The sequence below is a fragment of the Lampetra planeri genome, chromosome 48 (genome assembly GCF_965212315.1).
Source record: "Lampetra planeri chromosome 48, kcLamPlan1.2.h2, whole genome shotgun sequence".
Classification (NCBI taxonomy): Eukaryota; Metazoa; Chordata; class Hyperoartia; order Petromyzontiformes; family Petromyzontidae; genus Lampetra; species Lampetra planeri.
In genome coordinates this window covers 1,185,083-1,254,200 of record NC_136154.1, presented here as the reverse complement: position 1 = coordinate 1,254,200, position 69,118 = coordinate 1,185,083, and the positions used below count along the sequence as shown (strand labels likewise).

At 56.6% G+C, this 69,118-nt stretch overlaps 10 protein-coding genes across 10 annotated transcripts; all 10 read left to right on the top strand.

Moving 5' to 3' along the window:
• The first annotated feature begins 30,497 nt into the window (after positions 1–30,497).
• Positions 30,498–31,223, top strand: LOC144733817 (histone H1.2-like). The gene has a single exon (XM_078615827.1). The coding sequence runs from the start codon at positions 30,559–30,561 to the stop codon at positions 31,219–31,221; it is 663 nt and encodes a 220-aa protein (XP_078471953.1). The 5' UTR covers positions 30,498–30,558; the 3' UTR covers positions 31,222–31,223.
• A 2,850-nt stretch (positions 31,224–34,073) lies between these two features.
• LOC144733685 (histone H4) lies at positions 34,074–34,385 on the top strand. Its single transcript, XM_078615712.1, has one exon. It carries the CDS (start codon positions 34,074–34,076, stop codon positions 34,383–34,385), a length of 312 nt encoding a protein of 103 aa, XP_078471838.1.
• A 98-nt stretch (positions 34,386–34,483) lies between these two features.
• Positions 34,484–35,642, top strand: LOC144733684 (histone H2B type 3-B-like). The gene is made up of 2 exons (XM_078615711.1): positions 34,484–34,494; positions 35,177–35,642. Exons 1-2 carry the CDS (start codon positions 34,484–34,486, stop codon positions 35,595–35,597), a joined length of 432 nt encoding a protein of 143 aa, XP_078471837.1. The 3' UTR covers positions 35,598–35,642.
• Positions 35,643–36,433: 791 nt separating this feature from the next.
• Positions 36,434–36,844, top strand: LOC144733683 (histone H3). Its single transcript, XM_078615710.1, has one exon. It carries the CDS (start codon positions 36,434–36,436, stop codon positions 36,842–36,844), a length of 411 nt encoding a protein of 136 aa, XP_078471836.1.
• An 843-nt stretch (positions 36,845–37,687) lies between these two features.
• LOC144733896 (histone H2A-like) lies at positions 37,688–38,162 on the top strand. Its single transcript, XM_078615904.1, has one exon. The coding sequence runs from the start codon at positions 37,739–37,741 to the stop codon at positions 38,117–38,119; it is 381 nt and encodes a 126-aa protein (XP_078472030.1). The 5' UTR covers positions 37,688–37,738; the 3' UTR covers positions 38,120–38,162.
• Positions 38,163–40,293: 2,131 nt separating this feature from the next.
• Positions 40,294–41,007, top strand: LOC144733814 (histone H1-like). Its single transcript, XM_078615825.1, has one exon. The coding sequence runs from the start codon at positions 40,357–40,359 to the stop codon at positions 41,005–41,007; it is 651 nt and encodes a 216-aa protein (XP_078471951.1). The 5' UTR covers positions 40,294–40,356.
• A 1,089-nt stretch (positions 41,008–42,096) lies between these two features.
• Positions 42,097–42,408, top strand: LOC144733682 (histone H4). Its single transcript, XM_078615709.1, has one exon. It carries the CDS (start codon positions 42,097–42,099, stop codon positions 42,406–42,408), a length of 312 nt encoding a protein of 103 aa, XP_078471835.1.
• An 836-nt stretch (positions 42,409–43,244) lies between these two features.
• LOC144733862 (histone H2B type 3-B) lies at positions 43,245–43,726 on the top strand. Its single transcript, XM_078615866.1, has one exon. It carries the CDS (start codon positions 43,282–43,284, stop codon positions 43,681–43,683), a length of 402 nt encoding a protein of 133 aa, XP_078471992.1. The 5' UTR covers positions 43,245–43,281; the 3' UTR covers positions 43,684–43,726.
• Positions 43,727–44,526: 800 nt separating this feature from the next.
• Positions 44,527–44,937, top strand: LOC144733681 (histone H3). Its single transcript, XM_078615708.1, has one exon. It carries the CDS (start codon positions 44,527–44,529, stop codon positions 44,935–44,937), a length of 411 nt encoding a protein of 136 aa, XP_078471834.1.
• Positions 44,938–60,126: 15,189 nt separating this feature from the next.
• Positions 60,127–60,601, top strand: LOC144733909 (histone H2A-like). The gene has a single exon (XM_078615914.1). It carries the CDS (start codon positions 60,178–60,180, stop codon positions 60,556–60,558), a length of 381 nt encoding a protein of 126 aa, XP_078472040.1. The 5' UTR covers positions 60,127–60,177; the 3' UTR covers positions 60,559–60,601.
• Positions 60,602–69,118: the final 8,517 nt, after the last annotated feature.

Here is a 69,118-nt window from a genome sequence, read left to right as displayed (position 1 = left end):
GCAAGGCCCCCGAGAGGAAGCTCTTCTTCGGCGCTCTGCGGGACGCACTCGCGACAGACGACGTGGACGACGTGCTCACCGTCGTGGGGGGAGACTTTAACTGCACCCTCGACCCGGCTCTCGACCGCAACACTGCCGAACCTCACCCTGAATCCGCACGGCCGCTAGCCGACCTCGTGCGGAGACTGGATCTGCGTGACGTGTGGCGACTACAGCATCCAGCCCAGCGGCAGTACTCCTGGTGCCGCTGCGGCTCGCAAGGCAGGATAAGCCTTGCCAGGCTCGACCGACTGTACGTCAACGCCAGCAGCGTTAACCTGCTCGGGGACAGCAAAATCGTACCCTCCGGTTTTTCAGATCACCACCTGGTCTCTGTGCTGCTGCGAATTCCCAGAGCGGAGCAGCACAGCGCCTACTGGAGACTCAACGTACAGCTGCTTGATGACACCGACTTCAGATAAACCTTCAAAGCCTTTTGGGCTCAGTGGCTGCCTGCCAAAGGAAGTTTCAGCTCCCACCAGTTATGGTGGGACAACACAAAGGCACAGGTCAGGGTTCTCTGTCAGCAGTTCATGAGCCAGCATGCCGCCGCCAAGAATGAGGTGGCGCGCCAACTGCAAAACGAGCTGCTGGCACTCGAGGCAGAGCTGAGCTCATCCCACGACACGCAGCTGGGTGAGACGCTACTGGAGAAGCAGTGGCTTTTCCGGTCCATCACAGACGAGCAGGCACATCGTGCTTTTGTGCACAAAAAGATGCAGCACCTGTCGCAGATGGACTCTCCCTCTAAATTTTTCTTCCGCTTAAACAAAACACCGGCCAACACCACAAAAATTTCCAGTTTGCGAACCCCAGATGGACAAACAGCAACATCTGAGAGCGAGATCGCCAAGACCGCCAGGGATTTCTACTCACAACTTTTTGCCGCCGAAACCATACACGACGAGGCTGTCCGGGAGTTACTGGACGGGGGCCCTACCTTAGGAGTCCCCGAGCGGGATCGTCTGGACAGCCCCGTCACCCTGCAGGAGCTCCACACCGCTGTGAAAGGGCTCGCAGCTGGTAAAGCCCCGGGGATTGACGGCCTGCCGGCTGAATTTTATGCGGCCTTCTGGGATGAGCTTGGCCCTCCACTACTACAACTGTTGACTGAGAGCCTGCAGAAGGGTGAACTCCCACAGAGCTGCAGGAGAGCGGTGGTCTCCCTGCTACCTAAGAAGGGGGACCTGCGGCTCGTTGAGAATTGGCGACCCATCTCCCTCTTGTGCGCCGACTACAAAATCTTCTCCAAGGTACTGGCAAACCGTCTCAAGACAGTGCTAGGTCAGCTGATCCTGCCGGAACAGTCGTATTGCATCCCCGGCCGGTGCATATACGACAACATCGGTACGGTCAGAGACATAATCTCCCTTGCAGAAGCGCACAACATGGACTTAGGCCTCCTCTTCTTGGCTTTGGTCAGGCCTTCATCTCGCATGTCAGGCTCCTGTACACAGGCACGTCCAGCCTGTTGAAGATAAACCAGCGGCTCGGCGCCCCTTTCCCTGTGACGAGGGGGGTCAGACAGGGATGCCCCCTCTCGGGGCTGCTGTACACCCTGTCCATTGAGTCACTGCTACGCCACCTGAGACGAAATCTGTCTGGCTTCAAAGTCCCGGGACCTGAGAACACAGTCGTCAAACTCTCGGCTTACGCAGACGACATATGCGTCGTCCTCAACGGCGCACATGACGTATCCACGCTCTGCCAGGCGGTTGCAGTGTACGAGAGGGCCTCCTCCGCCAGGGTCAACTGGCCCAAGTGCGAGGCCCTGTGTTTAGGGCCGCAAGGCGGCATTCGCTCTGTGCTACTCCCAGGAGGAGTCATTTGGCGGGACGATGGAGTCAAGTACCTGGGGATTTACCTGGGGAAACCACATGTTGCTCTGAACAACTGGACCGAGCTAGCCGACACAATCGAAGCTAAATTACTGACATGGGCACGCCTCGCGCCGCAGATGTCATTCAGGGGACGAGTGCTTGTCGCTAACACCCTGGCTGCATCCGTGCTGTGGCACAAGGCCAAGGCCCTCCAGCCTCCTGCTTGGCTACTCGCCAGAGTCAACCGCTCACTCGCTCACTTCGTCTGGCACGGGAAGCACTGGCTCAGGCCGGGCGTTCTCTGCCTGCCGGTGAGCGAGGGCGGCCAGGGTCTGGTGGACGTCACCGCCAGGATCATGAGTTTCAGGCTCATGGCTGTCAGACGGCTGCTGTACGACCGAGAGGATCTACCCTGGAAGTCGCCGGCCCTCGCCCTGCTGAGAAATGCAGGGGGGTGCCTGGGGTACGGAAAGGAGCCTTTCCTGATGGACCTGAGCCTGGTCGACTACACGAGGCTGCCAAGTTATCACCAGAGCCTCTTGGACGCGTGGCGGAGCCTCGAGTGGAGCAGAACACGCGCGCCCTACGACCTCGCGCAGTTCCTGAACGAGCCCTTGTTCTGCTCGCTGGGGAGAAGCTGCTGCGTGACGTACTCCACGCCATGAAGGAGCTGCGCCTTAAGCTGGAAGCACCCGGGGATGGTGGCGGCCCCCCCCCCCACCCTCCTCTTTCCCAGAGTTATGTTTTTCCTGCGCCAAGCCCCATGGTCACAGCGACTCCGGCAAGCTCCTGAAGCTCCGAAGCTGCAGCAACGTGCCCCTCAAGAGTGCCCCAAACACAGCGCTCTACACGTGCTGCGTAAAGGCGATGCATTCCCGGGACCTGGCCGACCTACCGGACACAAAATGGAGAGACCATTTCTCTCCCCTCATTGCAGCCGCCCCTCAGTGGAAACTAATGTACAAGTCTCCCGTAGCCAAACGCTGCGGTGACCTCCAGTGGAGGTTGGCACACTGCACGTTGCCATCGGCCGTGTGGCTCAGCCGAATCTCGCCAGGGGTAACAGACTTGTGCATTTCCTGTGGTGCCAGGGAGGATCTGCCCCACCAATACTTACACTGCCAGCGGCTCAAGCCAATGTTCCGCCTTTTGGGGGACATCTTCAGGAAACTGAGGGTGCCCTTCTACAACAGCAGCTTCGTATATGGAGTGCCTTACCTGGCAAACAAGCGCCATGACCTCGCCAACTTCGCCTGCGCGCAAGCGAAGATGGCGGTGTACAGAACGAGGAAAAAGATGCTGGAGGGTGATACTGACGGCTGCTCTGTGCTTCCAGTGTTCAGAGGCCTGCTTAAGGCGCGGCTCCCGGCTGGAGCACGCGTACCACACACACGTTGGTGATGTGCACGTATTCTTTGAACGCTGGGGAGCCGGAAAGGCCCTCTGCACCAGCGTGGACGGCACCCTCGTGTTCACCTTCTAAAGCGCTCGCTCGTCACCGTGGCGTGCGCGATGACACCACAACCACGTGACTTTTTTCTTTTGTGTTGTGTGCAGTGCTTTCAGCACTACAGCACGTGGATTTGTAACGATATGTAACGTTTGTTTTCTTTCGTTTGCTGGTGACTGTATTTCATATTGAAATCGCCTCCGGTGCTTTTGCTGCTGGCGGCAATAAAAGTTGTTTAAAAGTCAAAAAAGTCTGACACTGTCACTTTCTCACACTCTCTTAGGGGCCGTCCATTAATGGTGTCACACGATTTTGGACCCCCCCCCCCCATCGTCACACGGCATCACAAAAAGTCAGACCCCCCCTTAAATGTGATGTCACAAAGCTCTGCACCCCACCCAAAAGAACATTTAATTTGCTTCAAATCGCTTGAAACTATTGTCATCATAGTGCGTATTTAATGGGGCGCTGCACTCTGATGTTGTAGGAGGAAACATTTATTAAAAAGTCTATTTAATTAAGTAGAACGTGTTGTTTATATTTATTTAAAGTTGCGCATTTTGATGTGACGTCACATTTCTCAACCTCCCCCCCCCCCTCGTCACACATCGTCACAAATGTCTGACCCCCCCCCCCTCCCAGGTGCGTGACGTCATTTATGGACGGCCCCTTACTCTAACTTTCTCACACTCTCTCTCACACAGTCACTTTCTCACACTCTCTCTTTCTCAATATGTGACACTCTCCCTTTCTCACACTCTCACCTATCTCTCTCTATTGCTCCCACGCTCTCACTCGATATATTCCACTTGCTCCCTCTCACTCTCTCCCCCTTTCTCTCCCTCTCACTTGCTCCCTTTCTCGTACTCTCACTTACCTCTCTCTCTTTTGCTCCCTCACTCAGGGATGCAGGGAGGGAGCAGGGAGGGTGACAGGGATTACATCTCCGATGAGCGAGCTAAAGAAGTTCCCCATGCAGAGAGGGAAGGGAGGGAGGCATCTGTCTGGAGCGCTCCTCACCCTCTCACTCTCTCACACTGCCACTGCTGCTGCTGTTGCTACTGCGTTTCACCCTCCTCCCGCTGCTGCTGTGGCTCTCAGTCTGCGAGCTGTGCAGGGATTTCTACCTGGGGGAGTGCTCCGTGCACGGCCCGCCAGAGTTCATCGCGGACGCGGCCGTGGCCCCGGGAGTGGCCAACAGGGCCCGGCTCAGCCTGCCCCAGGGCCTCACCGTCGGCGCCTCCTCCATCGCCGGCGCCGGCCTCGGGGTGTGGAGCAACAGGAAGAAGCTGCCCAAGGAGGTGATGTTTGGGCCCTACCAGGGAGAGGTGTCTGATGAGAACCCCATGAGCGAGTACTGCTGGCTGGTGAGCTGCTGCTGCTGCTGCCACTGCCACTGCTGCAGCCTCCTCCTATTCCTACATCATCATCGTGTGTGTGGAGAGGAAGCTCGTGAAGGAGATACAGAGAAACTCATAGCTTCACACAGTCACCCACAGACTCAGGCAGAGACCCAGAGACTCGCACAGAGAGACCCATATACTCACACAGAGGCTCAGGGAATCGCACAGAGAGATCCACAGTCTCACACAGAGACCCATAGATTCGCACAGATACCTTAGAGACTCGCACAGAGACCCAGAGCCCCACACAGAGACCCATAGATTCGTACAGAGACCTAGAGACTCACCCAAAGAATTTCAGAGAGACCCCCAGAATCACAGAGAGACCCAAAAATTAACGTAATTATAATTTCAACTTGTAACACACAGCAAAAACGGTGGTCACCGCATGGCGCGGCGCTTTCAGATGCACTTTTGCAGCCGTCTGGAAGGCTCTTCCAATGCTAGGAAGCATCTGGGAGCTATGCACTTTTAAATCTTGTAGATTGAAAATGCATTTCTTTAGAACTGCTTTTAGTGTTTAGTTTGTTGTCCTTCCCCCGCACCTCCGATCAGCACGGTTGGCTACGTACGGTACGAAAGAAGTTCAACTTACATTCCAACTCACATTAATTATCCGTGGATCTGCTCGTGTGCTTATGTGTGTTTCAGATTTACAAAAACCAAAAGGATCGTGAATATGTTGATGCTCAGGATGAATCTAAATCAAACTGGATGAGGTGATTTTTGTCTTAAGGACCACTACACAGAGATCAGAACCACTACACAGAGACCAGAACCACTACACACAGAGACCAGAACCACCACACACAGAGACCAGAACCACTACACACAGAGACCAGAACCACCACACACAGAGACCAGAACCACTACACACAGAGACCAGAACCACTACACACAGAGACCAGAACCACTACACACAGAGACCAGAACCACCACACACAGAGACCAGAACCACTACACACAGAGACCAGAACCACTACACACAGAGACCAGAACTACCACACACAGAGACCAGAACCACCACACACAGAGACCAGAACCACTACACACAGAGACCAGAACCACCACACACAGAGACCAGAACCACCACACACAGAGACCAGAACCACTACACACAGAGACCAGAACCACCACACACAGAGACCAGAACCACCACACACAGAGACCAGAACCACTACACACAGAGACCAGAACCACCACACACAGAGACCAGAACCACTACACAGAGACAAGAACCACCACACACAGAGACCAGAACCACCACACACAGAGACCAGAACCACCACACACAGAGACCAGAACCACCACACACAGAGACCAGAACCACTACACACAGAGACCAGAACCACCACACACAGAGACCAGAACCACCACACACAGAGACCAGAACCACTACACACAGAGACCAGAACCACCACACACAGAGACCAGAACCACTACACACAGAGACCAGAACCACTACACACAGAGACAAGAACCACTACACACAGAGACCAGAACCACTACACACAGAGACCCGAACCACTACACACAGAGACAAGAACCACTACACACAGAGACCAGAACCACTACACACAGAGACCAGAACCACTACACACAGAGACCAGAACCACTACACACAGAGACCAGAACCACCACACAGAGAGACCAGAACCACTACACACAGAGACCAGAACCACTACACACAGAGACCAGAACCACTACACACAGAGACCCGAACCACTACACACAGAGACAAGAACCACTACACACAGAGACCAGAACCACTACACACAGAGACCAGAACCACTACACACAGAGACCAGAACCACTACACACAGAGACCAGAACCACCACACAGAGAGACCAGAACCACTACACACAGAGACCAGAACCACTACACACAGAGACCAGACCCACTACACACAGAGACCAGAACCGCCACACACAGAGACAAGAACCACAACACACAGAGACCAAAACCACCACACACAGAGACCAGAACCACTACACACAGAGACCAGAACCACCACACACAGAGACCAGAACCACTACACACAGAGACCAGAACCACTACACACAGAGACCTGAACAACTACACACAGAGACCAGAACCACTACACACAGAGACCAGATCCACCACACACAGAGACCAGAACCACCACACACAGAGACCAGAACCACCACACACAGAGACCAGAACCACCACACACAGAGACCAACCCTGGGCCTCCCCTTGGTCGACTCTGCATCAAATGAGCACCCGGTACGGAGCGTGGTTCCAGCCACACCACCCCCACGTAGCGCCCAGTGCCGGCCCTTAATAGGCGCTCGCTAACGGCGCCCACCCCGCCCCCGCGTCTGCCCGCGCAGGTTCGTCAACTGCGCGAGGAATGAGCAGGAGCAGAACCTGGTGGCCTTCCAGCACCGGGGGCAGATTTACTACCGCACGTTCCGTGCCGTGGGGCCCGGCTCTGAGCTGCTGGTCTGGTACGGCGAGGAGTTCGCCCAGGAGCTGGGCATCGCCTGCGAGGCCGGGCCCTCGCGACGCCGCAGCAGCAGCAGCAACGAGATGGCTCCCAGGGCCACCGCCAGAGACCTGCAGCCCGTGCAGCCTCCACCAAGCGAGGAACACTGTGAGCACCGCTCACCAGAGACTCGCCACTGCTCACCAGACTATAGCCACCACTCACCAGAGATGATAGCCACTACTCACCAGAGATGATAGCCACCACTCACCAAAGATAGAAGCCACTGCTCACCAGAGATGATAGCCACCACTCACCAAAGATGGGAGCCACCACTCACCAGAGACAATAGCCAACACTCACCAGAGATGATAGCCTCCACTCACCAGAGATGATAGCCACCACTCACCAGAGATGATAGCCACCACTCACCAGAGATGATAGCCACCACTCACCAGAGATGACAGCCACCGTTCACCAGAGATGATAACCTCCACTCACCAGATATGACAGCCACCACTCACCAGAGATGATAGCCACCGCTCACCAGAGATGACAGCCACCGTTCACCAGAGATGATAGCCTCCACTCACCAGAGATGATAGCCACCACTCACCAGAGATGATAGCCACCACTCACCAGAGATGATAGCCACCACTCACCAGAGATGACAGCCACCGTTCACCAGAGATGATAGCCTCCACTCACCAGATATGACAGCCACCACTCACCAGAGATGATAGCCACCGCTCACCAGAGATGACAGCCACCGTTCACCAGAGATGATAGCCTCCACTCACCAGAGATGATAGCCACCACTCACCAGAGATGATAGCCACCACTCACAACAGATGATAGCCACCACTCACCAGAAATGATAGCCACCACTCACCAGAGATGATAGGCACCACCCACACTGTTAAGGTGCAAATGAGTAACTGGTGTGGTGTGTAGTAGTAAACATCGCCACTGGGGAGACAAATGCGGCCATGTGTGGTGCTGGCCACCCTCCCACTCATGTGCCATGCTGGCTTTCATACAGTGAGGGAAAAAAGGATTTGATCCCTTGCTGATTTTGTACGTTTGCCCACTGACAAAGAAATTATCAGTCTATAATTTTAATGGTAGGTTTATTTTAACAGTGAGAGACAGAATAACAACAACAAAAAATCCAGAAAAACGCATGTCAAAAATGTTATAAATTGATTTGCATTTTTTAAAATCAGCAGGGGATCAAATACTTTTTTCCCTCACTGTAGGTGCCCGATAACAGCACTTGTCCCAAAAGTATATACAGGCTATACGGGGTTTCTTCGTCTTTGTGTGTATATATAATGGAGCCCACTGCACTACGAATCCGGCCACCTGAGTTCGATTCCCACTCACGGCCAACGTCAGTGGTGAATATTTAGGCCTCCCCTAGGCTGACTCAGCCTCAAATGAGTACCTAGCTTAAACGTGGAAACATCGCCACTGGAGAGACAAAGGCGGCCGGGCCTGCTGTTGGCCACCTACTCCCTCGTGTGCCATGCCGGCCTTCATAGGTACTCGCAAACAGCACTTGCCCAACAGTCTGATATGGCTGTTGGGGACCTTTACCTTTGTATGTACACACACACGTGTGCAAGAGAGTTAATGTCTCGGTGTTGGTGTGTGCGCGTTTGTCTTGTTCCTCTGGTATGATGCAGGTGGAGTGGGTGTGGAGGTCACAAGGCTGCCGTGTCCTGCCTGCAACCGTCAGTTCATCTGCCGCTCTAGTCTACAGCATCACGTGCAGAGGAGACACCCCACTAAGCCCAGTAACAAAAGTCATCAGTGTGACCAATGTCCATACAGCACAGACTACAAGGGTAACTTGAAGAAACACCAGAGAACACACACGGGAGAGAAGCCGTTCAAGTGCACCGTGTGTGAGAAGGCGTTTACACTGCTCTCAAATCTTTACAGGCACCAGAGAACACACGGGAGAGAAGCCGTTCAAGTGCACCGTGTGTGAGAAGGCGTTTGCACATTTACAACATTTTCACAGCCACCAGAGAACACACACGGGAGAGAAGCCGTTCAAGTGCACCGTGTGTGAGAAGGCGTTTGTACAGCTATCAACTCTTCACAGTCACCAGAGAACACACACGGGAGAGAAGCCGTTCAAGTGCACCGTGTGTGAGAAGGCGTTTGCAGACCCATCAACTCTTCGCGGACACCAGAGAACACACACCGGCCAGAATGCATTTTCTCATTCCCGTGGAAACAGAAAAGTCAGCCATCCTGAGCAAAAAGCGCACAGCGCCGAGCTGTGAATTAGTTTTAAACAACAGGCCACGTGATTAGCCGAGGCTGTGCCACTCTTGAAACTGATTTTGAATGTGAACACGGAAACCTACGAACCCTCCTACACCTGCCTCACACTCTGTGGGGGGTGGGAGATTAAACCGACCCGGCCACCCCTCGATTGCAAGTGCGGAGTTCTAGGTTCCAACCACTGCACGTATCCCCCCCACCCCCATCACCTGTGGGTCCCTGTGTGTGTGGAGGCAGTCGCCCTCCGACAACAACGGAGGGCGGAGGAGCGACGCTCACAACAACGAGCGGAGCGCCGGGTGGCTAAAGCACAGCAAGTTGGCACAGTAGGGGGCACAGGTGGTGCATCAGCCAGTCATCTCGGTCATCTCGGTCAGTCGACCCGTGGCACCTGGGTCTGCCCCGTGACCTCCTGCCAGCGGGCGTTCGACACTTCACGTGGCCTCAGGGTGCACATGGCCTGGCACAAGCGTCGTGGTGACGTCACCGCCACTTAGTGGCGAATGGCGGTTGTTGTTGTTGAGTGTGCAGAGTCCCCCGTGCAGAGCTGTACTGTTGTTACCCTAGAGGGGGGCACCGCAGGGTGATCCACCTACAGACACCCCAGTCTGCACGTCTCCCGCCGGTCTCCATGCACACCGCGTGCCGTCTCGTAGCCCTGCCCCGTGAGACGTATGTGGGGGTCGCTAGCCCCCGAAATCCCTCCCTCGATAATGCTAACGGCCGGGCTAACATCATCAATCGCCCCCCCCGCTGCTAAGCGAACCGCTGCTAGGCTCCTCACCCATGGTGTGGGAGCCGTCGCCGGAGGATTCCCCTCCACCGCGAGTCCGCGTAGCAGGCATGGTTAATTACGTACGCGCACACCCACACACAGCTCCACACGCGATACCCACTCTTGCGCCGCTCTGCGCCGCGCTGGCCGCTCACGTTACGATCGCGCACCTGGGGTACGCCGATTACGCACGCCGAGAGCTTACGCAAGTAACGAGCACACGTAAGCGGGGCACACGCCGACACAACGACTCAAGTTGCCGCCGCCGTGCGCGCGAGACAAACCGTACAACAATGCGCAGCCGATTACGCGCTCGAGCCGCGGGGTTGGGGGTCAGGGGCCCACCACCGCGCCGCACTTTACGCAAGTAATGAGCACACGCAAGCGGGGCACACGCCGACACAACGACTCAAGCCGCCGCCGCCGCCGTGCGCGCGAGACAAACCGTACAACAATGCGCAGCCGATTACGCGCTCGAGCTGCGGGGTTGGGGGTCAGGGGCCCACCACCGCGCCGCACTTTACGCAAGTAACGAGCACACGCAAGCTCGCACAAAGCTAACAGCTTCACTGCGCACCGCGGTTTCGCACACGCGAGCGGGGCGCACGCCGACACGACGACTCGTCCCCTCCCGCACTCGCGCGTGCACGTCAACACAAGTATCGTACAAGGACGATTCTCCTCTCACACGGCTGCGTAGGCACGCCAACACACAAAAGTGCTCTCCCCGGGCGTTAACACACACACCTCCGTACCCGCACAATCGTACAGAGACCACGGCCTTTACGCATACAACGACCACACACCCGCGAATGCAGTGCACGCTAATACCACGTTCAAAAACACCCAACAACACGGTTTTGTTACTACGCTCGAGATTTTATTAGCCCTTGTTAACCCACCGAGCCACCCGTGTGTGTGTGCGGGCCAGCAAGGCGCTTCTAACCCACTCTCTGGTGGCGTGCAGCCCTATTCTATGCCGCGCTCTCTGTTAAACCGCTTTCCTACTCGTCCTTACCCCGAACTAACCCTCTCCTACTGATCCTACTCTCCACTCTGAGGTGTTGTAAGGCGCGTAATACGATACCGTCTGTAGTTCTTGGTGACCTTGCGGCGCTCAGATCGTCCTGCAGACAATCTAGCGGCTCGCCCGATGACTCCCTCGTCGCTGACTCCGTGTCAAAACTCCAGAAGAAGAGAGTTCCCTACTGCCCCTGCGTTTTCTTTTAAACTATTCACATCAAAGGCTAGGCGCCCCCGTCCCGACCGCCTTGGTCTCTCGACCAATCCTGAGCCTAGGATTTCCCGCTCTTTTGCGATCCCGCCGGCCTTTGACCTTTCGACCAATCAGTCGCCCCGGGTCCTGATCCCAGCTATCTGCCCTGCTGACCCGTGTTTGTGTTTGTATGCGTTTCTAACTGCGGGGCTCTCTGAGCTCGCCGTGGTCGTGCGATCTCAAATCCGCCCACGGCGCCGCAGTGTTACTTTGCCTGGGAAGGGTCCTGTCCAATTCCCTGGCCCTGAGAAACCGTGGGGTAACCCCCCGAGGGGGTCCTCGGGTGAAAACTCAGGGTAGGTGACCCGACCACGAGGCCCTACGTGGGTGCGGGTGCGTGCTTATGTGGGGGGGGGTGATGGGGGGCAGTGCGGTGGTGGAAGCCGGGCGGCTCCCTGGCTCGGCAGAGCGGCCCCGTCGCTGTGGCACCACACGTACGTATAGTACGTACAGTACGTACCCATCCAGCGGTAGACTGAACCGTGGCCGATGACGAAGGTGGCATCCGCTCACAAATCTCCGAACACTCAGTCCAGAGGTCGCAATCAGGTACCCGATACCGGGTACGGGTACCTGTTTACGACGCTGGTGCGGCCGGGTACGGGTAAGGAATCAAAACCCGTTTGCGACCTCTGACTCAGTACCGTAGCCCCGAGCCATCGCTTGCGCGATATTCACTTTGCTGCTGAGAGGAAAGGTACGGGGAGGAGGTGGGGGGGGCTAGGAGAGGACATCTGTGGAACGGCTAGAGATCTGCGAAGAAGAGCTTCATAGCTCATCGGATTCCTGCGGTCTGAAAAAATATTCCGAGGGGGCGTTGGGAGGGGGGTGTAGGTATGAGTGGGGCATCTGCACTTGGATCACCCTGCGTGTTGTTGCTGCCTCCTCCGTTGAAAATGTTCCCAGCGTGAACTTAACCCTTTGCAGTTGCGACGACGCCGCGTGCCGTGCGTGAACGTCGTCGTCGGAACAACAAAACGCAGTAAAAACTAAAGTAACTTTATCGGTACCGAGGCTCCCACAGGGCCACGCGGGGCAGGGAGTGTGGCACAGTTTTGGCGCCGGCTAGCGCAGAGTGGCGGCGGTCGTGTCGCTACGCTTCTCTGCGGTGAGCAACGACGTCTTTATAACAACAACAACAGCAGTGCTGCTGCTGCTGCCACTGCTGCGCCTCTCTAAATAGAATTAACGAGGGCGAGCCGCGCGCTCGATTCGCGGGATTCTGCGGTGAACGGTGACACCCACCCCGTGAACGGTGACACCCACCCCGTGAACGGTGACACCCACCACGTGAACGGTGACACCCACCGACCCTGGAACTCTGCAGACGTCTCGGACGTGGGAAAGGGTTGAGAGATTCTCTGCGTCCCGGTTGCTCGCGTGATGTCGCACGGTGGTGGCGCGCGTTGACTCTTACACGTTTAAGAAAGTTGAGCGTTAGTTTGTGATTCTGTTTACAATTATATATGTACATACTTAAACTAACAAAAATTTTCTTGGGATTTTACCAAATAAGGTCCAACTGGATACGTAGTAGCTCTTTTATCAGACGTGACCACCTGGCCATCACGAATGAAAGCTCAACGAAGTGGCTTATCATTGTGTGGACATTTATAGCGGCCAAATACTTTGACTGCGTGATCTCGATTCTAAATGTCGAGGGAAAACCGGAGGACCTGGAGAAAAATCCACACGACCACGGGGAGAGAGAGAGACGCGCAAACTCAAAATATACAGCAGGCGTCAGGGTCGGAATCGAACCAACGATCTCCTGTATACCAGGAGAGGTAGTTAACATCTCAACATGCGTTCAGAGTATTTGGCTGCAGTGAATGTCACGTGATGAGCCACTTCGGTGCGCTGCTGTCATTTGTGATAGCCAGGTCTCTACTACACAGCTCAGTGGGGGCCTTACCTGGAAAAGTAAAGTGAAGTAAAACTAAAATCTACTATATTCTTGGTTCTTTCGGTAAAGTCACGTAGAAGGGAAATAATAAAATAATAAAAATAAAACATAATAAATTATATTCTAATATTATTTTATGTTATTTGATTATATTATTATTTTATATTACTTTATTATAGTAATCTATTCTATTATTTTATTATTATAATATTAAATATATTATATTATATTTTTTTATTACGTTTTATTTTCATTATTTTATTATTTACCTTCTACGTGACTTTACCGAAAGAACCAAGAAGATGAATCCCTGCAGTCACGAAAGCTTTAAATCGAAATTTTACATAGACTTTGATTGCTTCAACCAGAAAAACTTTAATAATAACCCTAACCCTAAAAATGCTTAAATTGATCAAATTGAGATTCTTACTTCCATTTATACGCTTTTTAGATGTCGATTGAAGTTCGTTGTCGGCTGTTCTCTGTATGGATAATTGCCTTTGAACTTTCACATGGGGCATATTCTGCCCTGGAGAGGGGTATGGTCTGGACCAGTCTAGTTTAAACCCCCGGGGGTATAGTTTAGCCTAGGACACTTTATCCCCCCGGGTATACTCTGGCCTGAGCCAAACTATACCCGGGTTTAATCGGGGCAGGGTTTTTTTTTTAAATCCTTTATATTAAGTTCACTTGCTTGCTTGCTTGCGCGCTTACGACCGTGCAAATCTTTCAGTCGTTTTTTAACCCACTTCCCGTGATCCAATCGAGCTGACATTTTGCACACAGACTCGTTGTGCGTGACAATTTATTTTCGTGGAAATTTTTTTCCAAAATTTTACACTTTTTTGGAAAAAAAATTATATTTAATTACCAATTGCTTAATGGTGGCAGGCAATCATCTGACCCATAGGTGGCAGCCATGTCAAGCCAGAGGACGAGAGGACTCTAGCCGCCACGCATATAAAGGATTTATAGTGAAAAACTTTGTTTTTACGGGTTAATTTTTTTTAGCCTGTTACACCGGTATCTCCAGGAGGTCGGAGCGACTTGCTCTGTGGTGACACTTTTCCGTGACAGAGGTTTGGTTTTTGTTGTTGTTGTTGTTGGGTTAGAGATCTCGTGAACATCAACATTGTGTCGTTAACCCACCACCACCCACCACCATCGCCTGACACGGCCATTCAGTCAGGGTTTGTCACGTAAACGAAACGTGCCAATTGGTTACCAACTTCAGCACACACAGCGCTTGTGTGTCGGGGAGAGTGAACCCACAACAGCATTTACAATTGGAGTACCGGTGACGTTTCGCCGGTGATTACAAACAACGGCGACCGGTTTCATCGGGCGATGTGCCAGGATTGTGATCCAACGCCATCTGTGGTGCCACAGCGACGGGGCCGCTCTGCCGAGCCAGGGAGCCGCCCGGCTTCCACCACCGCACTGCCCCCCATCACCCCCCCCCACATAAGCACGCACCCGCACCCACGTAGGGCCTCGTGGTCGGGTCACCTACCCTGAGTTTTCACCCGAGGGCCCCCTCGGGGGGTTACCCCACGGTTTCTCAGGGCCAGGGAATTGGGACAGGACCCTTCCCAGGCCAAGTAACACTGCGGCGCCGTGGGCGGATTTGAGATCGCACGACCACGGCGAGCTCAGAGAGCCCCGCAGTTAGAAACGCATACAAACACAAACACGGGTCAGCAGGGCAGATAGCTGGGATCAGGACCCGGGGCGACTGATTGGTCGAAAGGTCAAAGGCCGGCGGGATCGCAAAAGAGCGGGAAATCCTAGGCTCAGGATTGGTCGAGAGACCAAGGCGGTCGGCACGGGGGCGCCTAGCCTTTGATGTGAATAGTTTAAAAGAAAACGCAGGGGCAGTAGGGAACTCTCTTCTTCTGGAGTTTTGACACGGAGTCAGCGACGAGGGAGTCATCGGGCGAGCCGCTAGATTGTCTGCAGGACGATCTGAGCGCCGCAAGGTCACCAAGAACTACAGACGGTATCGTATTACGCACCTTACAACACCTCAGAGTGGAGAGTAGGATCAGTAGGAGAGGGTTAGTTCGGGGTAAGGACGAGTAGGAAAGCGGTTTAACAGAGAGCGCGGCATAGAATAGGGCTGCACGCCACCAGAGAGTGGGTTAGAAGCGCCTTGCTGGCCCGCACACACACACGGGTGGCTCGGTGGGTTAACAAGGGCTAATAAAATCTCGAGCGTAGTAACAAAACCGTGTTGTTGGGTGTTTTTGAACGTGGTATTAGCGTGCACTGCATTCGCGGGTGTGTGGTCGTTGTATGCGTAAAGGCCGTGGTCTCTGTACGATTGTGCGGGTACGGAGGTGTGTGTGTTAACGCCCGGGGAGAGCACTTTTGTGTGTTGGCGTGCCTACGCAGCCGTGTGAGAGGAGAATCGTCCTTGTACGATACTTGTGTTGACGTGCACGCGCGAGTGCGGGAGGGGACGAGTCGTCGTGTCGGCGTGCGCCCCGCTCGCGTGTGCGAAACCGCGGTGCGCAGTGAAGCTGTTAGCTTTGTGTGAGCTTGCGTGTGCTCGTTACTTGCGTAAAGTGCGGCGCGGTGGTGGGCCCCTGACCCCCAACCCCGCGGCTCGAGCGCGTAATCGGCTGCGCATTGTTGTACGGTTTGGCTCGCACGCATGGCGGCGGCGGCTTGAGTCGTTGTGTCGGCGTGTGCCCCGCTTGCGTGTGCTCGTTACTTGCGTAAAGTGCGGCGCTGTGGTGGGCCCCTGACCCCCAACCCCGCGGCTCGAGCGCGTAATCGGCTGCGCATTGTTGTACGGTTTGTCTCGCGCGCACGGCGGCGGCAACTTGAGTCGTTGTGTCGGCGTGTGCCCCGCTTACGTGTGCTCGTTACTTGCGTAAGCTCTCGGCGTGCGTAATCGGCGTACCCCAGGTGCGCGATCGTAACGTGAGCGGCCAGCGCGGCGCAGAGCGGCGCAAGAGTGGGTATCGCGTGTGGAGCTGTGTGTGGGTGTGCGCGTACGTAATTAACCATGCCTGCTACGCGGACCCGCGGTGGAGGGGAATCCTCGGGCGACGGCTCCCACACCATGGGTGAGGAACCTAGCAGCGGTTCGCTTAGCAGCGGGGGGGCGATTGATGATGTTAGCCCGGCCGCTAGCATTATCGAGGGAGGGATCTCGGGGGCTAGCAACCCCCACAGATTGGTGTCAGAAGCGGTACGGACCCCCGCGTTACCTCACGCTAAAATAAGACTAATATTTACCGGCCGGGGGGCCCCTTCGTGGAAGGCATTCGCCCGCAATCTCTTAGGGGCCAAGGAAATTAATGGATGGACGGATGCGCTGGCAGTACGTCAACTTAATATGAATCTTGATGGGCGGGCAGCCGATTTTGTAGAAGCGTTACCCGCGAGCGCACAGACACAGCTAGAGGAGCTGATGCGCCGACTCGATCAGCGTTTTGGCACGCGTGACGAGGAGGAAGCAAAATCGGCCTTAGAGGCGCGCCGTCGTCAACCTGGCGAGGATCTACATGATTACGCCGAGGATGTGCGCGAGTTAACAAAGATCGCACGCCCGGGGTACGCAACTGATGTTATTGTAATGCAGGCGTAAAGGGCTTGGCAGATGTGACGTCATGTGGGGGAGGAGTCAGGGTCACGTGAGAGGAAGATGGTATAGCGGTGAGACAGGAAGAGATCGGGGCAGTCGGGCGAGGGAAGAGTGGAGACCGCGTTGGGTGGTCGCCGTGCCCTCAGCCTGGTGGCTGAGGGGCTCGGTGACAGCGCCAGCCAGCGGGATGGAAGAGAGTTGGTTGGAGACTGGACGAGGGTGAGGCCACGGAGGGCGAAAGCTGGGAGCAGCGACAGCAGCCGGAGAGGCTGCGTGTGGGAGACAGCAGCGAGGCTGCTAGGGGCTACAGCAGCCGGGGGCTGCAGAGCAAGAGGGCTACGGGAGCGACAGCAGCCGGAGGGGCTGCGTGTGGGGGAACAGCAGCAAGGCTGCTAAGGAGCTACGGGAGCGACGGAGACCAACAGCGGGGCTGTTGGCGGTGACGGGAGCGACAGCGAAGTCGGCACCGTGTGGAAGGAGCCAGATAAAGGACAGCCGTGTGGGAAACAGAAACGAACCCGAATAAAGGACACCAGACCAGATACTGTGGTCGAGTCCATTTATTACATTGGAGTCAGAAGTGCAACGGCATGGCTAAACAACTGAGAAGAAAAAGAATATTCCGTCTCCGGCATCGGCTTCATCTTCCTCCGACGATGGATGCAGCTGGAGTCGTGTGGAAAAGAGCCCTGCTGAAGTGAGCACGGGAACTGGAGTTGAAGATGTCGCCGGGGTGGCGGGCCCGTCAGCATCAACGGATTCCCCATGTCAACAGATGGCGGACCAACTTGGAACTCTTAAGAACATGCTTGCACAGTGGTGTGAGCTCGGCACGCCAAGGGTGGCGTCGGAAGGGGAGGGTGGTGGTCCGCAGGAGTCCGTGTTGTCTTCGCTGTCGCCGCCATCGGCCACGTGGCACGAAGACGCCATCTTGGGCGCGGCTGGCGAAGAAAGGCGGGAAGCCGCCATCTTGTCTTCACCGCGGCGGGGAGACGCCGCCATTTTTAACATCGCGGCGGTGATGCAGCTTCGTGCTGCCATCGGGAGGTGCCTCGGGGAGAGCAGCCTGCTGTGAGCTGCTGCGCGAGGACAAGCTGCGAGGAGAGGACGACGATGCTGCAGCTGCTGGGGCGGGAGCTTCCCGTCCTGGCTCGGGTGCGTGACAACGGAGCAGTCAAGTCGCCGAACGAGTTCTGCGAGACGACTCAAGTTGCCGCCCTGCCGTCCTCTTCTTGCTGCAGCCCCGGGCGAGTTGTAACAATACGCACCCGGCCTTTACACACACCTCACCCATCTTTCGAGGGCCGGGGGGGGGCGATTTTGTTTTTTTCTCTCATGACTTGATTGTGCGGAGCGCGGTTCGGACTGTGTGTATGTGTGTGTAATAACGATGAACGCGCTATCTGCTTGTTGCTCGGTGTCAATTAAAGTGTGTGCGTGTGTTGGGAATGGACGGAGAGTCTGCTGTACTTGCTGAGTGTCAAGTTGTGTGTGTGCGCTGCGGCGGGGAGTTGTTATCTTGATGGTGAAGTTAATTATTAACTCGGGAGCGTCGGGTATCTTGCGCTGTATTATCTCGTGGGTTACCTTGTGCGATGGGCTTAATTGAAAAATATATATATTTTTTGGTGTATTGTGCTGCGAGGTGCTATGTGCGATGTGGTTGTTGCAAGAGAGAGAATATTTGTGTTGTTGCTGCAATGTTACGACTGGATTAATGGTGTGTTGGTTGCCTGCAGATCGGCTTGCTATTGTGTTTAAATGTGCGCGTGTGATCGCGATATGCTGACTGTATGTGCTGTTTACACCGTTCTGTACGGTTATGGGGTGCGATGCATTGATTGACTATTGGGGTTGGGATGTTATTAATTGTGCGTACCTGTTTGGAAATTGGTAACAAATTCGAGGGGGACCCTATTATTTGGTCGTATGGATGTGTAATAAAAGACTTGACCACGATATCTGGCTCAGTGTCCTTTATTCGGTCCGTACTGCGTCCCCACACGGCTGTCTCTCTTATTCTCTCTGTGCTGGTTCCGATGTCACTCCAGTCCACATCAGCAGCCCCGCTGCTGTTCTTGTCGCTCTTGCAGCCCCACAGCAGCTCCGCTGCTGTACTCTCACACAGCTCCCTTGGCTGTTCCTGCTGCAGCTCTCACGGCCTCGTGCTGTCTCGCCTTCTCGTCGCTCCTGCGACTCCTGGCAGCCACCCCGCTGCTCCTCACACACAACCTTACTGCCTATCTCTATCTGCAGCTTTACACCTCCCAGTAGCTCCCTACTGTTCCCAGGGTTGGCTCCCGCTTCTGACGGTGCCCCCTCGGCTCGTACGCCCGCGTGGCCCCACACCTTTCCATTCACACCCCGACTGCCTTCTCCTTCCGGTTTCCCCGCTTAAGGACCCCCTACCTTTCACCCACGTCACCTGGCTCCGCCTCCTCGTGACATCACATCCGGAAGGTCGCTTTCGCCCGCATTACAGATGTTATGTATACGCGATTTTGTGTATATTATGGGAAATTGCGCTTTGTGGGAGAGAGAGCGCGCTTTGAGGGTGCGTGATGACGCCGTTGTGGGTGTCTCTAAGGTTTATGCTAATGGGACCGTAAATTGGCGCCAAGTGGCGTCGCGTATTCGGTTGATCGCATGCAGCCACGAGTTGCTTTGCGAGTTGGGTTGTGTAACCAATGTGGTTGGTAAAATATTGGTTAAAAATTCCCCGATATGACTGCTGCGCGCAGCGAGCTGGGGCTGTGCGTCTATCGTTGTTGGGATTGTTACAATAAGACGGGGGATGCATTTTGTGACCCCCAGCAAAGGGAAGCTGGGGTGCACGAATGGAGAAAACTGGCCACGTGTTCGCACGTTGGGCCGCCATTTTGCGCGCACGCGGGGTATGGCGACGATGCGCTTTGCGGAAAGGGCCGCCATTTTGAGTGCGCGCGAGATATTGCGCGAACGCGCTGGGCGAAGGGGGCCGCCATTTTGAACGCGCGGGAAAAACCTCGGTGGGCCAAATATTCCATCCGTTATGCCTGCCATTGTTGATTGGGTGATGCACGTGTTGTGGTCACATCAGCCTATAGCTAATGGCTGACCTAACAGCCCGGAGGCGAAACCTCCGTGGTATGTCTTAAACTAATGGGCCGTGTGCTCATATGGCTCGGGGAGTCATGGTTCAGTTGTGCGGTGGCAGACTGAACCTGGTGTGCCGGGGGCTCACGGGATTTGGGTTAGGGCGTTATTGTCTCTATAAGAGAACATTACCCCGTGGGGGGGGGTCGTTGATATCTGGCCTTGCCAAGGGATTGATCTTCCCTTGGCTATAAAGCGTCAGACTATAAGAGGCTGGTGTGTGTCCATCGCTGATGGGATAGTAAGGGAGGAGCATGGCCGAGTGCTGCTCATCCCCGAAATGGCACTAGCCGAGAGTATGGTAAATGGATGTTGCTGTGGGTTGACGACCACGGTGAGGGTTACGGCGAGTTAAACGTTACCGCTGGGGAGCGTGGCTCTCTCCACGCGAGGGTGTGCGATTAGGGGTTTTGTTGGTTTGTTGAGAGTGACTGTGGGTACATGCTGTGTACGTCTGAGGTCTGTGCTGGTCCTCAAGGGAGGACTGCTGGTGGGTAAGAGCAGAATTTTTTTTTTTGTGTTGTTGTGTAAATAATATTGTTGTTAAAATGTAAATACTGGGGCATCGATCGCGGTTAGTTTGGGTAATTATTGGGGTTTTTTTTTTTTAAGCGGGCCGGATTTACATCATCTCCACTACCCTGAGGCCGGGTGGCTGTCGTGTACGACATGCGGATGTGCGTTGTTGTGCTGTGCCTCAGGGGATTGGATTCTCCTTCTCGTCACAGATTCTTCAGCTCCCGTCGCACTGGGTGTTACCTGGTGTGCTAGCTGGATGAGGACTTGAAGGAGCAATTGAGCGCCGTTCGTCATTCTGCTCTACCACTTGCTCTTTGATGTTGGACTTGAGCCGAGCGGATGGAACAACAACATGGACACGCTTTGAGACACCACATTTCTGGGTTGTGCGCGTGTGCCATTTTTGCGTGTTGGTGGCCGTTGTGTTGTGCTTTGTGCTATTATTATTCTTGTTGTTCTATTCCGGTTCCTGATCCTTCCCCTTTTGTTACTTGTTGTTGTTGTTATAAGGTCTATTGTGTCTGGGGGACTCCTGGTTGTGATGCCTTCGCCCGCATTATTTGGTTCTGTTTCAGCCGAGGACGGCTGGAATTTTCTCTACAGGGGAGGGTGGTGTAATGCGGGCGTAAAGGGCTTGGCGGATGTGACGTCATGTGGGGGAGGAGTCAGGGTCACGTGAGAGGGAGATGGTATAGCGGTGAGACAGGAAGAGATCGGGGCAGTCGGGCGAGGGAAGAGTGGAGACCGCGTTGGGTGGTCGCCGTGCCCTCAGCCTGGTGGCTGAGGGGCTCGGTGACAGCGCCAGCCAGCGGGATGGAAGAGAGTTGGTTGGAGACTGGACGAGGGTGAGGCCACGGAGGGCGAAAGCTGGGAGCAGCGACAGCAGCCGGAGAGGCTGCGTGTGGGAGACAGCAGCGAGGCTGCTAGGGGCTACAGCAGCCGGGGGCTGCAGAGCAAGAGGGCTACGGGAGCGACAGCAGCCAGAGGGGCTGCGTGTGGGGGAACAGCAGCAAGGCTGCTAAGGAGCTACGGGAGCGACGGAGACCAACAGCGGGGCTGTTGGCGGTGACGGGAGCGACAGCGAAGTCGGCACCGTGTGGAAGGAGCCAGATAAAGGACAGCCGTGTGGGAAACAGAAACGAACCCGAATAAAGGACACCAGACCAGATACTGTGGTCGAGTCCATTTATTACATTATTGAGGAATTGGCCGCCGAGAAAATCCAGCGGTACCTGTCTCGCACGGCGTGGTGGCAGCCAGACATGAGCTGCCCACGTCTTCCCTTTAACGCCCTTGTCGAGCGCGCACGTAAGTGTGAAAGAATTCACAGCGAACGCGCGCAGCTCCGGGGGCTGGGACGAGAGCGCGCCATTGCGAGCCTGCTCTCGGAAGACGAGGAGGAGGAACAGGAGCTCGCGAGGACGGTAAGGGGCCGGGAAAGAGAGCCTCCAGTGTCCCGCGAGACAACCCCGGGATGGGTTTCCGGTATACAAACGGGTATAAAGGATGTCTCCGGCCAGGTAACCCAGATAGACCACAAGGTAAACCAAGTAGGTGAGAGGGTAACCCAGGTATGCGAGGAAACGAATAAAAATATGACCCAACTGCAATCCTCCGTTGAGACCATCCGATCCGAAATGGGGGACATACGCGCCACGGTGGGAGGGTTATCTGGGAGGGTAGCCCGACTAGAGGCGGAGGGTGGACAGCGGCGTAATGGGGGGGGAGGGAGTTGGCAGGGGGCCCACTACTGAGCCGCCCCCCCTCCCCGGGCATGTTATATGTGCGATCGCCGAGGGCATCTAGTGAGAGACTGTCCTGAAATTACCCGAACTAGGCAGGGGCAGGGGGTTAAACTCCAACGCCTCCTAGTGAGCGGACCAACTAGGGGTGCAATCGACGCGGTCCCGATACAAATAGACGATAATGAGAATAATGGCGAGCGAGTGATCCATAAACAGGTTACAACGACAACACCCAAGGGCGCGGGGACCTCGGGCGATTGGCTGCGGGAGCTGGTGGCAGGGATAACGGGAGCCACGTCGCTGGTGGAAGGCCAGGTGAACGGGCAGCGCACCCGGATCCTACTGGACACGGGCGCCTTGGCCTCTCTCATGAGCGCCGCGCACTGCAGCATGCTCGGGGTGGACGTGGGCTGTCTGCAGGCCCCGGATCGCGCGCTGCACACGGCAAGCGGAGCCGGGATGGGGTTGCTGGGGAAGGTCTCCCTCGAGGTCCGTCTAGGAAACCAGGTGTGCACACATGAATTCTACGTGTCGAGTGTGTTGTGCCACGAGTGCATTGCAGGAACGGACCTCCTGGAAAAAGTTGGGACTTAACGTACAGCCCCGGCAACGATGCGCTACGGTGGAGGGCAGCGGGGAGCGGATTCCGTTCCTAGGACAGGAGCCGAATCGCCCACGCTTCACACCCGTGGCCGCTATGCTGGTGTCGGCCGTCACCATCGGACCTCTCGCCGAGATGCTGGTGCCAGTGGCAACCCTCTCCACCGACCCAACCCACCGACCATCGGGCGAGGTAATGCTGACTCCTCACCCGGAGTTGGCATCGCGATAGGGTCAGCCACACTGGTAAACGCAGATGGGGGCCGGCTGTTTATACGTGTGTTTAACCCACACAGTACCCCGGCAATGATACGACGACGCACCCCGGTAGCCACCGTACACCCCCTGCACGCTCGCCACTCGAACGACTCGGTGTTCGCACTCTGGGCGGAGGACCCTGGCCGCCCCGAGGACAGCCAGGATCTGGCCTGGCGGGTCGGCCCGACCCCCCGAGCCGAGATTGTTCCACTGCAGGATGCGTTACATGTGCCTTGGGCAGCCTTACCTAAGGGGGAGGCCGATCAGCTGCGCGGGTTATTGCGGGAGTACGCCGACGTGTTCAGTGAGCACGATTCGGACGTGGGCCGGACCGACCTGGTCAAGCACCAAATTGACACAGGTGCAGCCCGACCCATCAAACTCCCCGCATACCGAGTGGGCGCGCCTGAACGGACCCAGATCAAAGAGGCAGTCACGGATATGCTACGCGATAACATAATTCAGCCCTCGGCGAGCCCCTGGTCAGCCCCAGTGGTACTAGTAACGAAAAAGGATGGGTCAACCGGGTTCTGCGTCGATTACCGTAAACTAAATGCAGCCACGCTCGGCGATGCCTTCCCCATACCCCGCATCGACGACACCTTCGACAGTCTCGCAGGAGCGCGGTATTTTTCCACCCTCGATCTGGCGTCCGGTTACTGGCAGGTGGAGATGACGGAGGAGGATCGGCCAAAAACAGCATTCACCACCCCGATGGGCCTGTTTGAGTTTCGAGTGTTGCCGTTCGGACTCACTAACGCGCCCGCGACGTTCCAGCGGTTGATGGAGTTGGTGATGCGGGGCTTGCAGTGGGAACAGTGCCTGATTTACCTGGACGACGTAATAGTGTTCAGTAGGTCGCTGTCCGAACACTAGTCCAGGCTGCAGGAAGTATTCCAGCGACTGCGAGCAGCCCATCTCAAGCTCAAGCCGCGTAAGTGTTACATTGCGCAGCGCGAGGTGGGGAACCTCGGACACCGAGTCAGCGAGGCAGGGGTGAGGACCGATCCCGAGAAGGTGCGTGCCGTAGTGGATTGGCCGCGGCCGAGGAACCTGACGGAGATCAGGTCATTCTTGGGACTCGCCACTTATTACCGTCGATTTGTAAAGGGATTCAGTGAGATTGCACGCCCCCTCACCCAACTCACCTCCCCCAAGAACCCCTATCAGTGGTCGGAGGCCTGCCAGACGGCTTTCACCACACTCAAAGACCACCTCACCCACACCCCCACCTTGGCTTTCCCAGATTTCACCACCGATTTTATTTTGGACACTGACGCCTGCAGCAGTGGGCTGGGCGCGGTGCTGTCACAAGTGCAGGGTGGGACGGAGCGGGTCATCGCGTACGCCAGTCGGACCCTGAGCGGGGCCGAGCTGAACTATTGCGTAACCCGTCAGGAACTGTATGCCGTGATTTTCGCGTGTAAACAGTTCCGACCGTACTTGTACGGCAGGAGATGTCGTGTGCGCACCGATCATTATGCACTGCAGTTCCTCCTTACATTCAAGGAACCGCGGGGGCAGATGGCACGATGGCTGGCGCAGCTGCAGGAGTACAACCTGCAGATCAAGTACCGAGCGGGGCGGACACACGCGAACGCGGACGCCTTGTCAAGACGGCCCGCGGTGCGCGCTGAGACGAGGGAGGGAGACGCCTGCCCGTGCTTCACGGGGGGACGCTGCCGCCAGGCAGCAGAACCCAAGGAGCGCGCGGAAACTAAACTACCCCCCCCGAGAGAGAGTGCGGTGTGCGCCGCAGGAACCCCTGCAGAAGGATCCCGGGGACAGACGAATCATCCCACCCCAACCGGGCGGATCCAAGAGGATGTCGGCTGCGCCTTCCCGGGCTTGGACGACGAGCAGCTGCGACAAACCCAGCAGCGGGATCCGGATCTGGCGGCGGTGGAGGCGGCACTGCGAGAGAAGAAGGATGCACTACCAGGGCCCTGGAGTGGTTTGTATGCCCGGTTGTGTGTAGAAAACGGGGTGGTGAGGGAACTGGCCGACGCTGGGCAGCCGGGGTGCATCTGCGTTCCCGCCCATGTGCGACCCCAACTACTACGACTGGTACACGACCACCCGCTCGGGGGCCATGATGGGGAACGGCGCACCCGGGAGACTCTGCGTCGCCAGTATCTCTGGCCTAAATTGGCGCAAGATGTGGCCGCCTGGGTGCAGGGCTGCCGGGCCTGTCAGCAGTGTGGGCAAAAGCCGGCGAGGTACCAGGTATCCCTGAGGCCGTTCCGAGTCAGTCGGACGAATCAGTTGGTCGGAATCGACCTGCAGGGGCCCTTTCCACGATCCCACCGGGGCAACCGATATATTCTCGTAGCGGTGGAGTACTTCACCCGCTACCCCGTGGCGGTGGCTATCCCGGATAAAACAGCCCTCGTAGTGGCCCAGGCCTTCGTGGAAAACTACGTACTTAAGTGCGGGATCCCCGAACGAGTCATTACCGACCAGGGTAGTGAATTCGAGGCCGAACTATTCCAGGCGCTGTGCCGAGAGTTCGGGATCCAGAAGGACCGAACCACGGCGTATCACCCCCAGGCGAACGGGATGGTAGAGAGGATGAACCAGACTCTGGCCGGGAAGCTTAAACGCATGGCGGCCGCGAATCAACAGGACTGGGACGAACACCTCCCCTATGCCTTGTTCGCCTACACCACCGCCGTTCACACATCCACAGGACAGACCCCGTTCCTAATGATGTTTGGTCGCGAGTCTCGCCTGCCCGCAGATCTGCTGTTTGGTGTCCTTCCGCCGCAATGGGAGGAAGGGAGCCACCCTGTGGAGCACTTGCTGGAGACCCTGCGAGGGGCCAGGGGCCGAGCCTACCCGCACGGAGAGGCCGCGCACCAGCGGCAAGAGCAGAGCGCCCGACCCCGTATGGAGCCCCCCTTCTACACTGCGTGCTCCAAGGTGTGGCTGTACACTCCCCGCGTCGGTGCCGGACAGGTGGGGAAGCTGAACACCTACTGGCGAGGACCCTGGATTGTGAGACGGCAGATCTCACCATGGACGGTGCTGATTCAGGGAGGAGAGAGGGGCCGGGAGATGGTGGTCAACATCCGACGACTGAAGCCGTGGCGAGCAGCCCCCGAGGGGGGGAGCCCCGCCGTCCAAGTACCCCGAAACCCCGGGGTCCCCCCACCCCCCGTGCCCGGGGGCCTCGCGCAGTATATGGGCCCCACGGAGCCCCGGGCTCCGAGGGGCCTCGGGCGGGGCCGGGGGCGACGAGGACGGCGACCCTTAAACCCCACCGCCTCTGAGTTTGTTCCCCAGCCCGCAGGTGCCAGGGGCCGAGGGGAGCCGTTGGAATGGAGGAGGAGACCACCGCCGGAGCCCCAGGAGACGGAGCCGCCACCCCCGAGGCCAGCCACAAGGGCCGGGCGAATCCCGCGGACCCCGCGGCGATACCTCGTGGGGGCAACCCAGGCGAGGTGCTCCAGTCAACCCGGGACGGGGACTGGCACCCCGGGGGGCTATGTGGTGCCACAGCGACGGGGCCGCTCTGCCGAGCCAGGGAGCCGCCCGGCTTCCCCCACCGCACCGCCCCCCATCACCCCCCCCACATAAGCACACACCCGCACGCATTCCCCCCCCCCCTGACCGACCGGTTTTTATCCGAGAAACCCTTAACGGGATTAATTCTCACGGTTTCCGGCGATCAGGGAATTGGACGACCTCCCCCGTGCTACGTTGCGCCGCGGCGCTGCGACCAGCCTTAATATGGTGTGGTCGCGGCATGGGGCATTAGGCCACCGCGGTTGAGGCGCATTTCCCCTCACACACACCCCCACGGGTCGACGAGACAGACGGAGGAGGGAGGGGACAGCATGAATAGCGAGACCGCAGGAGCTCTTGCGCATAGTCATGGAGGGTTGGGATCATTACGCTTGAGCGCGCAGGCCCCATTGTTAGGAAGGGTAAGGGAGTAATTAGGATGTACGCCGCCAACGCCGCTCACTGATTAGCATATCAAAAGCGCCCGGAACCGCCGTGCGCGGGCTCGAGGTGCACGAGCCGATTGTTCAGCGCAGCATCCCTTTGAGGTAGGGAGGATAAATAGGGGGGCGCAAAGGGGAAATCGCTCTCTTACTCCGAGAAGCCAGCATCCAAGACGGCCCCCAGCTCTGCCCTCCGGACGTCCGTGCGACGTGTCGAGGCAAGCAGTGAGGAAAACCCACGGAACGTCGAGTGCCTCAAACCGTGAGTAAGGAGGTAAAAGTATTTCGTGAACGATAAATAGGGAATAGGTCTAGGGGAAGTAGGATAGGCCAGCCTCGTCGACTCACACTGATTTTAACATCTAGTTCCAGGTAGCGGATAATAAATCATTAATAGCGAAGCGTGGTCTCGTGTAATCTCGTGGAGAGGTGTGAATGCGTGAAGCGCTGCAGCTCGCCTCGGGGGAGCGCTGCGCAGAGCGGTGCGCGTGCGGGTGCGCGTGTGTTCACTACGTATATGATACAGGGGTGCGATCACAACGTGAGTGCTCCGTGTTGAGTGAGTGCTGCGCAGAGCGGCGCGAGAGTGGGTGTCGCGTGTAGAGCTGCGTGTGCGCGCGTGCGTCCGCTCCGTGTGTGATACAGGTGCGCGATCATAACGCGAGTATTCAGTGGCGAGTGAGCGCGTGGGGAAGCGTGTGTACGCAGTGGTTCTGTAGTGCTGCGGCTCGCCTCGGGGGAGCGCTGCGCAGAGCGGTGCACGTGGGGGTGCGCGTGTGTTCACTACGTATATGATACAGGGGTGCGATCACAACGTGAGTGCTCCGTGTTGAGTGGAGTTGGAGTGCACGGAGCGGCGTGTGTGTGGGAGTGCGCATACGTTCGTTATGTGTCGGATACGGATGCGCATTGGTAACGTGCCGCACAGGACTACACTGCGAGCACGGCGTTTGATTGATGATGATGTGCGCACGTATGCTCGCAGCGTGGGAGCGCGGCGTGAGGCTGTAACAGTAGTGGCGTCGCGTTCGAATGCCGGCGAAACCGTAGCGGGTAATAGGGAGGTGGGGTAACGTAAACGAAATAGGGGATGCAGGCGGGAGGGACCCCGGGGGCCAACGGCCCCCACACTCCCACGCTGCAAGCAAACGTGCGCACGGCATCATCAATCAAACGCCATACTCCCCCTCTTTACACCGCTACGCGCAGCTCTCGCACGCTGCGAGCGTGCGCCCGTCTACAGCCCTGTGCGGCACTCGCCTCCACGTCGAATAACCACGTTACCAATGCGCACCCGTATCCGACACGTTGCGACCGTACGCGCACTCACGCACACAGCTCCCCGCGGCACTTACTCACCACGGAGCACTCACGTTGTGATCGCGCACCTGTATCATACACGTAGTGAACACACGCCCACCCACACGCGCAGCTCCGCGCCGCGCTCACTCACGTGGCGAACCACTGTGTACGCAGCACCACACACGTGCACACCTCTCTACGAGATCACACGAGGCCACGATTCGCTACTAACGATTTATTGTCCGCTACCTGGAACTAGGTGTTAAATCAGTGAGTCGACGAGGCTGGCCTACGCTGATACCTTTATGCCTATTCCCGATTTATCTGCTATGATTATAATTCACCTCCTTACTCACTGTTAGGTGCTCACGGCGGTCCGTTGATCCCCTGCTCGCAGCGTACCTCGGTGCGTCTCACGGACGTCCGGGTCGCTGGGCTGGAGCTCGTGGTGTCGCCTGGTGCTGGAGTCAAGAGAGCCCGATTTCCCCTTGCACCCACTATTTATCCTCCCTACCTCAAAGGGATGTGGCTCTGAACAATGGGCTCGCGCCCTTCTGGCACGCGCACCGCGGTTCCGGGCGCCTGTGATATGCTAATCAATGTGCGGCGTTGCGCGGCGTAAATTCTAATTAATCCCTTTCCCTCCCTAACAATGGTGCCTGCGCGCTCAAGCGTAATTATCCTGACCATCCGTGACTATGCGCAAGAGCCCCTGCGGTCCCGCTACTCATGCTGTCCCGTCCCTCCCCTGCTTGCCCCGTCGACACGTGGGTGGTGTGTGTGGGGGATGCGCTTCAACCGCGGTGGCCGAATGCCCCTCGCCGCGGCCATACCATCTTAAGGCAGGTCGCAGCGCCGCGGTGCAACGTAGCGTCGGGGGAGGCCGTCCAATTCCCTGATCGCCGGAAACCGTGAGAGTTAATCCCGATAAGGGTTTCTCGGATAAAAACCGGTCGATCAGGTGACCTTCCCTTCCAGCTCTATGGAGAGGGGGGGGAAATGCGTGCGGGTGTGTTCATGTGAGGTGAGGGGGACGAGGGGTTGGCTCCGTTGCTTGGTGGTGGCGAGGTCGGGGATTGGGCGCCTGCCGAACGGCTTCGTGGCGGCATCACAGTAACTTATTGCAGTAAAAACAACCCATCGCATGAACCATCCTGCGGTCCTAGAATATCAACTCTGTCGGTGCATTAAACGTAAGATTATATATTTTCTTTAAACATTCGACTGCAGAGTCACTTGAATTGAATTTGAGTGGTGATGATTGTGCACCGTGCCTCGATCTTGTTCAAGGCGCGCGACCCTTCTGCAGTGCGTGAGCTACTCACCTCTTGCCACGTAAAATGTTAAACTTTCTATTTAATGTCGGTTAATTTTGAGTAATTTTCTTCAGTTCGTTGTCCATCTGAAAATCCATATATTTATTCATTTCAAAGTTCGATTAAAACGTCCAGTTAAAAGTTCGGTGACAAGGGACTGTTGACATGGCGCGCAGTCCTCACCATAGCGCGAGAGGTGGAATCGCGAGCGCGCGAGGCAAAACTTAAATAGAAAATATTTCGTTGGAATTAAATATGAGTAGTCTGTTGAAGCATCTTGTCTTGCAAAAAATTCGAGTGCGTTTTAAATAGTGTTTATCAGTAACACTTTTGAAAACCGACAATCGTCATATCTTGCCCTGACCGAACAATGTCTCCCAAATGTTGGTTGTTCACTTGTTTTGAATTATAATTTATATCGTGAGCATTGTCGTATATTGCATAAGTAACGTACATTAAAGAAGTGATCTTCGTGATAATGTATCAACTAGATGCATGTAAGTATGAACGTTACGGGAGTAATCGAGGCCAAAGGCAGGCGTGATAAACACAGTGAGTATGGTGGCAACTCCCTCACTAGAGTTCTGGATGATCTCAGCGACGTCCGCATTCAGTACGCCGCTTCTATAATAACCTCGGGCCTGGAGAACACTCGTTTCGAATTCGTGAGAGCGCTGATTTCGATTTCAAAGAGGCGAGGCGATAAAAGCGACGTCTAGAGATGGCGGAAACTGCTCCTGCTCAACCACCAGCTGCGGCTACTTCAGCGCCTAAAAGCCCCAAGAAGAAGCGCGCCGCTCCAAAGGCCAAGAAGGTCGGCCCCAGCGTGTCCGAGCTCATCCTCAAGGCTCTGGCCAGCAGCAAGGAGAGGAACGGCGTGTCTCTTCCTGCGCTCAAAAAGTCGCTTGCTGCCGGAGGATACGACGTGGAGAAGAACAATGCCCGCGTGAAGTTGGCCATCAAGAAGCTCGTGGCCAAAGACGCCGTGGCGCAAGTGAAGGGCAGCGGCGCGTCTGGCTCTTTCAAACTCAACAAGGAAAAGGCTGCCGCAAAGGCGAAGCCCAAGTCGTCAACGGCAAAGCCCGCAGCTAAAAAGCCCGCGGCAGCCAAGAAGGTGAAGAAGCCCGCGGCAGCCAAGAAGACCGCGCCCAAGAAGTCTCCCAAGAAAGCAAAGAAGCCCGCGGCTGCCAAGGCGGCCAAGAGCCCCAAAAAGGTGAAGTTGGCTGTTAAGCCCAAGAAGGCGGCGAAGAGCCCAGCCAAGCCCAAGGCTGCGAAGCCCAAGGTCGCTAAGCCCAAGACCGTCAAGGCCAAGGCCGCCAAACCCAAGGTGGCCAAGCCCAAGAAGGCCGCGGCCAAGCCCAAGAAGACTGCGCCAAAGAAGTGAATTCGATCGGACGACGCTCGATTCACTCCACCTCAACGGCTCTTTTCAGAGCCACCCACTTAGTTAAAAAAGTGAACCAGATGCTGCTGCGCTTCCATTAGTTCATCGGTAACACATGACAGTGTATTACGTTGCTGTTGAATGCGTGCCATATTCTGTAAGTCAAACCCATTTACGGCGTGGCGATGGTTGCTCGCCTTGCCTCGGCCCTGATCAAGGAGCTCGACGCTTGGTGCAGTTCAATCGTGAGGATTTGTGTAGATTGGATAAGTTACGTACATTCGCCAAATTAACTATAACATTTTACCCACTCGATGTGTTTTAAGCATTGATGTGATGGGAGTAATCGAGCCCGAAAGCAGGGATCACAAACACAGTCGAGGCGGGTGGCATCTCCCTCACTCGAACTGAGTGCAGAGTAATCTCAGCGACGTCAGCATTCTCGCTGGCGATTCTAATCTAAATCCAGATTAAAAATCGATGCATTCTTGACGAACCTCCAATTTTGATTATGTGTTGCACCTCTTCATTCCGTCATCATGTTACTGGTGCCAAATATGGAATTTAGTCTAAAAATGTATTGATTCCAGACAGCTTTACTCAATTTGCCTTCATTCGCTCGTTCTCGCCTTTTCACTTTGTTTTTGTTTTGTAAACATTGCGGTGCACCATCTAAACTTCTCTATTAAAATTAATTTATATACGTAAATATCGCATTGTTTGCAATGTCTTTCTTACTTTGGGAGAACTAGTTGGTGTGTGGGGGTCGCTAGCCCCCGAGATCCCTCCCTCGATAATACTAACGGCCGGACTAACATCATCAATCGCCCCCCCGCTGCTAAGCGAACCGCCGCTAGGCTCCTCACCCAGGGTGTGGGAGCCGTCACCCGAGGATTCCCCTCCACCGCGGGTCCGCGTAGCAGGCATGGTTAACCACGTACGCGCACACCCACACACAGCTCTGCACGGCACTCACCCAACACTGACCACTCACGTTAGGATCGCGCACCTGTGTTACACACGTCGTGAACGTGCGCGCACACCCATACAGCTCCACACGCGATGCCCACTCTTGCGCCGCTCTGCACCGCGCTGGCCGCTCACGTTACGATCGCGCACCTGGGGTACGCCGATTACGCACGCCGAGAGCTTACGCAAGTAACGAGCTCACGCAAGCGGGGCACACGCCGACACAACGACTCAAGCCGCCGCCGCCGTGCGCGCGAGACAAACCGTACAACAATGCGCAGCCGATTACGCGCTCGAGCCGCGGGGTCGGGGGTCAGGGGTCCACCACCGCGCCGCACTTTACGCGAGTAACGAGCACACGCAAGCGGGGCACACGCCGACATGACGACTTGTCCCCTCCCCCAATCGCGCGTGCACGTCAACACAAATATCGTACAAGGACGATTCTCCTCTCACACGGCTGCGTAGTCACGCCAACACACAAAAGTGCTCTCCCCGGGCGTTAACGCACACACCTCCGTACCCGCACAATCGTACAGAGACCACGGCCTTTATGCATACAACGACCACACACTCGCGAATGCAGTGCACGCTAATACCACGTTCCAAAAACACCCAACAACACGGTTTTGTTACTACGCTCGAGATTTTATTAGCCCTTGCTAACCAACCGAGCCACCCGTGTGTGTGTGCGGGCCAGCAAGGCGCTTCTAACCCACACTCTGGTGCCGTGTAGCCCTATTCTATGCTGCGCTCTCTGCTAAACCGCTTTCCTACTCGTCCTTACCCCGAACTAACCCTCTCCTATGGATCCTACTCTCCGCTCTGAGGTGTTGTAAGGCGCGCAACACGATACCGTCTGTAGTCCTTGGTGACCTTGCGGCGCTCAGATCGTCCTGCAGACAATCTAGCGGCTCGCCCGATGACTCCTTCGTCGCTGACCCCGTGTCCAAACTCCAGAAGAAGAGAGTTCCCTACTGCCCCTGCGTTTTCTTTTAAACTATTCACATCAAAGGCTAGGCGCCCCCGTCCCGACCGCCTTGGTCTCTCGACCAATCCTGAGCCTAGGATTTCCCGCTCTTTTGCGATCCCGCCGTCCTTTGAACTTTCGACCAATCAGTCGTCCCGGGTCCTGATCCCAGCTATCTGCCTTGCTGACCCGTGTTTGTGTTTGTATGCGTTTCTAACTGCGGGGCTCTCTGAGCTCGCCGTGGTCGTGCGATCTCAAATCCGCCCACGGCGCCGCAGTGTTACTTGGCCTGGGAAGGGTCCTGTCCAATTCCCTGGCCCTGAGAAACCGTGGGGTAACCCCCCCTAGGGGGCCCTCGGGTGAAAACTCAGGGTAGGTGACCCGACCACGAGGCCCTACGTGGGTGCGTGTTTATGTGGGGGGGGTGATGGGGGGCAGTGCGGCGGTGGAAGCCGGGCGGCTCCCTGGCTCGGCCGAGCGGCCCCGTCGCTGTGGCACCACAGGTGACGTTCACTCAACTATTGTGTTGGAAGCCGTTTAGCTTCACACGATTATAAAGTTAGTTCATCTTGTTCACTTGAAAACAAGACCTTACACCGATTATTCACTCCACGTGCAATCTTGCAACAGATCGCGTTCCTCTCGCGTTCGCTGCGGGTGTGCCAATATCATTACAGAGTGCTTCGAAGAAGGGTCATTGCCCAAAACGTCGCATATTATGCATGTCAAGGAAGTGTTATTGACGACAGTGGAGGGTTTTCTTCGTCACAGAGGTTAAAGGTCTAAGGTTTAAGGCGGAGCCATCGCGGAGGGCAGGAGTGGTCGGTGACGTCACCACGCTTCGGGTATAAAGGCGGCTGCTGCTGCAAGCTGAGCGCGCAGTCTCTCGCGAGCTTTGTCAGAAGTAGTCGGAATGTCTGGACGCGGTAAAGGCGGTAAGGGGCTCGGCAAGGGAGGCGCAAAACGCCATCGCAAGGTGCTGCGCGACAACATCCAGGGCATCACCAAGCCCGCCATCCGCCGCCTCGCTCGCCGCGGAGGTGTGAAGCGCATCTCGGGCCTCATCTACGAGGAGACCCGCGGCGTCCTGAAGGTCTTCCTTGAGAACGTCATCCGCGACGCCGTCACCTACACGGAGCACGCCAAGCGCAAGACCGTCACCGCCATGGACGTGGTCTACGCCCTCAAGCGCCAGGGCCGCACTCTCTACGGCTTCGGAGGCTGAGCGCCCATCTCTCGCACACTAAGCCAACCCAAAGGCTCTTTTCAGAGCCACCCACCTCTTCGAAACTGCTTGCGCCAGTGTTTGCAAACACTTTCTAAATGGAACACATGTCCTGGGTTGTTGCGCGCCAATTCCTCGTGAGCGTGGTGGACGTTTGCTTGTTGAGTTGGCGAATCTTCATCTGCTTCCACATGAATGAAAGAAATCATGATATTCACGACACGTCACATTTAACAAGGCGTAATTCTTGAACGCGTTAATACAGTACCCATTTCTGGGTACTGTATTACTGTACTCGTCCTAATTGACGTAGCGTGCCGGAATGCTAATCTCCACCTGTACAGCACAACAGCGAAGTTATTTTTCTCCACCGAGCGCTTGTATTTTTCCAAATTGCGTTCATAAAACGCCCGTGCGCCGTATTAGACGAGTGGTGAAACAATCCCTCGTAAGAAACAAAAAAACCCACGCTCAAAACACAATATACTGTATTGGGTTTTCCAGTCATCCTTATTAAAACAAAGGCAATGGCCATGGCTGCAATTCACTAATATACATGTTTGGACATTACATTGTGTTATATTCACAAGTCCTTTTTGCAGTAAAAACGATATTAAAGTGAGCATCGCGTCCGCGTTTCTCATTGGAGGCTGATGGAGAGGGATGGTACTAAAAAAGCCACTCAGCAGCGCCGCGCACTACGATCCTCAGATTTGCATCTCGCCTCCTATAAAAGGAGCTCATCGCCCGACCGACATCCACATTCGCTTCCCGTCTGTTCTGACCTGAAGCTGCCTACAACGCGTCGACATGCCCGATCCTCCCGCATCAAAGAGCGCTGGGCCGGCCAAGGTTCCTGCTCCCAAGAAGGGCTCCAAGAAGGCTGTGACCAAGGCTACGCGCAAGGATGGCAAGAAGCGACGCCACCGCAGGAAGGAGAGCTACGCCATTTACATCTACAAGGTGATGAAGCAGGTGCACCCCGATACCGGCATCTCGTCCAAGGCAATGAGCATCATGAACTCGTTCGTCAACGACATCTTCGAGCGCATCGCTTCCGAGGCGTCCCGCCTGGCGCACTACAACAAGCGCTCCACCATCACTTCTCGGGAGATCCAGACCGCAGTGCGACTGCTGCTCCCCGGCGAGCTGGCCAAGCACGCCGTGTCGGAGGGCACCAAGGCCGTCACCAAGTACACAAGCTCCAAGTGAAGCCTCGACTCCACCATTAATTACAAAGGCTCTTTTCAGAGCCACCCACCTCTCCGAACCTGCTTGTACCAGTCCTAGCAGGAGTACAAAACGAAACTTCCAACAAAGCCCCGGTTCACGCGGGGACATTGTTCGCTCATTGAGTGAAGTGGAGAGATCGAACGCATTTTAACATGTTTCCACGTGAATAAAAGCGATAACAATATTCATGGCACATCATATTCACCAGCAGGCATTTCTTGGACTTGATTGTCCATTGATTTCATCTGCAGCCCATTCAGATTGGATATTTGGCGCCAAAACCTTGCAATGCAATATATTTAATTCGTGGTTGTATTTTCGGGCAGGAACTAACATTTTGCACGTGTACATATATGTAAAAGTAAGCGCCTAGCATGGATGACTCGTGCAGTATAATTGATCATCATCTCAATGCCAAGAGAATATATATCTATTCCTGTGATCACCTCTTTCCGACATTTTTACGTATTACTGTTTCCAATGAAGTGCAGTTTCTTCACACGTTATTTAGATCATGCAGAGCACTGTAAAGTTGTTTTCGGAAAGGTGTTTGCTTGAGAAAAGAACATCCGTTAAAGACATCGACGGCGCTCAAACGGTACTACTGCATCGTGATGCGGCATTCTGAAATGATCCAAACTGTGAACATTTTGTTGATTAAGAAGAGTTGACGACTCGAGATCATTGCACGCTGCCAACCAATCAGCACGCTCCCCTTCTTCGCACGTCACGACTCCGCTGACCAGTGAGCGCGCGCTCTGGGCTACATAAGCCGCCTTCTCCCCGCCTGTGAGAATCTTTGCCCTCACCAAGCCATGGCTCGCACCAAGCAGACGGCTCGCAAGTCCACGGGCGGCAAGGCCCCCCGCAAGCAACTCGCCACCAAGGCGGCCCGAAAGAGCGCTCCGGCCACGGGCGGCGTCAAGAAGCCTCACCGCTACAGGCCCGGCACCGTCGCTCTGCGCGAGATCCGCCGCTACCAGAAGTCCACCGAGCTGCTCATCCGCAAACTGCCCTTCCAGCGCCTCGTCAGGGAGATCGCGCAGGACTTCAAGACCGACCTGCGCTTCCAGAGCTCCGCTGTCATGGCTCTGCAGGAGGCCAGCGAAGCGTACCTTGTCGCGCTCTTCGAGGACACCAACCTGTGCGCCATCCACGCCAAGCGCGTCACCATCATGCCCAAGGACATTCAGCTCGCCCGCCGCATTCGTGGCGAGCGCGCTTGAACGCCCAGCTCGGCCCTCAAAGCACAACACAAAGGCTCTTTTCAGAGCCACCACTTACTCATGAAAACGCTTCCATGTGTGTTCTTCAAAGTTCGGGTGCCGGAAACCTTCGTTTGCTGGTCACGGCTCTCACGAGTCGTCAGGCGTAAGCGACAATGAAGTTCATTTTCTATACCCCGCCGCTCATATTTTTCAACATCACACGTTGGTGTCGTATATAAGCGTTGTGAAACCATGCTTACATAATGTTTAACAAAAGGGTTATTTTGGTGAAATATATTAACTATTAAACCCAAAGATATTGGTTTATGTTGTTTCAAGCCCGAGCTGATAAGAAGTTCACATTTTGCAAACTAAGAGACTGAATTATTCACGCACATATATTTTTAGGCATTGCCCGAACAGGCGGTTAAAGGAAAATATATATACACCGTATAGGCACGTGGGCGATCAATCACGAGCTCAAGGCTATCACAATGATTTCTTATAACCAATGCGGTCCCTCAAAATGATTATTATAATCAATAATACATTGATATTTGCGGAATCCGCTTATAAGTTTGACTTGCCAGCACGTGCCCATTAATTAACTCTATCATGCTTAAAACTTGAACCTATTAAGTACGTGTATCGCATTGTTTCATTCATAAGATGCGTGCCCGCATTAAAATTTATATGGATACAAATAATTAAAGTCAACATCGAATCCTCGCGTCCCGGCTTTTCATTGGTGGCTCAAGGAGAGGGCGGGACTCGACCGAGAGGAGCCAATCAGCAGCGGCGCGCTCTACGATCCTCGTCTCCGCTATAAAAGCCGCTCCGGTGGTGCGTGTTAACGTCACAAATCGTTCGTACTTTGTCTCCAGTGCTTTTTGCATCCTAGGTCGCTTAACAATGTCTGGACGCGGCAAGACCGGTGGCAAGTCTCGCGCCAAGGCAAAGTCCCGCTCTTCCCGCGCCGGCCTGCAGTTCCCCGTGGGTCGCGTTCACAGGCTGCTCCGCAAGGGCAATTACGCCCAGCGGGTCGGCGCTGGAGCACCCGTCTACCTGGCCGCCGTGCTCGAGTACCTTTCTGCCGAGATCCTCGAGCTGGCTGGCAATGCCGCCCGCGACAACAAGAAGACGAGGATCATCCCCCGACACCTGCAGCTCGCCGTGCGAAACGACGAGGAGCTCAACAAGCTCATGGGCGGCGTGACTATCGCCCAGGGCGGTGTGCTGCCCAACATCCAGGCCGTGCTGCTGCCCAAGAAGACCTCTCAGGCAAAGAAGTGAACGCGCCGCCGCCTCTACCACCACAACAACGGCTCTTTTCAGAGCCACCCACTTACTTGCAAAGAGCTCGGACAGTCGTACACAGGAGTTTTGTTATACTGGTAGGAACGAAGTGGACCAGACCACCAATAGATTAATGTGTCCGTCCGTCAACATCGCCCCCTACTGCAAACATTTGGCATGACCCTACGAAAACCTTGACTCAGTGACGCTATCCTGGCTAAACAAGTGTAACATTCCCTTATAATTCCCTCAGCTTTTAATTAAAACATTTAAATTAATGAGGCTTTCCTGGCTAAACACGTGTAACATTCCCTAATAATTCCCTGAGATAGCTTTTAATTAAAACTTTGAAATTAAATAAAACAACTAACAGCGCCCTAATAATTCCCTGAGATAGCTTTTAATTAAAACTTTGAAATTAAAAAAAAACTCACAGCGCCCTAAAGCCTACAGCTAGGCCTAAAGCCTAGAACCAGGCCTGAAACTCTCCATTCGTGTCGTACCCCCGCGTGTGTGAAAGGGAGTTATGTTTAACAATGTTACATTCCCTCATGTTTTTAAATAGAAACATTTAAATTTAAAGCTTTTACATGAATCATTAAATCATTTAAATTAAAAATTAACTCACAGCGCCCTAAAGCATACAGCTAGGCCTAAAGCCTAGAACTAGGCCTCAATCTCTCCCTTCGTATCGTCCGATTAGGTGTAGCAACATCGCCCCCTACTGCAAACACTTGGCAGGACCCTACAAAAACCTTTTGACTCAGTGGGGCTTTCCTGGCTTAACAAGTGTAATAATACATTATGTTTATATTATTTGGTTATTCGTTCCTACCAGCCCACCCCGCAGGGTCCTGTTTAATAAGGACACCGTCGTCGAGTTGCCCTCGTCCCAAAATGCTCGCAATTAAACGAATGCTCTGCTCATTCCAGATACCCTTTATGTCTAATTTAGGAACGGTATTTGAGCAGCATTCCAACATTGCATCAATCATGGAACATGGTTTAGAATAAATTGGGATGCCTATTGGAAGAAAGAATCGTGTTTATTAAAGAATAAAACTCGCTCTTTTTGAGCGGTCAGAAAAGGGATCAAATGAGCACATCAGCTCAGGGTTGTGGCCGGTGTTAGCTGATAGTAAGCAAAAAAGTACTGGTAAACGCTGGGGATGTCAACACTCGGTAAAGTATAATATTACTTGTCAAATAAGATGGTACAAATATGTGTAGTTAAATATTTTTTACATGGTTAATAACATCTTTCCAATGATTACTCATTCGTGTTACTTAGTGCAGTAAATACGTGTTACTTATTGCAGTAAAAACAACCCATCGGATGAACCATCCTGCGCTCCTAGAATATCAACTCTGTCGGTGCATTAAACGTAAGATTATATATTTTCTTTAAACATTCGACTGCAGAGTCACTTGAGTTGAATTTGAGTGGTGATGATTGTGCACCGTGCCTCGATCTTGTTCAAGGCGCGCGACCCTTCTGCAGTGCGTGAGCTACTCACCTCTTGCCACGTAAAATGTTAAACTTTCTATTTAATGTCGGTTAATTTTGAGTAAATTTCTTCAGTTTGTTGTCCATCTGAAAATCCATATATTTATTCATTTCAAAGTTCGATTAAAACGTCCAGTTAAAAGTTCGGTGACAAGGGACTGTTGACATGGCGCGCAGTCCTCACCATAGCGCGAGAGGAGAAATCGAGAGCGCGCGAGGCAAAACTTAAATAGAAAATATTTCGTTGGAATTAAATATGAGTAGTCTGTTGAAGCATCTTGTCTTGCAAAAAATTCGAGTGCGTTTTAAATAGTGTTCATCAGTAACACTTTTGAAAACCGACAATCGTCATAGCATGCCCTGACCGAACAATGTCTCCCAAATGTTGGTTGTTCACTTGTTTTGAATTATAATTTATATCGTGAGCATTGTCGTATATTGCATAAGTAACGTACATTAAAGAAGTGATCTTCGTGATAATGTATCAACTAGATGCATGTAAGTATGAACGTTACGGGAGTAATCGAGCCCAAAGGCAGGCGTGATAAACACAGTGAGTATGGTGGCAACTCCCTCACCAGAGCTGAGTTCTGGATGATCTCAGCGACGTCCGCATTCAGTACGCCGCTTCTATAATAACCTCGGGCCTGGAGAACACTCGTTTCGAATTCGTGAGAGCGCTGATTTCGATTTCAAAGAGGCGAGGCGATAAAAGCGACGTCTTGAGATGGCGGAAACTGCTCCTGCTCAACCACCAGCTGCGGCTACTTCAGCGCCTAAAAGCCCCAAGAAGAAGCGCGCCGCTCCAAAGGCCAAGAAGGTCGGCCCCAGCGTGTCCGAGCTCATCCTCAAGGCTCTGGCCAGCAGCAAGGAGAGGAACGGCGTGTCTCTTCCTGCGCTCAAAAAGTCGCTTGCTGCCGGAGGATACGACGTGGAGAAGAACAATGCCCGCGTGAAGTTGGCCATCAAGAAGCTCGTGGCCAAAGACGCCGTGGCGCAAGTGAAGGGCAGCGGCGCGTCTGGCTCTTTCAAACTCAACAAGGAAAAGGCGAAGCCCAAGTCGTCAACGGCAAAGCCCGCAGCTAAAAAGCCCGCGGCAGCCAAGAAGGTGAAGAAGCCCGCGGCAGCCAAGAAGACCGCGCCCAAGAAGTCTCCCAAGAAAGCAAAGAAGCCCGCGGCTGCCAAGGCGGCCAAGAGCCCCAAAAAGGTGAAGTTGGCTGTTAAGCCCAAGAAGGCGGCGAAGAGCCCAGCCAAGCCCAAGGCTGCGAAGCCCAAGGTCGCTAAGCCCAAGACCGTCAAGGCCAAGGCCGCCAAACCCAAGGTGGCCAAGCCCAAGAAGGCCGCGGCCAAGCCCAAGAAGACTGCGCCAAAGAAGTGAATCCGATCGGACGACGCTCGATTCACTCCACCTCAACGGCTCTTTTCAGAGCCACCCACTTAGTTAAAAAAGTGAACCAGATGCTGCTGCGCTTCCATTAGTTCATCGGTAACACATGACAGTGTATTACGTTGCTGTTGAATGCGTGCCATATTCTGTAAGTCAAACCCATTTACGGCGTGGCGATGGTTGCTCGCCTTGCCTCGGCCCTGATCAAGGAGCTCGACGCTTGGTGCAGTTCAATCGTGAGGATTTGTGTAGATTGGATAAGTTACGTACATTCGCCAAATTAACTATAACATTTTACCCACTCGATGTGTTTTAAGCATTGATGTGATGGGAGTAATCGAGCCCGAAAGCAGGGATCACAAACACAGGCGAGGCGGGTGGCAGCTCCCTCACTCGAACGGAGTGCAGAGTAATCTCAGCGACGTCCGAATTATGTGTTGCACCTCTTCATTCCGTCATCATGTTACTGGTGCCAAATATGGAATTTAGTCTAAAAAGGTATTGATTCCAGACAGCTTTACTCAATTTGCCTTCATTCGCTCGTTCTCGCCTTTTCACTTTGTTTTGTAAACATTGCGGTGCACCATCTAAACTTCTCTATTAAAATTAATTTCTATACGTAAATATCGCATTGTTTGCAATGTCTTTCTTACTTTGGGAGAACTAGTTGGTGACGTTCACTCAACTATTGTGTTGGAAGCCGTTTAGCTTCACACGATTATAAAGTTAGTTCATCTTGTTCACTTGAAAACAAGACCTTACACCGATTATTCACTCCACGTGCAATCTTGCAACAGATCGCGTTCCTCTCGCGTTCGCTGCGGGTGTGCCAATATCATTACAGAGTGCTTCGAAGAAGGGTCATTGCCCAAAACGTCGCATATTATACATGTCAAGGAAGTGTTATTGACGACAGTGGAGGGTTTTCTTCGTCACAGAGGTTAAAGGTCTAAGGTTTAAGGCGGAGCCATCGCGGAGGGCAGGGGTGGTCGGTGACGTCACCACGCTTCGGGTATAAAGGCGGCTGCTGCTGCAAGCTGAGCGCGCAGTCTCTCGCGAGCTTTGTCAGAAGTAGTCGGAATGTCTGGACGCGGTAAAGGCGGTAAGGGGCTCGGCAAGGGAGGCGCAAAACGCCATCGCAAGGTGCTGCGCGACAACATCCAGGGCATCACCAAGCCCGCCATCCGCCGCCTCGCTCGCCGCGGCGGTGTGAAGCGCATCTCGGGCCTCATCTACGAGGAGACCCGCGGCGTCCTGAAGGTCTTCCTTGAGAACGTCATCCGCGACGCCGTCACCTACACGGAGCACGCCAAGCGCAAGACCGTCACCGCCATGGACGTGGTCTACGCCCTCAAGCGCCAGGGCCGCACTCTCTACGGCTTCGGAGGCTGAGCGCCCATCTCTCGCACACTAAGCCAACCCAAAGGCTCTTTTCAGAGCCACCCACCTCTTCGAAACTGCTTGCGCCAGTGTTGCCAAACACTTTCTAAATGGAGCACATGTCCTGGGTTGTTGCGCGCCAATTCCTCGTGAGCGTGGTGGACGTTTGCTTGTTGAGTTGGCGAATCTTCATCTGCTTCCACATGAATGAAAGAAATCATGATATTCATGACACGTCACATTTAACAAGGCGTAATTCTTGAACGCGTTAATACAGTACCCATTTCTGGTATTTTTGCGTTAATTATTTCCAGCTGCAGCCGATTCCGATATTACGTGGAGCATTTGGCGCCACAATCTTACAGCACACTCGTCCTAATTGACGTAGCGTGCCGGAATGCTAATCTCCACCTGTACAGCACAACAGCGAAGTTATTTTTCTCCACCGAGCGCTTGTATTTTTCCAAATTGCGTTCTTAAAACGCCCGTGCGCCGTATTAGACGAGTGGTGAAACAATCCCTCGTAAGAAACAAAAAAACCCACGCTCAAAACACAATATACTGTATTGGGTTTTCCAGTCATCCTTATTAAAACAAAGGCAATGGCCATGGCTGCAATTCACTAATATACATGTTTGGACATTACATTGTGTTATATTCACAAGTCCTTTTTGCAGTAAAAACGATATTAAAGTGAGCATCGCGTCCGCGTTTCTCATTGGAGGCTGATGGAGAGGGATGGTACTAAAAGAGCCACTCAGCAGCGCCGCGCACTACGATCCTCTGATTTGCATCTCGCCTCCTATAAAAGGAGCTCATCGCCCGACCGACATCCACATTCGCTTCCCGTCTGTTCTGACCTGAAGCTGCCTACAACGCGTCGACATGCCCGATCCTCCCGCATCAAAGAGCGCTGGGCCGGCCAAGGTTCCTGCTCCCAAGAAGGGCTCCAAGAAGGCTGTGACCAAGGCAACGCGCAAGGATGGCAAGAAGCGACGCCACCGCAGGAAGGAGAGCTACGCCATTTACATCTACAAGGTGATGAAGCAGGTGCACCCCGATACCGGCATCTCGTCCAAGGCAATGAGCATCATGAACTCGTTCGTCAACGACATCTTCGAGCGCATCGCTTCCGAGGCGTCCCGCCTGGCGCACTACAACAAGCGCTCCACCATCACTTCTCGGGAGATCCAGACCGCAGTGCGACTGCTGCTCCCCGGCGAGCTGGCCAAGCACGCCGTGTCGGAGGGCACCAAGGCCGTCACCAAGTACACAAGCTCCAAGTGAAGCCTCGACTCCACCATTAATTACAAAGGCTCTTTTCAGAGCCACCCACCTCTCCGAACCTGCTTGTACCAGTCCTAGCAGGAGTACAAAACGAAACTTCCAACAAAGCCCCGGTTCACGCGGGGACATTGTTCGCTCATTGAGTGAAGTGGAGAGATCGAACGCATTTTAACATGTTTCCACGTGAATAAAAGCGATAACAATATTCATGGCACATCATATTCACCAGCAGGCATTTCTTGGACTTGTTTGTCCATTGATTTCATCTGCAGCCCATTCAGATATTACATTGGATGATTGGCGCCAAAACCTTGCAATGCAATATATTTAATTCGTGGTTGTATTTTCGGGCAGGAACTAACATTTTGCACGTGTACATATATGTAAAAGTAAGCGCCTAGCATGGATGACTCGTGCAGTATAATTGATCATCATCTCAATGCCAAGAGAATATATATCTATTCCTGTGATCACCTCTTTCCGACATTTTTACGTATTACTGTTTCCAATGAAGTGCAGTTTCTTCACACTTTATTTAGATCATGCAGAGCACTGTAAAGTTGTTTTCGGAAAGGTGTTTGCTTGAGAAAAGAACATCCGTTAAAGACATCGACGGCGCTCAAACGGTACTACTGCATCGTGATGCGGCATTCTGAAATGATCCAAACTGTGAACATTTTGTTGATTAAGAAGAGTTGACGACTCGAGATCATTGCACGCTGCCAACCAATCAGCACGCTCCCCTTCTTCGCACGTCACGACTCCGCTGACCAGTGAGCGCGCGCTCTGGGCTACATAAGCCGCCTTCTCCCCGCCTGTGAGAATCTTTGCCCTCACCAAGCCATGGCTCGCACCAAGCAGACGGCTCGCAAGTCCACGGGCGGCAAGGCCCCCCGCAAGCAACTCGCCACCAAGGCGGCCCGAAAGAGCGCTCCGGCCACGGGCGGCGTCAAGAAGCCTCACCGCTACAGGCCCGGCACCGTCGCTCTGCGCGAGATCCGCCGCTACCAGAAGTCCACCGAGCTGCTCATCCGCAAACTGCCCTTCCAGCGCCTCGTCAGGGAGATCGCGCAGGACTTCAAGACCGACCTGCGCTTCCAGAGCTCCGCTGTCATGGCTCTGCAGGAGGCCAGCGAAGCGTACCTTGTCGCGCTCTTCGAGGACACCAACCTGTGCGCCATCCACGCCAAGCGCGTCACCATCATGCCCAAGGACATTCAGCTCGCCCGCCGCATTCGTGGCGAGCGCGCTTGAACGCCCAGCTCGGCCCTCAAAGCACAACACAAAGGCTCTTTTCAGAGCCACCACTTACTCATGAAAACGCTTCCATGTGTGTTCTTCAAAGTTCGGGTGCCGGAAACCTTCGTTTGCTGGTCACGGCTCTCACGAGTCGTCAGGCGTAAGCGACAATGAAGTTCATTTTCTATACCCCGCCGCTCATATTTTTCAACATCACACGTTGGTGTCGTATATAAGCGTTGTGAAACCATGCTTACATAATGTTCAACAAAAGGGTTATTTTGGTGAAATATATTAACTATTAAACCCAAAGAAATTGGTTTATGTTGTTTCAAGCCCGAGCTGATAAGAAGTTCACATTTTGCAAACTAAGAGACTGAATTATTCACGCACATATATTTTTAGGCATTGCCCGAACAGGCGGTTAAAGGAAAATATATATACACCGTATAGGCACGTGGGCGATCAATCACGAGCTCAAGGCTATCACAATGATTTCTTATAACCAATGCGGTTGTGGGGGTCGCTAGCCCCCGAGATCCCTCCCTCGATAATACTAACGGCCGGACTAACATCATCAATCGCCCCCCCGCTGCTAAGCGAACCGCCGCTAGGCTCCTCACCCAGGGTGTGGGAGCCGTCACCCGAGGATTCCCCTCCACCGCGGGTCCGCGTAGCAGGCATGGATAACCACGCACGCGCACACCCACACACAGCTCTGCACGGCACTCACCCAACCCTGACCACTCACGTTAGGATCGCGCACCTGTGTTACACACGTCGTGAACGTGCGCGCACACACGCGTACAGCTCCACACGCGATACCCACTCCTGCGCCGCTCTGCGCTGCGCTGGCCGCCCACGTTACGATCGCGCACCTTGGGCACGCCGATTACGCACGCCGAGAGCTTACGCAAGTAACGAGCGCACGCAAGCGGGGCACACGCCGACACGACGACTCGTCCCCTCCCCCACTCGCGCGTGCACGTCAACACAAATATCGTACAAGGACGATTCTCCTCTCACACGGCTACGTAGTCACGCCAACACACCAAAAGTGCTCTCCCCGGGCGTTAACGCACACACCTCCGTACCCGCACAATCGTACAGAGACCACGGCCTTTATGCGTACAACGACCACACACTCGCGAATGCAGTGCACGCTAATACCACGTTCCAAAAACACCCAACAACACGGTTTTGTTACTACGCTCGAGATTTTATTAGCCCTTGCTAACCAACCGAGCCACCCGTGTGTGTGTGCGGGACAGCAAGGCGCTTCTAACCCACACTCTGGTGCCGTGTAGCCCTATTCTATGCTGCGCTCTCTGCTAAACCGCTTTCCTACTCGTCCTTACCCCGAACTAACCCTCTCCTACGGATCCTACCCTCCGCTCTGAGGTGTTGTAAGGCGCGCAACACGATACCGTCTGTAGTCCTTGGTGACCTTGCGGCGCTCAGATCGTCCTGCAGACAATCTAGCGGCTCGCCCGATGACTCCTTCGTCGCTGACCCCGTGTCCAAACTCCAGAAGAAGAGAGTTCCCTACTGCCCCTGCGTTTTCTTTTAAACTATTCACATCAAAGGCTAGGCGCCCCCGTCCCGACCGCCTTGGTCTCTCGACCAATCCTGAGCCTAGGATTTCCCGCTCTTTTGCGATCCCGCCGGCCTTTGAACTTTCTACCAATCAGTCGTCCCGGTTCCTGATCCCAGCTATCTGCCTTGCTGACCCGTGTTTGTGTTTGTATGCGTTTCTAACTGCGGGGCTCTCTGAGCTCGCCGTGGTCGTGCGATCTCAAATCCGCCCACGGCGCCGCAGTGTTACTTGGCCTGGGAAGGGTCCTGTCCAATTCCCTGGCCCTGAGAAACCGTGGGGTAACCCCCCTAGGGGGCCCTCGGGTGAAAACTCAGGGTAGGTGACCCGACCACGAGGCCCTACGTGGGTGCGGGTGCGTGTTTATGTGGGGGGGGTGATGGGGGGCAGTGCGGCGGTGGAAGCCGGGCGGCTCCCTGGCTCGGCCGAGCGGCCCCGTCGCTGTGGCACCACATAGCCCCCCGGGGTGCCAGTCCCCGTCCCGGGTTGACTGGAGCACCTCGCCTGGGTTGCCCCCACGAGGTATCGCCGCGGGGTCCGCGGGATTCGCCCGGCCCTTGTGGCTGGCCTCGGGGGTGGCGGCTCCGTCTCCTGGGGCTCCGGCGGTGGTCTCCTCCTCCATTCCAACGGCTCCCCTCGGTCTCTGGCACCTGCGGGCTGGGGAACAAACTCAGAGGCGGTGGGGTTTAAGGGTCGCCGTCCTCGTCGCCCCCGGCCCCGCCCGGGGCCCCTCGGAGCCCGGGGCTCCGTGGGGCCCATATACTGCGCGAGGCCCCCGGGCACGGGGGGTAGGGGGACCCCGGGGTTTCGGGGTACTTGGACGGCGGGGCTCCCCCCCTCGGGGGCTGCTCGCCACGGCTTCAGTCGGCGGATGTTGACCACCATCTCCCGGCCCCTCTCTCCTCCCTGAATCAGCACCGTCCATGGTGAGATCTGCCGTCTCACAATCCAGGGTCCTCGCCAGTAGGTGGTCAGCTTCCCTACCTGTCCGGCACCGACGCGGGGAGTGTACAGCCACACCTCGGAGCCCGCAGTGTAGAAGGGGGGCTCCATACGGGGTCGGGCGCCCTGCTCTTGCCGCTGGTGCGCGGCCTCTCCGTGCGGGTAGGCTCGGCCCCTGGCCCCTCGCAGGGTCTCCAGCAAGTGCTCCACGGGGTGGCTCCCTTCCTCCCGTTGCGGCGGAGGGACGCCGAACAGCAGATCTGCGGGCAGGCGAGACTCGCGACCAAACATCATTAGGAACGGGGTCTGTCCTGTAGATGTGTGAACGGCGGTGGTGTAGGCGAACAGGGCATAGGGGAGGTGTTCGTCCCAGTCCTGTTGATTCGCGGCCGCCATGCGTTTAAGCTTCCCGGCCAGAGTCTGGTTCATCCTCTCTACCATCCCGTTCGCCTGGGGGTGATATGCCGTGGTTCGGTCCTTCTGGATCCCGAACTCTCGGCACAGCGCCTGGAATAGTTCGGCCTCGAATTCACTACCCTGGTCGGTAATGACTCGTTCGGGGATCCCGCACTTAAGTACGTAGTTTTCCACGAAGGCCCGGGCCACTACGAGGGCTGTTTTATCCGGGATAGCCACCGCCACGGGGTAGCGGGTGAAGTACTCCACCGCTACAAGAATATATCGGTTGCCCCGGTGGGATCGTGGAAAGGGCCCTTGCAGGTCGATTCCGACCAACTGATTCGTCCGACTGACTCGGAACGGCCTCAGGGGTACCTGGTACCTCGCCGGCTTTTGCCCACACTGCTGACAGGCCCGGCAGCCCTGCACCCAGGCGGCCACATCTTGCGCCAATTTAGGCCAGAGATACTGGCGACGCAGAGTCTCCCGGGTGCGCCGTTCCCCATCATGGCCCCCGAGCGGGTGGTCGTGTACCAGTCGTAGCAGCTGGGGTCGCACCTGGGCAGGAACACAGATACACCCCGGCTGGCCGGCCTCGGTTAACTCCCGTACCACTCCGTTCTGTACACACAACCGGGCATACAAACCGCTCCAGGGTCCTGGTAGGGCGCTCTTTTCCTCCCGCAGTGCCGCCTCCACTGCCGCCAGATCCGGATCTCGCTGCTGGGTCTGTCTCAGCTGCTCGTCGTTTAGGCCCGGGAAGGCACAGCCGACGTCCTCCTGGGTCCGTCCGATCGGGTCCCGAGCCGCGGGTCCCGCGCTTGCCGGGCGGTCGACGGGATCCTCAGTGCCACCTGCGAGGGTCTCTGTGGCGCACACTGCACTCTCTCTCGGGGGGGGGAGTTTAGTTTCCGCGCGCTCCTTGGGTTCTGCTGCCTGGCGGCAGCGTCCCCCCGTGAAGCACGGGCAGGCGTCTCCCTCCCTCGTCTCAGCGCGCACCGCGGGCCGTCTTGACAAGGCGTCCGCGTTCGCGTGTGTCCGCCCCGCTCGGTACTCGATCTGCAGGTTGTACTCCTGCAGCTGCGCCAGCCATCGAGCCATCTGCCCCCGCGGTTCCTTGAATGTAAGGAGGAACTGCAGTGCATAATGATCGGTGCGCACACGACATTTCCTGCCGTACAAGTACGGTCGGAACTGTTTACACGCGAAAATTACAGCATACAGTTCCTGACGGGTTACACAATAGTTCAGTTCGGCCCCGCTCAGGGTCCGACTGGCGTACGCGATGACCCGCTCCGTCCCACCCTGCACTTGCGACAGCACCGCGCCCAGCCCACTGCTGCAGGCGTCAGTGTCCAAAATAAAATCGGTGGTGAAATCTGGGAAAGCCAAGGTGGGGGTGTGGGTGAGGTGGTCTTTGAGTGTGGTGAAAGCCGTCTGGCAGGCCTCCGACCACTGATAGGGGTTCTTAGGGGAGGTGAGTTGGGTGAGGGGGCGTGCAATCTCACTGAATCCCTTTACAAATCGACGGTAATAAGTGGCGAGTCCCAAGAATGACCTGATCTCCGTCAGGTTCCTCGGCCGCGGCCAATCCACTACGGCACGCACCTTCTCGGGATCGGTGCTCACCCCTGCCTCGCTGACTCGGTGTCCGAGGTACCCCACCTCGCGTTGCGCAATGTAACACTTACGTGGCTTGAGCTTGAGATGGGCTGCTCGCAGTCGCTGGAATACTTCCCGCAGCCTGGACCAGTGTTCGGACAGCGACCTACTGAACACTATTACGTCGTCCAGGTAAATCAGGCACTGTTCCCACTGCAAGCCCCGCATCACCAACTCCATCAACCGCTGGAACGTCGCGGGCGCGTTAGTGAGTCCGAACGGCAACACTCGAAACTCAAACAGGCCCATCGGGGTGGTGAATGCTGTTTTTGGCCGATCCTCCTCCGTCATCTCCACCTGCCAGTAACCGGACGCCAGATCGAGGGTGGAAAAATACCGCGCTCCTGCGAGACTGTCGAAGGTGTCGTCGATGCGTGGGATGGGAAAAGCGTCGCCGAGGGTGACTGCGTTCAATTTTCGGTAATCAACGCAGAACCGAGTCGATCCGTCCTTTTTCGTTACCAGTACCACCGGGGCAGACCAAGGGCTCGCGGAGGGCTGGATTATGTTATTGCGTAGCATATCCGTGACTGCCTCTTTGATCTGGGTCCGTTCAGGCGCGCCCACTCGGTATGCGGGGAGTTTGATGGGTCGGGCTGCACCTGTGTCAATTTGGTGCTTGACCAGGTCGGTCCGGCCCACGTCCGAATCGTGCTCACTGAACACGTCGGCGTACTCCCGCAATAACCCGCGCAGCTGATCGGCCTCCCCCTTAGGTAAGGCTGCCCAAGGCACATGTAACGCATCCTGCAGGGGAACAATCTCGGCTCGGGGGGTCGGGCCGACCCGCCAGGCCAGATCCTGGCTGTCCTCGGGGCGGCCAGGGTCCTCCGCCCAGAGTGCGAACACCGAGTCGTTCGAGTGGCGAGCATGCAGGGGGTGTACGGTGGCTACCGGGGTGCGTCGTCGTATCATTGCCGGGGTACTGTGTGGGTTAAACACACGTATAAACAGCCGGCCCCCATCTGCGTTTACCAGTGTGGCTGACCCTACCACCCCGTATCGCGATGCCAACTCCGGGTGAGGAGTCAGCATTACCTCGCCCGATGGTCGGTGGGTTGGGTCGGTGGAGAGGGTTGCCACCGGCACCAGCATCTCGGCGAGAGGCCCGATGGTGACGGCCGACACCAGCGTAGCGGCCACAGGTGCGAAGCGGGGGCGCGTTGGTTCTCGTCCCAGGAACGGTATCCGCTCGCCGTTGCTCTCCATGGTGGCGCATCGCTGGCGGGGTTGCACGTTGAGTCCCAGCCGTTCTAAGAGGTCGGTACCTGCGATACACTCGTGACACAACGCACTCGACACGTAGAACTCCTGGGTGCACACCTGACTGCCTATGCGGACCTCTAGGGTGGCTCTCCCCAGCAGCCCCATTCCGGCTCCGCTCGCCGTGTGCAGCGCGCGGTCCGGTGCCTGCAGGTGACGCACGTCGACCCCGATCGCGCTGCAGTGCGCTGCGCTCACGAGCGAGGCCACCGCCCCCGTGTCCAGCAGAATTCGGGTACGCACTCCGTTTACCTCCCCTTCCACCAGCGACGTGGCCCCCGTGATCCCCGCCACCAGCTCCCGTAGCCAGTCGCCAGGAGTCACCGTTTCCGTGGGCGTTGTTGTTGGAACCTGTGTGGAGATCACTCGCTCGCCATTATTACCGTCTTTTTGCATCGGGACCGCTTCGAATGCACCCCCAGATGGTCCACTCTCTAGGGGGCGTTGGGGTTTAACCCCGGCGCGTTTCTAGCGCGGGCGATCTGCGGACAGTCTCTCACGAGATGCCCTCGCCGGTCACACAGGTAACACGCACGGGGGGCCGTCCCGTAGGAGCCCCCCCGTCCGTTCCCTATCCCCCCTCCGGCACGCCGCTGCCCCGACTCTGCCTCCAGTCGAGCTGTGGGGGTCGCTAGCCCCCGAGATCCCTCCCTCGATAATACTAACGGCCGGACTAACATCATCAATCGCCCCCCCGCTGCTAAGCGAACCGCCGCTAGGCTCCTCACCCAGGGTGTGGGAGCCGTCACCCGAGGGTTCCCCTCCACCGCGGGTCCGCGTAGCAGGCATGGATAACCACGCACGCGCACACCCACACACAGCTCTGCACGGCACTCACCCAACCCTGACCACTCACGTTAGGATCGCGCACCTGTGTTACACACGTCGTGAACGTGCGCGCACACACGCATACAGCTCCACACGCGATACCCACTCCTGCGCCGCTCTGCGCCGCGCTGGCCGCCCACGTTACGATCGCGCACCTTGGGCACGCCGATTACGCACGCCGAGAGCTTACGCAAGTAACGAGCGCACGCAAGCGGGGCACACGCCGACACGACGACTCGTCCCCTCCCCCACTCGCGCGTGCACGTCAACACAAATATCGTACAAGGACGATTCTCCTCTCACACGGCTGCGTAGTCACGCCAACACACCAAAAGTGCTCTCCCCGGGCGTTAACGCACACACCTCCGTACCCGCACAATCGTACAGAGACCACGGCCTTTATGCGTACAACGACCACACACTCGCGAATGCAGTGCACGCTAATACCACGTTCCAAAAACACCCAAAAACACGGTTTTGTTACTACGCTCGAGATTTTATTAGCTCTTGCTAACCAACCGAGCCACCCGTGTGTGTGTGCGGGACAGCAAGGCGCTTCTAACCCACACTCTGGTGCCGTGTAGCCCTATTCTATGCTGCGCTCTCTGCTAAACCGCTTTCCTACTCGTCCTTACCCCGAACTAACCCTCTCCTACGGATCCTACCCTCCGCTCTGAGGTGTTGTAAGGCGCGCAACACGATACCGTCTGTAGTCCTTGGTGACCTTGCGGCGCTCAGATCGTCCTGCAGACAATCTAGCGGCTCGCCCGATGACTCCTTCGTCGCTGACCCCGTGTCCAAACTCCAGAAGAAGAGAGTTCCCTACTGCCCCTGCGTTTTCTTTTAAACTATTCACATCAAAGGCTAGGCGCCCCCGTCCCGACCGCCTTGGTCTCTCGACCAATCCTGAGCCTAGGATTTCCCGCTCTTTTGCGATCCCGCCGGCCTTTGAACTTTCGACCAATCAGTCGTCCCGGGTCCTGATCCCAGCTATCTGCCTTGCTGACCCGTGTTTGTGTTTGTATGCGTTTCTAACTGCGGGGCTCTCTGAGCTCGCCGTGGTCGTGCGATCTCAAATCCGCCCACGGCGCCGCAGTGTTACTTGGCCTGGGAAGGGTCCTGTCCAATTCCCTGGCCCTGAGAAACCGTGGGGTAACCCCCCTAGGGGGCCCTCGGGTGAAAACTCAGGGTAGATGACCCGACCACGAGGCCCTACGTGGGTGCGGGTGCGTGTTTATGTGGGGGGGGTGATGGGGGGCAGTGCGGCGGTGGAAGCCGGGCGGCTCCCTGGCTCGGCCGAGCGGCCCCGTCGCTGTGGCACCACATAGCCCCCCGGGGTGCCAGTCCCCGTCCCGGGTTGACTGGAGCACCTCGCCTGGGTTGCCCCCACGAGGTATCGCCGCGGGGTCCGCGGGATTCGCCCGGCCCTTGTGGCTGGCCTCGGGGGTGGCGGCTCCGTCTCCTGGGGCTCCGGCGGTGGTCTCCTCCTCCATTCCAACGGCTCCCCTCGGTCTCTGGCACCTGCGGGCTGGGGAAGAAACTCAGAGGCGGTGGGGTTTAAGGGTCGCCGTCCTCGTCGCCCCCGGCCCCGCCCGGGGCCCCTCGGAGCCCGGGGCTCCGTGGGGCCCATATACTGCGCGAGGCCCCCGGGCACGGGGGGTAGGGGGACCCCGGGGTTTCGGGGTACTTGGACGGCGGGGCTCCCCCCCTCGGGGGCTGCTCGCCACGGCTTCAGTCGGCGGATGTTGACCACCATCTCCCGGCCCCTCTCTCCTCCCTGAATCAGCACCGTCCATGGTGAGATCTGCCGTCTCACAATCCAGGGTCCTCGCCAGTAGGTGGTCAGCTTCCCCACCTGTCCGGCACCGACGCGGGGAGTGTACAGCCACACCTCGGAGCCCGCAGTGTAGAAGGGGGGCTCCATACGGGGTCGGGCGCCCTGCTCTTGCCGCTGGTGCGCGGCCTCTCCGTGCGGGTAGGCTCGGCCCCTGGCCCCTCGCAGGGTCTCCAGCAAGTGCTCCACGGGGTGGCTCCCTTCCTCCCGTTGCGGCGGAGGGACACCGAACAGCAGATCTGCGGGCAGGCGAGACTCGCGACCAAACATCATTAGGAACGGGGTCTGTCCTGTAGATGTGTGAACGGCGGTGGTGTAGGCGAACAGGGCATAGGGGAGGTGTTCGTCCCAGTCCTGTTGATTCGCGGCCGCCATGCGTTTAAGCTTCCCGGCCAGAGTCTGGTTCATCCTCTCTACCATCCCGTTCGCCTGGGGGTGATATGCCGTGGTTCGGTCCTTCTGGATCCCGAACTCTCGGCACAGCGCCTGGAATAGTTCGGCCTCGAATTCACTACCCTGGTCGGTAATGACTCGTTCGGGGATCCCGCACTTAAGTACGTAGTTTTCCACGAAGGCCCGGGCCACTACGAGGGCTGTTTTATCCGGGATAGCCACCGCCACGGGGTAGCGGGTGAAGTACTCCACCGCTACAAGAATATATCGGTTGCCCCGGTGGGATCGTGGAAAGGGCCCTTGCAGGTCGATTCCGACCAACTGATTCGTCCGACTGACTCGGAACGGCCTCAGGGGTACCTGGTACCTCGCCGGCTTTTGCCCACACTGCTGACAGGCCCGGCAGCCCTGCACCCAGGCGGCCACATCTTGCGCCAATTTAGGCCAGAGATACTGGCGACGCAGAGTCTCCCGGGTGCGCCGTTCCCCATCATGGCCCCCGAGCGGGTGGTCGTGTACCAGTCGTAGCAGCTGGGGTCGCACCTGGGCAGGAACACAGATACACCCCGGCTGGCCGGCCTCGGTTAACTCCCGTACCACTCCGTTCTGTACACACAACCGGGCATACAAACCGCTCCAGGGTCCTGGTAGGGCGCTCTTTTCCTCCCGCAGTGCCGCCTCCACTGCCGCCAGATCCGGATCTCGCTGCTGGGTCTGTCTCAGCTGCTCGTCGTTTAGGCCCGGGAAGGCACAGCCGACGTCCTCCTGGGTCCGTCCGATCGGGTCCCGAGCCGCGGGTCCCGCGCTTGCCGGGCGGTCGACGGGATCCTCAGTGCCACCTGCGAGGGTCTCTGTGGCGCACACTGCACTCTCTCTCGGGGGGGGGAGTTTAGTTTCCGCGCGCTCCTTGGGTTCTGCTGCCTGGCGGCAGCGTCCCCCCGTGAAGCACGGGCAGGCGTCTCCCTCCCTCGTCTCAGCGCGCACCGCGGGCCGTCTTGACAAGGCGTCCGCGTTCGCGTGTGTCCGCCCCGCTCGGTACTCGATCTGCAGGTTGTACTCCTGCAGCTGCGCCAGCCATCGAGCCATCTGCCCCCGCGGTTCCTTGAATGTAAGGAGGAACTGCAGTGCATAATGATCGGTGCGCACACGACATTTCCTGCCGTACAAGTACGGTCGGAACTGTTTACACGCGAAAATTACAGCATACAGTTCCTGACGGGTTACACAATAGTTCAGTTCGGCCCCGCTCAGGGTCCGACTGGCGTACGCGATGACACGCTCCGTCCCACCCTGCACTTGCGACAGCACCGCGCCCAGCCCACTGCTGCAGGCGTCAGTGTCCAAAATAAAATCGGTGGTGAAATCTGGGAAAGCCAAGGTGGGGGTGTGGGTGAGGTGGTCTTTGAGTGTGGTGAAAGCCGTCTGGCAGGCCTCCGACCACTGATAGGGGTTCTTAGGGGAGGTGAGTTGGGTGAGGGGGCGTGCAATCTCACTGAATCCCTTTACAAATCGACGGTAATAAGTGGCGAGTCCCAAGAATGACCTGATCTCCGTCAGGTTCCTCGGCCGCGGCCAATCCACTACGGCACGCACCTTCTCGGGATCGGTGCTCACCCCTGCCTCGCTGACTCGGTGTCCGAGGTACCCCACCTCGCGTTGCGCAATGTAACACTTACGTGGCTTGAGCTTGAGATGGGCTGCTCGCAGTCGCTGGAATACTTCCCGCAGCCTGGACCAGTGTTCGGACAGCGACCTACTGAACACTATTACGTCGTCCAGGTAAATCAGGCACTGTTCCCACTGCAAGCCCCGCATCACCAACTCCATCAACCGCTGGAACGTCGCGGGCGCGTTAGTGAGTCCGAACGGCAACACTCGAAACTCAAACAGGCCCATCGGGGTGGTGAATGCTGTTTTTGGCCGATCCTCCTCCGTCATCTCCACCTGCCAGTAACCGGCCGCCAGATCGAGGGTGGAAAAATACCGCGCTCCTGCGAGACTGTCGAAGGTGTCGTCGATGCGTGGGATGGGAAAAGCGTCGCCGAGGGTGACTGCGTTCAATTTTCGGTAATCAACGCAGAACCGAGTCGATCCGTCCTTTTTCGTTACCAGTACCACCGGGGCAGACCAAGGGCTCGCGGAGGGCTGGATTATGTTATCGCGTAGCATATCCGTGACTGCCTCTTTGATCTGGGTCCGTTCAGGCGCGCCCACTCGGTATGCGGGGAGTTTGATGGGTCGGGCTGCACCTGTGTCAATTTGGTGCTTGACCAGGTCGGTCCGGCCCACGTCCGAATCGTGCTCACTGAACACGTCGGCGTACTCCCGCAATAACCCGCGCAGCTGATCGGCCTCCCCCTTAGGTAAGGCTGCCCAAGGCACATGTAGCGCATCCTGCAGGGGAACAATCTCGGCTCGGGGGGTCGGGCCGACCCGCCAGGCCAGATCCTGGCTGTCCTCGGGGCGGCCAGGGTCCTCCGCCCAGAGTGCGAACACCGAGTCGTTCGAGTGGCGAGCGTGCAGGGGGTGTACGGTGGCTACCGGGGTGCGTCGTCGTATCATTGCCGGGGTACTGTGTGGGTTAAACACACGTATAAACAGCCGGCCCCCATCTGCGTTTACCAGTGTGGCTGACCCTACCACCCCGTATCGCGATGCCAACTCCGGGTGAGGAGTCAGCATTACCTCGCCCGATGGTCGGTGGGTTGGGTCGGTGGAGAGGGTTGCCACTGGCACCAGCATCTCGGCGAGAGGCCCGATGGTGACGGCCGACACCAGCGTAGCGGCCACGGGTGTGAAGCGTGGGCGATTCGGCACCTGTCCTAGGAACGGAATCCGCTCCCCGCTGCCCTCCACCGTAGCGCATCGTTGCCGGGGCTGTACGTTAAGTCCCAACTTTTCCAGGAGGTCCGTTCCTGCAATGCACTCGTGGCACAACACACTCGAAACGTAGAATTCCTGTGTGCACACCTGGTTTCCTAGACGGACCTCGAGGGAGACCTTCCCCAGCAACCCCATCCCGGCTCCGCTTGCCGTGTGCAGCGCGCGATCCGGGGCCTGCAGGCAGCCCACGTCCACCCCGAGCATGCTGCAGTGCGCGGCGCTCATGAGAGAGGCCACGGCGCCCGTGTCCAACAGGATCCGGGTGCGCTGCCCGTTCACCTGGCCTTCCACCAGCGACGTGGCTCCCGTTATCCCTGCCACCAGCTCCCGCAGCCAATCGCCCGAGGTCCATGCGCCCTTGGGTGTTGTCGTTGTAACCTGTTTATGGATCACTCGCTCGCCATTATTATTACAGCTGGTTTGGGTCGGGTCTACGTCGATTTCATCCCCTGGTGGTCCCCTCTCTAGGGGGGGCTTAGTGTTTGACCTATGCATCGGCCTCGCACGGGCGCGCTGAGGGCAGTCCCTCATGAGATGCCCTCGACGGTCGCACACATAACACGTCCTGGGAGGAGTGGCGGCTCTGTGGCGAACTTTCTGCCCACTCCCTCCTCCCCCCGTGCGCTGTTGCTCATACTCTGCTTCTAGTCGGGCTATCCTCCCAGTTAATCCTCCTACCTCGGCCTGGACCGTCTCTACCATTGTCTCCAGCGCAGTCATGTGTGCCCGTACTTGGGTTACCTTGTTGTCTACTTGGGTTACCCTGTCACCTACCTGGGTTACCCTGTCACCTACCTGGGTTACCTGGCCGGAGACATCCTTTATACCCGTTTGTATACCGGCAACCCATCCCGGGGTTGTCTCGCGGGACACTGGAGGTTCTCTTTCCCGGCCCCTTACCGTCCTCGCGAGCTCCTGTTCCTCCTCCTCGTCTTCCGAGAGCAGGCTCGCAATGGCGCGCTCTCGTCCCAGCCCCCGGAGCTGCGCGCGTTCGCTGTGAATTCTTTCACACTTACGTGCGCGCTCGACAAGGGTGTTAAAGGGAAGACGTGGGCAGCTCATGTCTGGCTGCCACCACGCCGTGCGAGACAGGTACCGCTGGATTTTCTCGGCAGCCAGTTCCTCAATAACCTCAGTTGCGTACCCCGGGCGTGCGATCTTTGTTAACTCGCGCACATCCTCGGCGTAATCACGGAGATCTTCGCCAGGTTGGCGACGGCGCGCCTCTAAGGCCGATTTTGCTTCCTCCTCGTCACGCGTGCCAAAACGCTGATCGAGTCGGCGCATCAGCTCCTCTAGCTGTGTCTGTGCGCTCGCGGGTAACGCTTCTACAAAATCGGCTGCCCGCCCATCAAGATTCATATTAAGTTGACGTACTGCCTGCGCGTCCGTCCATCCATTAATTTCCTTGGCCCCTAAGAGATTGCGGGCGAATGCCTTCCACGAAGGGGCCCCCCGGCCGGTAAATATCAGTCTTATTTTAGCGTGAGGTAACGCGGGGGTCCGTACCGCTTCCGACACCAATTTGTGGGGGTCGCTAGCCCCCGAGATCCCTCCCTCGATAATACTAACGGCCGGACTAACATCATCAATCGCCCCCCCGCTGCTAAGCGAACCGCCGCTAGGCTCCTCACCCAGGGTGTGGGAGCCGTCACCCGAGGATTCCCCTCCACCGCGGGTCCGCGTAGCAGGCATGGATAACCACGCACGCGCACACCCACACACAGCTCTGCACGGCACTCACCCAACCCTGACCACTCACGTTAGGATCGCGCACCTGTGTTACACACGTCGTGAACGTGCGCGCACACACGCGTACAGCTCCACACGCGATACCCACTCCTGCGCCGCTCTGCGCTGCGCTGGCCGCCCACGTTACGATCGCGCACCTTGGGCACGCCGATTACGCACGCCGAGAGCTTACGCAAGTAACGAGCGCACGCAAGCGGGGCACACGCCGACACGACGACTCGTCCCCTCCCCCACTCGCGCGTGCACGTCAACACAAATATCGTACAAGGACGATTCTCCTCTCACACGGCTACGTAGTCACGCCAACACACCAAAAGTGCTCTCCCCGGGCGTTAACGCACACACCTCCGTACCCGCACAATCGTACAGAGACCACGGCCTTTATGCGTACAACGACCACACACTCGCGAATGCAGTGCACGCTAATACCACGTTCCAAAAACACCCAACAACACGGTTTTGTTACTACGCTCGAGATTTTATTAGCCCTTGCTAACCAACCGAGCCACCCGTGTGTGTGTGCGGGACAGCAAGGCGCTTCTAACCCACACTCTGGTGCCGTGTAGCCCTATTCTATGCTGCGCTCTCTGCTAAACCGCTTTCCTACTCGTCCTTACCCCGAACTAACCCTCTCCTACGGATCCTACCCTCCGCTCTGAGGTGTTGTAAGGCGCGCAACACGATACCGTCTGTAGTCCTTGGTGACCTTGCGGCGCTCAGATCGTCCTGCAGACAATCTAGCGGCTCGCCCGATGACTCCTTCGTCGCTGACCCCGTGTCCAAACTCCAGAAGAAGAGAGTTCCCTACTGCCCCTGCGTTTTCTTTTAAACTATTCACATCAAAGGCTAGGCGCCCCCGTCCCGACCGCCTTGGTCTCTCGACCAATCCTGAGCCTAGGATTTCCCGCTCTTTTGCGATCCCGCCGGCCTTTGAACTTTCTACCAATCAGTCGTCCCGGTTCCTGATCCCAGCTATCTGCCTTGCTGACCCGTGTTTGTGTTTGTATGCGTTTCTAACTGCGGGGCTCTCTGAGCTCGCCGTGGTCGTGCGATCTCAAATCCGCCCACGGCGCCGCAGTGTTACTTGGCCTGGGAAGGGTCCTGTCCAATTCCCTGGCCCTGAGAAACCGTGGGGTAACCCCCCTAGGGGGCCCTCGGGTGAAAACTCAGGGTAGGTGACCCGACCACGAGGCCCTACGTGGGTGCGGGTGCGTGTTTATGTGGGGGGGGTGATGGGGGGCAGTGCGGCGGTGGAAGCCGGGCGGCTCCCTGGCTCGGCCGAGCGGCCCCGTCGCTGTGGCACCACACGGTCCCTCAAAATGATTATTATAATCAATAATACATTGATATTTGCGGAATCCGCTTATAAGTTTGACTTGCCAGCACGTGCCCATTAATTAACTCTATCATGCTTAAAACGTGAACCTATTAAGTACGTGTATCGCATTGTTTCATTCATAAGATGCGTGCCCGCATTAAAATATATATGGATACAAATAATTAAAGTCAACATCGAATCCTCGCGTCCCGGCTTTTCATTGGTGGCTCAAGGAGAGGGCGGGACTCGACCGAGAGGAGCCAATCAGCAGCGGCGCGCTCTACGATCCTCGTCTCCGCTATAAAAGCCGCTCCGGTGGTGCGTGTTAACGTCACAAATCGTTCGTACTTTGTCTCCAGTGCTTTTTGCATCCTAGGTCGCTTAACAATGTCTGGACGCGGCAAGACCGGTGGCAAGTCTCGCGCCAAGGCAAAGTCCCGCTCTTCCCGCGCCGGCCTGCAGTTCCCCGTGGGTCGCGTTCACAGGCTGCTCCGCAAGGGCAATTACGCCCAGCGGGTCGGCGCTGGAGCACCCGTCTACCTGGCCGCCGTGCTCGAGTACCTTTCTGCCGAGATCCTCGAGCTGGCTGGCAATGCCGCCCGCGACAACAAGAAGACGAGGATCATCCCCCGACACCTGCAGCTCGCCGTGCGAAACGACGAGGAGCTCAACAAGCTCATGGGCGGCGTGACTATCGCCCAGGGCGGTGTGCTGCCCAACATCCAGGCCGTGCTGCTGCCCAAGAAGACCTCTCAGGCAAAGAAGTGAACGCGCCGCCGCCTCTACCACCACAACAACGGCTCTTTTCAGAGCCACCCACTTACTTGCAAAGAGCTCGGACAGTCGTACACAGGAGTTTTGTTATACTGGTAGGAACGAAGTGGACCAGACCACCAATAGATTAATGTGTCCGTCAACATCGCCCCCTACTGCAAACATTTGGCATGACCCTACGAAAACCTTGACTCAGTGACGCTATCCTGGCTAAACAAGTGTAACATTCCCTTATAATTCCCTCAGCTTTTAATTAAAACATTTAAATTAATGAGGCTTTCCTGGCTAAACACGTGTAACATTCCCTAATAATTCCCTGAGATAGCTTTTAATTAAAACTTTGAAATTAAATAAAACAACTAACAGCGCCCTAATAATTCCCTGAGATAGCTTTTAATTAAAACTTTGAAATTAAAAAAAAACTCACAGCGCCCTAAAGCCTACAGCTAGGCCTAAAGCCTAGAACTAGGCCTGAAACTCTCCATTCGTGTCGTACCCCCGCGTGTGTGAAAGGGAGTTATGTTTAACAATGTTACATTCCCTCATGTTTTTAAATAGAAACATTTAAATTTAAAGCTTTTACATGAATCATTAAATCATTTAAATTAAAAATTAACTCACAGCGCCCTAAAGCATACAGCTAGGCCTAAAGCCTAGAACTAGGCCTCAATCTCTCCCTTCGTATCGTCCGATTAGGTGTAGCAACATCGCCCCCTACTGCAAACACTTGGCAGGACCCTACAAAAACCTTTTGACTCAGTGGGGCTTTCCTGGCTTAACAAGTGTAATAATACATTATGTTTATATTATTTGGTTATTCGTTCCTACCAGCCCACCCCGCAGGGTCCTGTTTAATAAGGACACCGTCGTCGAGTTGCCCTCGTCCCAAATTGCTCGCAATTAAACGAATGCTCTGCTCATTCCAGATACCCTTTATGTCTAATTTAGGAACGGTATTTGAGCAGCATTCCAACATTGCATCAATCATGGAACATGGTTTAGAATAAATTGGGATGCCTATTGGAAGAAAGAATCGTGTTTATTAAAGAATAAAACTCGCTCTTTTTGAGCGGTCAGAAAAGGGATCAAATGAGCTGTGGGGTCGCTAGCCCCCGAGATCCCTCCCTCGATAATACTAACGGCCGGACTAACATCATCAATCGCCCCCCCCGCTGCTAAGCGAACCGCCGCTAGGCTCCTCACCCAGGGTGTGGGAGCCGTCACCCGAGGATTCCCCTCCACCGCGGGTCCGCGTAGCAGGCATGGATAACCACGCACGCGCACACCCACACACAGCTCTGCACGGCACTCACCCAACCCTGACCACTCACGTTAGGATCGCGCACCTGTGTTACACACGTCGTGAACGTGCGCGCACACACGCATACAGCTCCACACGCGATACCCACTCCTGCGCCGCTCTGCGCCGCGCTGGCCGCCCACGTTACGATCGCGCACCTTGGGCACGCCGATTACGCACGCCGAGAGCTTACGCAAGTAACGAGCGCACGCAAGCGGGGCACACGCCGACACGACGACTCGTCCCCTCCCCCACTCGCGCGTGCACGTCAACACAAATATCGTACAAGGACGATTCTCCTCTCACACGGCTGCGTAGTCACGCCAACACACCAAAAGTGCTCTCCCCGGGCGTTAACGCACACACCTCCGTACCCGCACAATCGTACAGAGACCACGGCCTTTATGCGTACAACGACCACACACTCGCGAATGCAGTGCACGCTAATACCACGTTCCAAAAACACCCAACAACACGGTTTTGTTACTACGCTCGAGATTTTATTAGCCCTTGCTAACCAACCGAGCCACCCGTGTGTGTGTGCGGGACAGCAAGGCGCTTCTAACCCACACTCTGGTGCCGTGTAGCCCTATTCTATGCTGCGCTCTCTGCTAAACCGCTTTCCTACTCGTCCTTACCCCGAACTAACCCTCTCCTACGGATCCTACCCTCCGCTCTGAGGTGTTGTAAGGCGCGCAACACGATACCGTCTGTAGTCCTTGGTGACCTTGCGGCGCTCAGATCGTCCTGCAGACAATCTAGCGGCTCGCCCGATGACTCCTTCGTCGCTGACCCCGTGTCCAAACTCCAGAAGAAGAGAGTCCCCTACTGCCCCTGCGTTTTCTTTTAAACTATTCACATCAAAGGCTAGGCGCCCCCGTCCCGACCGCCTTGGTCTCTCGACCAATCCTGAGCCTAGGATTTCCCGCTCTTTTGCGATCCCGCCGGCCTTTGAACTTTCGACCAATCAGTCGTCCCGGGTCCTGATCCCAGCTATCTGCCTTGCTGACCCGTGTTTGTGTTTGTATGCGTTTCTAACTGCGGGGCTCTCTGAGCTCGCCGTGGTCGTGCGATCTCAAATCCGCCCACGGCGCCGCAGTGTTACTTGGCCTGGGAAGGGTCCTGTCCAATTCCCTGGCCCTGAGAAACCGTGGGGTAACCCCCCTAGGGGGCCCTCGGGTGAAAACTCAGGGTAGGTGACCCGACCACGAGGCCCTACGTGGGTGCGGGTGCGTGTTTATGTGGGGGAGGTGATGGGGGGCAGTGCGGCGGTGGAAGCCGGGCGGCTCCCTGGCTCGGCCGAGCGGCCCCGTCGCTGTGGCACCACATAGCCCCCCGGGGTGCCAGTCCCCGTCCCGGGTTGACTGGAGCACCTCGCCTGGGTTGCCCCCACGAGGTATCGCCGCGGGGTCCGCGGGATTCGCCCGGCCCTTGTGGCTGGCCTCGGGGGTGGCGGCTCCGTCTCCTGGGGCTCCGGCGGTGGTCTCCTCCTCCATTCCAACGGCTCCCCTCGGTCTCTGGCACCTGCGGGCTGGGGGACAAACTCAGAGGCGGTGGGGTTTAAGGGTCGCCGTCCTCGTCGCCCCCGGCCCCGCCCGGGGCCCCTCGGAGCCCGGGGCTCCGTGGGGCCCATATACTGCGCGAGGCCCCCGGGCACGGGGGGTGGGGGGACCCCGGGGTTTCGGGGTACTTGGACGGCGGGGCTCCCCCCCTCGGGGGCTGCTCGCCACGGCTTCAGTCGGCGGATGTTGACCACCATCTCCCTGGCCCCTCTCTCCTCCCTGAATCAGCACCGTCCATGGTGAGATCTGCCGTCTCACAATCCAGGGTCCTCGCCAGTAGGTGGTCAGCTTCCCCACCTGTCCGGCACCGACGCGGGGAGTGTACAGCCACACCTCGGAGCCCGCAGTGTAGAAGGGGGGCTCCATACGGGGTCGGGCGCCCTGCTCTTGCCGCTGGTGCGCGGCCTCTCCGTGCGGGTAGGCTCGGCCCCTGGCCTCTCGCAGGGTCTCCAGCAAGTGCTCCATGGGGTGGCTCCCTTCCTCCCGTTGCGGCGGAGGGACACCGAACAGCAGATCTGCGGGCAGGCGAGACTCGCGACCAAACATCATTAGGAACGGGGTCTGTCCTGTAGATGTGTGAACGGCGGTGGTGTAGGCGAACAGGGCATAGGGGAGGTGTTCGTCCCAGTCCTGTTGATTCGCGGCCGCCATGCGTTTAAGCTTCCCGGCCAGAGTCTGGTTCATCCTCTCTACCATCCCGTTCGCCTGGGGGTGATATGCCGTGGTTCGGTCCTTCTGGATCCCGAACTCTCGGCACAGCGCCTGGAATAGTTCGGCCTCGAATTCACTACCCTGGTCGGTAATGACTCGTTCGGGGATCCCGCACTTAAGTACGTAGTTTTCCACGAAGGCCCGGGCCACTACGAGGGCTGTTTTATCCAGGGTCCGACTGGCGTATGCGATGACCCGCTCCGTCCCACCCTGCACTTGCGACAGCACCGCGCCCAGCCCACTGCTGCAGGCGTCAGTGTCCAAAATAAAATCGGTGGTGAAATCTGGGAAAGCCAAGGTGGGGGTGTGGGTGAGGTGGTCTTTGAGTGTGGTGAAAGCCGTCTGGCAGGCCTCCGACCACTGATAGGGGTTCTTAGGGGAGGTGAGTTGGGTGAGGGGGCGTGCAATCTCACTGAATCCCTTTACAAATCGACGGTAATAAGTGGCGAGTCCCAAGAATGACCTGATCTCCGTCAGGTTCCTCGGCCGCGGCCAATCCACTACGGCACGCATCTTCTCGGGATCGGTGCTCACCCCTGCCTCGCTGACTCGGTGTCCGAGGTACCCCACCTCGCGTTGCGCAATGTAACACTTACGTGGCTTGAGCTTGAGATGGGCTGCTCGCAGTCGCTGGAATACTTCCCGCAGCCTGGACCAGTGTTCGGACAGCGACCTACTGAACACTATTACGTCGTCCAGGTAAATCAGGCACTGTTCCCACTGCAAGCCCCGCATCACCAACTCCATCAACCGCTGGAACGTCGCGGGCGCGTTAGTGAGTCCGAACGGCAACACTCGAAACTCAAACAGGCCCATCGGGGTGGTGAATGCTGTCTTTGGCCGATCCTCCTCCGTCATCTCCACCTGCCAGTAACCGGACGCCAGATCGAGGGTGGAAAAATACCGCGCTCCTGCGAGACTGTCGAAGGTGTCGTCGATGCGTGGGATGGGAAAAGCGTCGCCGAGGGTGACTGCGTTCAATTTTCGGTAATCAACGCAGAACCGAGTCGATCCGTCCTTTTTCGTTACCAGTACCACCGGGGCAGACCAAGGGCTCGCGGAGGGCTGGATTATGTTATCGCGTAGCATATCCGTGACTGCCTCTTTGATCTGGGTCCGTTCAGGCGCGCCCACTCGGTATGCAGGGAGTTTGATGGGTCGGGCTGCACCTGTGTCAATTTGGTGCTTGACCAGGTCGGTCCGGCCCACGTCCGAATCGTGCTCACTGAACACGTCGGCGTACTCCCGCAATAACCCGCGCAGCTGATCGGCCTCCCCCTTAGGTAAGGCTGCCCAAGGCACATGTAACGCATCCTGCAGGGGAACAATCTCGGCTCGGGGGGTCGGGCCGACCCGCCAGGCCAGATCCTGGCTGTCCTCGGGGCGGCCAGGGTCCTCCGCCCAGAGTGCGAACACCGAGTCGTTCGAGTGGCGAGCGTGCAGGGGGTGTACGGTGGCTACCGGGGTGCGTCGTCGTATCATTGCCGGGGTACTGTGTGGGTTAAACACACGTATAAACAGCCGGCCCCCATCTGCGTTTACCAGTGTGGCTGACCCTACCACCCCGTATCGCGATGCCAACTCCGGGTGAGGAGTCAGCATTACCTCGCCCGATGGTCGGTGGGTTGGGTCGGTGGAGAGGGTTGCCACTGGCACCAGCATCTCGGCGAGAGGCCCGATGGTGACGGCCGACACCAGCGTAGCGGCCACGGGTGTGAAGCGTGGGCGATTCGGCTCCTGTCCTAGGAACGGAATCCGCTCCCCGCTGCCCTCCACCGTAGCGCATCGTTGCCGGGGCTGTACGTTAAGTCCCAACTTTTCCAGGAGGTCCGTTCCTGCAATGCACTCGTGGCACAACACACTCGAAACGTAGAATTCCTGTGTGCACACCTGGTTTCCTAGACGGACCTCGAGGGAGACCTTCCCCAGCAACCCCATCCCGGCTCCGCTTGCCGTGTGCAGCGCGCGATCCGGGGCCTGCAGGCAGCCCACGTCCACCCCGAGCATGCTGCAGTGCGCGGCGCTCATGAGAGAGGCCACGGCGCCCGTGTCCAACAGGATCCGGGTGCGCTGCCCGTTCACCTGGCCTTCCACCAGCGACGTGGCTCCCGTTATCCCTGCCACCAGCTCCCGCAGCCAATCGCCCGAGGTCCCTGCGCCCTTGGGTGTTGTCGTTGTAACCTGTTTATGGATCACTCGCTCGCCATTATTATTACAGCTGGTTTGGGTCGGGTCTACGTCGATTTCATCCCCCGGTGGTCCCCTCTCTAGGGGGGGCTTAGTGTTTGACCTATGCATCGGCCTCGCACGGGCGAGCTGAGGGCAGTCCCTCATGAGATGCCCTCGACGGTCGCACACATAACACGTCCTGGGAGGAGTGGCGGCTCTGTGGCGAACTTTCTGCCCACTCCCTCCTCCCCCCGTGCGCTGTTGCTCATACTCTGCTTCTAGTCGGGCTATCCTTCCAGTTAGCCCTCCTACCGTGGAGTCTAGGTCCCCCATTTCGGATCGGATGGTCTCAACGGAGGATTGCAGTTGGGTCATATTTTTATTCGTTTCCTCACCTACTTGGTTTACCTTGTTGTCTATCTGGGTTACCTGGCCGGAGACATCCTTTATACCCGTTTGTATACCGGCAACCCATCCCGGGGTTGTCTCGCGGGACACTGGAGGCTCTCTTTCCCGGCCCCTTACCGTCCTCGCGAGCTCCTGTTCCTCCTCCTCGTCTTCCGAGAGCAGGCTCGCAATGGCGCGCTCTCGTCCCAGCCCCCGGAGCTGCGCGCGTTCGCTGTGAATTCTTTCACACTTACGTGCGCGCTCGACAAGGGTGTTAAAGGGAAGACGTGGGCAGCTCAGGTCTGGCTGCCACCACGCCGTGCGAGACAGGTACCGCTGGATTTTCTCGGCAGCCAGTTCCTCAATAACCTCCGTTGCGTACCCCGGGCGTGCGATCTTTGTTAACTCGCGCACATCCTCGGCGTAATCACGGAGATCTTCGCCAGGTTGGCGACGGCGCGCCTCTAAGGCCGATTTTGCTTCCTGTGGTGCCACAGCGACGGGGCCGCTCGGCCGAGCCAGGGAGCCGCCCGGCTTCCACCGCCGCACTGCCCCCCATCACCCCCCCCACATAAACACGCACCCGCACCCACGTAGGGCCTCGTGGTCGGGTCACCTACCCTGAGTTTTCACCCGAGGGCCCCCTAGGGGGGTTACCCCACGGTTTCTCAGGGCCAGGGAATTGGACAGGACCCTTCCCAGGCCAAGTAACACTGCGGCGCCGTGGGCGGATTTGAGATCGCACGACCATGGCGAGCTCAGAGAGCCCCGCAGTTAGAAACGCATACAAACACAAACACGGGTCAGCAAGGCAGATAGCTGGGATCAGGACCCGGGACGACTGATTGGTCGAAAGTTCAAAGGCCGGCGGGATCGCAAAAGAGCGGGAAATCCTAGGCTCAGGATTGGTCGAGAGACCAAGGCGGTCGGGACGGGGGCGCCTAGCCTTTGATGTGAATAGTTTAAAAGAAAACGCAGGGGCAGTAGGGAACTCTCTTCTTCTGGAGTTTGGACACGGGGTCAGCGACGAAGGAGTCATCGGGCGAGCCGCTAGATTGTCTGCAGGACGATCTGAGCGCCGCAAGGTCACCAAGGACTACAGACGGTATCGTGTTGCGCGCCTTACAACACCTCAGAGCGGAGGGTAGGATCCGTAGGAGAGGGTTAGTTCGGGGTAAGGACGAGTAGGAAAGCGGTTTAGCAGAGAGCGCAGCATAGAATAGGGCTACACGGCACCAGAGTGTGGGTTAGAAGCGCCTTGCTGTCCCGCACACACACACGGGTGGCTCGGTTGGTTAGCAAGGGCTAATAAAATCTCGAGCGTAGTAACAAAACCGTGTTGTTGGGTGTTTTTGGAACGTGGTATTAGCGTGCACTGCATTCGCGAGTGTGTGGTCGTTGTACGCATAAAGGCCGTGGTCTCTGTACGATTGTGCGGGTACGGAGGTGTGTGCGTTAACGCCCGGGGAGAGCACTTTTGGTGTGTTGGCGTGACTACGCAGCCGTGTGAGAGGAGAATCGTCCTTGTACGATATTTGTGTTGACGTGCACGCGCGAGTGGGGGAGGGGACGAGTCGTCGTGTCGGCGTGTGCCCCGCTTGCGTGCGCTCGCTACTTGCGTAAGCTCTCGGCGTGCGTAATCGGCGTGCCCAAGGTGCGCGATCGTAACGTGGGCGGCCAGCGCGGCGCAGAGCGGCGCAGGAGTGGGTATCGCGTGTGGAGCTGTATGCGTGTGTGCGCGCACGTTCACGACGTGTGTAACACAGGTGCGCGATCCTAACGTGAGTGGTCAGGGTTGGGTGAGTGCCGTGCAGAGCTGTGTGTGGGTGTGCGCGTGCGTGGTTATCCATGCCTGCTACGCGGACCCGCGGTGGAGGGGAATCCTCGGGTGACGGCTCCCACACCCTGGGTGAGGAGCCTAGCGGCGGTTCGCTTAGCAGCGGGGGGGCGATTGATGATGTTAGTCCGGCCGTTAGTATTATCGAGGGAGGGATCTCGGGGGCTAGCGACCCCTACAAATTGGTGTCGGAAGCGGTACGGACCCCCGCGTTACCTCACGCTAAAATAAGACTGATATTTACCGGCCGGGGGGCCCCTTCGTGGAAGGCATTCGCCCGCAATCTCTTAGGGGCCAAGGAAATTAATGGATGGACGGACGCGCAGGCAGTACGTCAACTTAATATGAATCTTGATGGGCGGGCAGCCGATTTTGTAGAAGCGTTACCCGCGAGCGCACAGACACAGCTAGAGGAGCTGATGCGCCGACTCGATCAGCGTTTTGGCACACGTGACGAGGAGGAAGCAAAATCGGCCTTAGAGGCGCGCCGTCGCCAACCTGGCGAAGATCTCCGTGATTACGCCGAGGATGTGCGCGAGTTAACAAAGATCGCACGCCCGGGGTACGCAACTGAGGTTATTGAGGAAC

What these genes read in the sequence shown, in the direction of transcription:
- LOC144733817 (XM_078615827.1), top strand. Translation starts at nt 30,559, where the DNA reads ATGGCGGAAACTGCTCCTGCTCAACCACCAGCTGCGGCTACTTCAGCG.
- LOC144733685 (XM_078615712.1), top strand. Translation starts at nt 34,074, where the DNA reads ATGTCTGGACGCGGTAAAGGCGGTAAGGGGCTCGGCAAGGGAGGCGCA.
- LOC144733683 (XM_078615710.1), top strand. Translation starts at nt 36,434, where the DNA reads ATGGCTCGCACCAAGCAGACGGCTCGCAAGTCCACGGGCGGCAAGGCC.
- LOC144733896 (XM_078615904.1), top strand. Translation starts at nt 37,739, where the DNA reads ATGTCTGGACGCGGCAAGACCGGTGGCAAGTCTCGCGCCAAGGCAAAG.
- LOC144733814 (XM_078615825.1), top strand. Translation starts at nt 40,357, where the DNA reads ATGGCGGAAACTGCTCCTGCTCAACCACCAGCTGCGGCTACTTCAGCG.
- LOC144733682 (XM_078615709.1), top strand. Translation starts at nt 42,097, where the DNA reads ATGTCTGGACGCGGTAAAGGCGGTAAGGGGCTCGGCAAGGGAGGCGCA.
- LOC144733862 (XM_078615866.1), top strand. Translation starts at nt 43,282, where the DNA reads ATGCCCGATCCTCCCGCATCAAAGAGCGCTGGGCCGGCCAAGGTTCCT.
- LOC144733681 (XM_078615708.1), top strand. Translation starts at nt 44,527, where the DNA reads ATGGCTCGCACCAAGCAGACGGCTCGCAAGTCCACGGGCGGCAAGGCC.
- LOC144733909 (XM_078615914.1), top strand. Translation starts at nt 60,178, where the DNA reads ATGTCTGGACGCGGCAAGACCGGTGGCAAGTCTCGCGCCAAGGCAAAG.